A 61,402-nucleotide genomic window follows, 5' to 3' on the forward strand; every position below is an offset into this window, starting at 1 on the left:
GGTCGCTCCACCCGGTTATCTCCCGTACTCGTTTCTCCGCGCGGTCCGATTCCTCCCCTTCAAGCCTGGCACCGGCAAGGCCTCCCAGCATCGTCGGCCAGAATCCGGCTTTGCTTTCCTTTTGGGCCTCGCCGCCCCCGACTCGAATGCCGGCCGACGCCGAGTAGTGGACGGTTTCCGCGTGTCGGGCCGCTGCCTCTTCCATCAACCTTTTCATACCACCTCGCCCGTCGTTTCGGCTCAGGGCCCTTCGGGTGTCGCTGGCATGCACCCGCCCTTCCCACAGGTACACCACCCTGTCCCTTAGCGCCTCCGCGAAGTCGCCGCAGTCCTTCCGAATGTGGCCGACTTCATCGCACCACATGCACCTGTTTCCTGCCGCCGGCCGTCGGTCACGAGCCGGTTCGCCACCTTCCCTTCGGGCTTGCGCGATTTGGAGGTCCTTTACCGCCCTCGTCAATTCCTCCAGCGCCGCTCCTCCGGTTGAGCCTCTGACTACGCCGGTCGAAGCCGAACCGGTTTCCAACCACTCTCGGGTCTCTTCCTTCCGCACCTGTGGCGCTGGTTCGAACTTCCTTGCTGCGACCGAGCCCGACCCGGCCGCCCCGTTATCCGCCCATTCTCGCCGTTTGTCGAAACGGCCACAGACTTTCTTGACAGCCGCCCAGTCGATGGTGAGCCCGTCTTCGGTTTCTAGCAAGAGGCCCACGTGCTCCCGATCCCGCTCGTCGACCGACTTGACGAACAGCAAGACCCGGCTCGTGTCCAGGATGGTTCGGTCGAGCGCCGAAAGGCGCGCAAAGTTTTCCTCGAACTCCCGGAGGAGTGCCGTCGCGTTTCTTCCCTTCCCCGGGGACTCCACCCATTCCATGAACCTTCGCTTCGAAAGCCGGAGCGCGTCGTCCAGCCCGTATTTCTCTAGGAGCCGGCCTTCGAACTCCTCCCAGGTACGGCTCTCCGCCCGCACCTCGAGCACCTCCGCATGGATGCTCGGCATTGCCACTCGGGGAAATCCGGCAAGAGGCCTTTCTTCCGGAATGTCCCGCATCAACATTTCTGCACCGTAGGACGCCAGATACTTCGTGGCATCCCTCCCATCGAACTGGCCGATCGTGCCGACGACCGCCTCAATAGCTCTGTCGAGGGCACCGGTGCCCTCGCGCGCGTTTACAATCCGATCCACGGCCGAAGCCATGGCTTCTGCAAGATCCGACCCCCTCATCTTCTGCTCTTCTGCCGCCTCTTTCACGTCGGGTTCACCAAAGATGTCGAGATATTACGCAAGTGCGTGTGGAATCGAGGCGGGACCGCGGGGGTCTCGAACCAAAGAGCAGGCGTGGGGGGGGAGAAAGAGAGAGAACCGGCTACGCAGGACCGGGGATACACAGGGACACGGCCCTTCAGCACGGAGAACGCGAACAGAGACCGACACAGACAGATGCGAATGACTTAATATGTATATTAAGAAAATGGCTAACACTACTACAACCCTCGATGGGGCACAGGTTGGTTACAACCGAACAGGCCGGCGAACAGATGCCGATGCCTGCTCGCTTCGACGCACAAAACGGGCAAAAAGGGCTGGGGGGGGGTAGCCGGTTGGAGGCGCTGCCGGAAGCACTCGGGCGTTCCTCGAAACAGCGCGAGCCTCCTCGGAACCCTGCACAGAAAGCTATGGAGCTCAAGAAGGAAGGAAACAGAGAGAGAGAAGCGTCCAGAAACGGTCCGACAGCACTTCGTCCTCTCCGCGCGAGATCCCCTGCAACAGCTCTTTCCTGCTCTTATATAGCCCGACGAGCAGGCCGTCCTGTCATCTTTATTCCCTGTCCCTTTCGAACAGGGATCCGCTCCGTTCTTCGCGCATCCGCGTAGTTACGCCGCCGACTCGTGCCGTCCCTTAGCTCGCGCGCGCGACCGAAAAGACTGTTCGCGCGGTCTTTGTCTCTACCTATGTTAGGGCCCGTTCCTGCCGATTATCCCCCTAACTCGCTTCTTCGTACTACTTGGAGCTTGCGCGCGTGAAGAACCGGTTCCCACGCCTAGGTGCGCCGATTCCGCCTATGGACGGTTTTCTTCACGACAACGTGAGACCTAGGGAGAAGGCTGGTGGCGACAGGAGAACGGGACCCGGCAATACCGAGAAGGACGGACGGACCCGGACGAGAACCGTGCGGAACGGACTCCCGGATGACCATTCCGGGAGGGAGGAAAAGAGCCGCCCTACGAAGAGGCCGAGAAGACAGTACGTCGGTACCACGGGAGAGGGTGCGGAGTAAACCGCCCTCTCGGCGTGCGGAAAAGGACGACCCGGGACAGGGTCAGGAAGACAAATCGGAGGCCCAAGGAGGATCCTTCACACCGGTTCTAGAGACTTCGGCAGTCGGCAACGCGGTTGACGTAAGACCAAGATACTGACGGTGGCGGCGAGGTGACGAGGGGAAAAAGGGCTACGGATGGGCGGTCTACGGAGATCCTCACACCGATCCGGCAGTTGGCCCGAGAGCCGGCGTGAGTCCTATAGGGAAGATCAGTGGCGGCAGGAGAACGTGATCGGACGGCAGGAGGCGACGAACGGCAAGGAGGTATTAGGCCGACGAGGCGGCTACGAACCGAATCGGACCTTCCGGCAAGGTCAGTAGGCGAAAGGAAGTCCGGTCCTAAGGGATCCCCACACTTAACTAGAGACTCTGGCAGTTCAGCCAACGTGGCAACATGAGACCGAGAAAGAAGGTCGGTGGCGGCGGGAAACGGGACCCGACTACGCGGAAGACACGAGGAGAGTCAAGGAGGGACTCAAACAAAAGACACCCGAATTTCAGCAAGCATAGAAACGGAGTTCGGTCCTATGGGACCCTCACACCGATCTGGAGACTCCGACAGTTCGGCCAACGTGGCAACGTGAGACCTAGGGAGAAGGATGGTGCCGGCAAGGAACGGGACCCGACGACACGAGGTAGCGGATAGGGAGCCGGTAAGACGGGCGGACGAAGTGTGAAACCCTCACCGGTCGGTTACGGTTTCGGAAGGAGCCGGTAGGGGCAAACACAGGGAGGTGTGTCAGGCCGGAAAGGCACACCTGGGGCGGAACAAGAGTCTCGCAAGTGGCCATCGCGGGCCGGATCGAAGCGTGACTGCGGGACGGTGTTCGGCGCGGGCGGAAGACAGCACAAGGGAGGTGTCGGGAACGAGGTGACGTAGTGGACTGCACAGGGTCAGAGTCAGGGGATGACAAGAGAGGCCGGAGGAGGACACCCACACTCGCTTCGAAGATCTCGGGAGCTCCGTCGAAGTAGTGAAGGTTGACACGGTAAGCCCGGGGTGACAAGCTGGTGGGGGCGAGGGGACAACGGCAAGCGGAAGACTCGGGACCTGATGCAGCAGCACGAAGACGGAAAGGGCCAAGCGGGCTACTACGGGGTGTTCCTCGGATGCGAAGGACACCAGTATGCGGGTGAGCGGCGATGCACGATCTGGCCGGAAAAAGGGGGGGCGACAAGGCGTGCAATGAATCAGAGTACGGCACAGCCAGTGCCAAACAACTGACGAGTGAATATGGCACACGGAGATGCCAGAGCGGAAAGGCGAGCACGGAGATGGGTTGCGCGGTTTGGAGATAGCGCGTAGAAGGCCGAAAAGGATCCTCCACACCGTTCCGGAGACCATGGCGGTTCGAGCCGACGCGACGATGTAAGACCATGGAGAAGGAAGGTGGCGGTGAGAGGACGAAGGCAATGCGAAACACCATGGGACGGCAATCAGGACAACACGAATGCTCAACAGAGGACATCGGGCATACGGCGGGGAGCGGGGCGTGCATACGGCCGAACAAGGGCCAGTGGAAGTACGCGTACTATGGAGATCGCGATGGAGGACCCATCGACGGGTCAAACGAGCCTACGGGGAGGTAAGCGCGAAGGAAGAACCAAAGCCGACGGATCTAACCGGCAACGAGCCGGGATGCGGATTACGGAAGAACAGTTTCTCACCGGCTAAAATCTCTCACCCTTCACCGGAATTGGCACGTACCGGTGGACGTTGTCGTGAAGAATTTCGGCCATAGGCGAAAACCGGGAAACATTGGCTACATCGGCGGGGTGCAGCGTGTGTACGCACCCATGTACATTTAGTGTGAATATCGAGAGCGCCTTTATGGCGCCCAAGAGTAGTCAAGTCGGGACAGACGATCCCATGTAGGTCGGGGTTTGTCCCACATTGTAATGCATCCCTTTCCTTGATCTATAAAAGGAAGGGAACGCCCTTTGTGTAGGGGTTGCCCATTTTTGCATTAGAGGGTATACCGGTAGGTTTAGGGTTAGGTTTCTTCTGCTTCTTCTTCTTTCCCTTCATGTTCGCTTAGGTTTTGCTTCAGCTCATCTCCTACGCAAGACCCCGCTCGGCGCGACGAGCCCGTGAGCTCCCCGACGGCGGCTTGGCAGCAGACAACTACTGTAACCTACCTCAGTCCGGCTCGAAGCCGGGAATGTATTCTTCTTCTATATATATACATATACGTTTGCGTCTGTCTGTGTATATTGGCGTCTTGTTGGTGTCAGGTGTTCCCCTTCTTCCCTGCGTTTCCTATACATAAGGGCGTGAGTCGGGTCGGGCTGTGTGTGCGTGTGTGTGCGTGAGTCGGTGTTAAGCACGCTCTCTCTCTCTCTCTCTCGCTCTCTCTCCCTTCGGTTGCTTCCGGTGTGTTTTTGAGATGCCCGAAAAGCAGTGAAGCACGACTTCCTACGCTCCGTCGCTCCCTAGTCCAAGACCCCCGTGGTCCCGCCTTTCCCCACGCACGCGCGTAACAATGCGACATCTTTGGTGAACCCGACGTGAAAGGCGGCAAGGGAGGATGGAGTCGGAAGACGATGAACTTGCGGAGATGGTGGCCGAAGTGGTGTTGGAGTCGGCACGAGTGGTGATAAGGCGAGAAGCAGCGCAACAAGCGGTTGAGCGAGTGGTCGAAAGAGTCAACCGTTTCAACGGGGACAAAGTCCCATCTTACTTGGAAGCCTACAACGCGGAAATGGAGGAGCGTGGCGTAGACGAGGCGTTGAGGCTGGAGTTCTTCTGTCGGGTCGTAGCTGGCCGGATGCATGCGGAAATAAAGGAGCTCCGAGAGGCTCATAGTTCGTGGGAGGCCTTCGAAGAGGCGCTCCTGAAGGCATACGGAGGGCGGCGGAAGAGCCGGGGACGGCACGACTTTGACCAGTGGGTAGCATCGGCAAAGACCCACCGGGGCGCGACCAAGGCGTTCCGAGAGTTCGAGCGACGGCTTGCTCGGCTCCCGGAGCGGGAACAAGGTTTGGTGGGGGTGGACAAAGTCCTTTTGTTCGTCAGGTCGATCGACCGAGCGGAACGGGAAGACATCGGGATTGAGCTCGAAGACGATGACGGAGCGAATGGGCTTACGGAGGACGGGTCGAAGGTCGGAAGGGTGTGCCAACGGCTAGACAACGAGCGAGCTGAGAAGGCTAAGAGAAAGGTACGCGACGGCGTGCCATCACAGTGGGAAGAGGCCGAACGGCAAAGAGAGTCGGCAAGGATCGGCGTTGGGGCCAGGATTGCGGAGGCATACGCAACTCTCGAGGCGATGCTCGAGGAAGAGGAAAGACGGAGGCCGCAAGCCGAGACTGAGAAGACGGACTTGCCCCATGCGACGGCGGAAGATCGGTACGTCGGTACCACAGGAGAGGGTGCGGAACGAAACGCCCTCTCGACTTGCGGAGATAGAACGGCCAAGGACGAGGCCGAGCTACCGATCGCGGAACCGGAACGTTGGGACCACCAGTTTCGGGCGTGTCAGCCCGAGATCCCGGTCATTGGAGAAGCAAGCCCAGATGGGGCTTGCGCGATCGGTAAGAAGACGACCGCCGACCACGGAGAGCCGGTGGCTATGGACAAGGGCGTAAAACGGACGGGTGATTCCTTGTGTCTTCCCACACTTGCTCCCGAGACGATGGCAGTCGGGCCCGAGTGCCCACGAGAGTCCCAAGCGGAGGAAGGCAGCAGCGATAGGCCAAGAATCACCGGCGAGACGATACGGGGAAGGAACGGACGAAAGCCCACGGACCCGATTCCAGAGAACTCAGCATTCGGGCCCGCATGGCCATGTAAGACCGAGGAGATGGATGGCGGTACCGAGGAGTCCTGGCACGATGCCAGCGAAGTCGGATGGGAAACGACCTGCGAGGAGGCCAAGGACAGAAGCGGCACGAGGAGATCGTCATTCCGATACAGATGGGGCGTGATCCGGTCGTGGATCGTTTGATCGAGGCCGGATTCGGCATAGAGGTGCCAATACGGGAGAGGGTGCAGGACGAGCCGCCCTCTTTCACATGGGGAGAAAGACTGACTGGGCGAAGGTCGAGATTTGGGAAGAGAATGAAAGCCGGTCCTATGGGTTTCCTTACACCGATCCGGCTGCAGGCCCGAGTGCCGGCGTGAGTCCGACAAGAGAGATCGGTGGCGACACGAGAACGGGACTCGGCAATCCGGAGAAAGACGAACGAACACGAGGGAGAACCGGGCGGAGCGGACTCCCGGATGACCATTCCAGGAGGGAGGAAGAGAGCTGGCCTACGAAGAGGCCGAGGACACGGTACGTCGGTACCACAGGAGAGGGTGCGGAACAAAATGCCCTCTCGGCATACGGAGAAGGACAACCCGGGACAGGGTCAGGAAGACAAATCGGCGGCCTACGGATGATCCTTCACACCAGTTCTAGAGACTTCGACAGTCGGCAACACGGTCGACGTAAGACCAAGATACTGACGGTGGCGGCGAGGTGACGAAGGCAAGGGCTACGGAAGGGCGGTCGATGAAGGATCCTTCACACCGGTTCTAGAGACTTCGGCAGTCGGCAACGCGGTCGACGTAAGACCAAGATACTGACGGTGGCGGCGAGGTGACGAAGACAATGGGCGTAAGGAAGTCCGGTCCTACGAGATCCCCACACCGGTTCCGGAGACTCCAGCTGTGCTGCCATCGTGGCAACGTGAGACCGAGGGAGAAGGAAGGTGGCGGCGGGAAACGGGACCCGGCTACGCGGAAGACACGAGGAGAGTCTGGGAGGGACTCAAACAAAAGACACCCGAGTTTCGGCAAGCATAGAAACGGAGTCCGGTCCTATGGGACCCTCACACTAATCCGGAGACTCCGGCAGTTCGGCCAACGTGGCAATGTGAGACCGAGGGAGAAGGACAGTGGCGGCAGGGAACGGGACCCGACGACACGAGGTTCGGAAGAAGCCGGTAAGGGCAAACACGGAGAGGTGTGTCAGGCCGGAAAGGCACACCTTGGGCAGAACAAGAGTCTCGCAAGTGGCCATCGCGGGCCAGATCGAAGCGTGCCTACGGGACGGTGTTCGGCGCGGGCGGGGCCGAACGAAGGAAGCGGAAGATGGCACAAGGGAGGTGCCGAGAACGAAGTGACAAGTGCCTAGTGGACTGCACAGGGTCGGGATCAAGATGGCAAGAGAGGCCGGAGGAGGATCCTCCACACTCGCTTCGTAGATCTTGGTAGCTCCGTCGAAGTAACGAAGACTGACACGGTAAGCCGGGGTGACAAGCTAGTGGGGACGAGGGGACGACGGCAAGCGGAAGACTCAGGACCTGTTGCAGCAGCACGGAGACGGGAAGGGCCAAGCGGGCTACTACGGGGTGTTCCTCGGATGCAGAGGACACCGGTATGCGGGTGAGCGGCGATGCATGATCTGGCCGGAAAGGGGCCGACGAGGCGTGCAATAAACCGGAGTGCAACATAGGCAGTGCCAAACCATGGGCGAGGGTACATGGCACACGGAGGTGCCGAAGCGGAAAGGCGAGTGCGGAGAACGTCGGAAAGGGATCCTCCACACCGTTCCGGAGACCATGGCGGTTCGAGCCGACGCAGCGATGTGAGACCATGGAGAAGGAAGGAGGCGGCAGAAGGATGAAGGCAACGTGAAACACCATCGGGACATCACAATCCGACAACAGAGGCCAAGCGGGCTGCCACGGGCATTCCTCAAGCGGAGGACATCGGGCATACGGCGGGAAGCGGGGCATTCATACGGCCGAACAAGGGCCAACGGAAGAACGCGTACTACGGAGATCGCGGTAGAGGACCCATCGACGGGTCGAACGAGCCTACAGGGAGGCGAGCGCGAAGAAAGACTCGAAGCCGACGGATCTAACCGGCAGCTAGCCGGGATGCGGATCACGGGAGACCGGTTTCTCACTGGCCGAAATCTCTCACCCTTCAACCAGATTGGCACCTACCGGTGGACGTGCAGTTAGGTGGGGGCGGATATCGTGAAGAATTTCGGCCATAGGTGAAAACCGGGAAACATTGGCTACATCGGCGGGGTGCAGCGTGTGTACGCACCCATGTACATTTAGTGTGAATATCGAGAGCGCCTTTATGGCGCCCAAGAGTAGTCAAGTCGGGACAGACGATCCCATGTAGGTCGGGGTTTGTCCCACATTGTAACGCATCCCTTTCCTTGATCTATAAAAGGAAGGGAACGCCCTTTGTGTAGGGGTTGCCCATTTTTGCATTAGAGGGTATACCGGTAGGGTTAGGGTTAGGTTTCTTCTGCTTCTTCTTCTTTCCCTTCGTGTTCGCTTAGGTTTTGCTTCAGCTCATCTCCTGCGCAAGACCCCGCTCGGCGTGACAAGCCTGTGAGCTCCCCGACAGCGGCTTGGCAGCAGATGACTACTGAAACCTACCTCAGTCCGGCTCGAAGCCGGGAATGTATTCTTCTTCTATATATATACATATATGTTTGCGTCTGTCTGTGTATATTGGCGTCTTGTTGGTGTCGGGTGCTCCCCTTCTTCCCTGCGTTTCTTGTACATAAGGGTGTGAATCGAGTCGGGCTGTGTGTGGGTGTGTGTGCGTGAGTCGGTGTTAAGCACGCTCTCTCTCTCTCGCTCGCTCTCTCTCCCTTCGGTTGCTTCCGGTGTGTTTTTGAGATGCCCGAAAAGCAGTGAAGCACGACTTCCTACACTCCGTCGCTCCCTAGTCCAAGACCCCCGTGGTCCCGCCTTTCCCCACGCACGCGCGTAACAACGCGACAATGTGCGGTTAGGTGGGGGCGGATGTCGTGAAGAATTTCGTCCAGAGGTGGAAACCGGGAAACATTGGCTACATCGGCGGGGTGCAGCATGTGTGCTCACCCTTGTACATTTAGTGTGAATAACGAGGGCGCCTTTATTGCGCCGAAGAGTAGTTAAGTCGGGATTTATCCCACATTGTAACGCATCCCTCTCCTTGTTCTATAAAAGGAAGGGAGTGCCCTTTGTGAAGGGGTTGCCCATTTTGGCGTTAGAGGGTATACCGTTAGATTTAGGGTTAGTTACGCTTGTTCTTCTTCTTCCCCCTTCGTGTTTTGCTTAGGGTTTGCTTTGGCTCGGCCTCCTGTGCAAGACCCCGCTCGGCGCGACGAGCCGAGAGCTCCCCGACGGCGGCTTGACAGCAGACGACTGTTGTAACCTACCTTGGTCCGGCTCGAAGCCGGGAATGTATTCTTCCTTTTATATATATACATTTGCGTCTGTCTGTGTATATTCGCATCTCTGTTGGTGTCGGGTGCTTCCCCTTTCCTGCGTTTCCTGTACATAAGGGCGTGAGTCGGGTCGGCATGTGTGTGTATGTGCGTGTGTGTGCGTGAGTCGGTGTGAAGCGCGCGCTCCCTCTTTTTCTCTCTCTCCCTTCGGTCGCTTCCGGTGTTCTTCTGGGATTCCCCGGAAACGGTGAAGCATGACTTCCTACGCTCCGTCACTCCCTAGTCCAAGACCCCCGTGGTCCCACCTTTCTCCACGCGCGCGCGTAGCAACGCGACAACGTGTGATGTGCGCTCAATTGTAAATATAAAAATAAGACTAAAGCCTAGTAACATTTAAGTACATACATAGGGGTAGAAGCAAGGCTTGAACCTTGCACCTCCAAGATAGGAGACAAATTAACTTACCACTAAAGCCACTATTGAGTGCTTTAAAATTTGTATATTTTCTTTTCATATTCAATATTTTGTAGGAAGCAAACATATAGAAACCGTGGGCACAAAACCATGGTTTTAGCCCATGGTTTCAACTCGTGGTTTTAGCCCATGGGTTTAGCCCATGGTTTTTGCATGGAGAGACCTATAAAAGCCTATAGTTGGGCTTGTATAAGGAAGGCAAGTGATGTAAGTAAAAAAGAAACTTTTAATCAAAGATCTGAGTTATCCTAATGGTGACGTATCTTGTCTCGTAAAACTAAAGGCAAGGGTTCAATCTCTATCTCAATCTCTCTCTTTTTCTCTCTCTTCATCCATCTATCTATCTTCAATACTTGTTGTCCATAGGCCAGAAATATAAATTAGTTAAATGTAATACGCCGGTAGGTAAGGCGAGTTAGGAAAACGCCGAGTTTCGAGCCTCACAGTCAGCCGACCGCTCGGCTCTGTATGAAGAAAAAGTATATAAACCAAGGTCTGCGTACCTCAGCAAGGGGGGAGATACCTACCTAGATCATTCTGAGCGAGAGTAATATCATAGGAGCAAGCTCTGTAAGTACTATTTCCGGTTGAGGCCGAGTATTGTAATCACTGTAAGCTTTATCATGGAATATAAGTTTCGTCTTTTCTAAACTCCTATCTGTGTATTCTCCCCGTACTCGTAATTCGGGCTACGTTAATACTTAACGGGTTGTAGCCCGTGCACGATCCTTGTTCTCTTTTTTCCCGTGTAGAAGAAGCTTCCACGTAATACGATCCCTTGACACCGATAGCCTGTGGGCTCATCGAAGGTGTTTTCCAAAGGAATGGATAACAATACTTTCTCACTTACACTGCTAAAAACATCGAATCCTTCCGGTCCAGGACCCCGGTGGTCCTGCTTCATTTCACGAACACGCGAGGATTTCCTCGACATCTTACTTGGTGAACCCGACGTGAAGAAGCGGTAGGAAGGGTCAAGATGAGGATCAACCAATACTTGGAGATGGCATCCTCAAGCAATCAAGTGGGAGAGTTCGAAAGAATGATGATAATCTTCGAACAAATGATGAGATCTCGGGACAACGATGCAAGCGCGGAGAAGGCCGTCAACAGTGTCATGGGGGTCGAGGGTTAATTTGATGGAATAAACATTACGAAGTTCCTAGATGTATACAAAAGGGAGATGAATCAAAGGGACGTGTCTGAAGCACGTCAAATCTCGAGTTTCAAGCGAGTTGCCACCAACAACGTCTAAAGGCGGGTCATTGAGCTTCAAGAAAGGAAGACAACGTGGTCAGAGTTTGAAAGAGCAATATTAGCAGAGTTTGTGATGGAAGATTTGTCGAGGATGACTCAACATGTCTTGATGAAGTGGATAGAAACGAAAAATAAGAAGATGAGCGCCTCGAGGGTATACGACAAGTTCGACCAGATGTTTAGTCATCTCCCTACCATGGACCAAGTGCTGCTTGAGGAGGACAAGACTTTGTACTTCTTGAAAGCTATGGATATGAAGGATAGACGAGAATTGGGGACTCTCCTCGAAGATGATACCCAAGTGAACGGGCTTGTGGCAGACTGGGTTGCGTCGAAGAGAGCGTGCAACAAGATCGATAGGCGTCATCAATGGCTTGAATATATTAACTTGGTAAGGTCAAACGTAGAAAAAACAAGACTATCTAAAGAAGTCGAGCTACCTAAACAAAGCAACCTACATGAAAAGAAGTTTGATGATGACTCGAGGACGGAGAAGGCCACTTCGAGGGAGGATGAATGTTTCGAAATACGCGTCATGTTCGAAACATCGGATGATGAAGGAGCAAGCCTAATCGAAGCTTGCGTCAATGGAGATAAAGAGTGTGAGGCTAGTGTAATTGAGGATCTAGCCACTAAAGACGACATCAAGGAGGTGACTATGAACAAGACAACAAGCGTCGACAACGACCATGGCCAGATTTTCTCCGCACTTGTTCCAAAGACTTGGGCAGTTTCGTCCAAGAACCAACGTGAAACCCAAGAGACGAAATGTGTCGGCAAGGATCCGAAGGTCAAAACGAATACATGCGACGAAGAGAGAAGCATAATCGAAGCTTGCTCGATCAAGAGGGTCAATGGGTACGAGGCCCATGAGCTTGAAGAGATAGCCACGAAAAATTACATCGAGTCAGAGGTGGTTATGGAAGAATTAATGGCACATGACCGCGTTGAGGATTCCTTCACACAAGTTCCGGAGACTTGGGCAGTTGCAGAGAGCCAACGTGAGACCCAAGAGATGGAAGGTGGTAGTAAGGGGAAGGACCAAGATGGTGTGCACAACATCAAGGCGAAGATAGATATGGACGAGTCGATGGTGAATGATGGCAGTGACAAGACTTTCCCCAGACTGGTTCCAGAGACTTGGGTAGTTGCGTCCGAGAACCAACATAAGACCCAAGAGACGGAAGGTGGCAACAAGGGGTAGTTCAAATCTAATGTGAAATATGACATCAAGACAAAGGTGTCGAAGGCAATTGACCAAAGACAAATGGATTCCTTCACACATGTTCAAGAGACTTGGGCAGTTGTGGTTCAAAGCCAATGTGATGTCGAATACGAGTGTATAATGGCCGTATTCCCACTGTCCCTTTGGACAACCCAAGTTTGGGCTATTTTTGTAAATAGCATAAAGGGCAGTTGCCCTAGGATAGTCACTATATAAAGTGACTTTGTAACATTTAGTGGAAGGTTGTGTTGGGAACTCAACGCTCGTTATGCGCAACGCTCGGACACAACTGAGCTTAGAATGATACACAGAAAACGGGAAATAAAACGCGACACAAAGAAGGAGAGAATACACAGGAGGTTTACGTGGAAAACCCCAAACTAGGGGGAAAATAAAACCACGGCAGCCCACAGGCTGCAAACTGTCACTATGTAAGAATGTACAACAATGAGTTCACTGAGGCAACGACCTCGTGCTCACAGATCTTCGCCACAGGCGGCGGTTACAACAGAGGCAACGAACTCTTTCTCTCTCTCTCTCTCTCTGTACAGTTACGCACTCACTCTATTCTTGCACCAACAAGAATGACAACAACCACTACTAAAAGTTTGCCCTAAGTCATCTTTATACTAATATGACTTTTCGGCTATTTACAAATGTAGCCTCGATGGGCTCTCAGAAACATATTTACGAATATGTCTCTTCATCCAGTTCTCACCGGGTCTGTACCATCCGGCTCTCCGTAGTCGGGTACTCCTCATCCGGTTCATACCGGGCCTGCACCATCCGGCTCTGTGTAGCCGGGTACTCCTCATCCGGTTCATACCGGGCCTGCACCATCCGGCTCTCCGAAGCCGGGTACTCCTCATCCGGTTCATACCGGGCCTGCACCATCCGGCTCTCCGAAGTCGGGTACTCCTCATCCGGTTTTGGCCTCGGCCGAGTTTGTTCATTGGCACTGTTCTTCTCCCTTCCCATCTGGAGGGACCTGTCTCCCAACAAACTCCCCCTTCACTCCGGCATGGGGTGTCTTACCAGCCCGATCTTCTTCCGGCATGCGTTCAGCTTGTCGGGTGTCAACACTTTGGTCAGCATATCTGACCCGTTCTCGGGCGTGTGGATCTTCGTCAATGTGAACTCCTGGTCATCTACTCTTTCCTGGATCCAGTGATACCTCCGTTGGATATGCTTCGTCCGGGAATGGTAGGCTGCATTCTTAGCAAGGTGGATGACACTTTGACTGTCGCAATAGAGTCGGTATTCCTCTTGCCGGATACCGAGCTCTCCGATGAAGTCCTTCATCCATAATATTTCCTTGCCGGCTTCCACAGCCGCCATGTACTCCGCCTCCGTGGTTGACAATGCAACCGTCTTCTGCAGCCTCGACTGCCACGAAACAGCTCCCCCTGCATATGTCATTACATACTCGGATGTAGACCGGCTGGTATCCACATCAACCGACATGTCCAAATCGGTGAAACCGTCCAGTTGAGGTTTTCCTGAGCCGAATCGGAGACACATGTTTGAAGTGCCCTTCAAATACCGGAGTATCCATTTGACCGCATTCCAGTGCTCCTTGCCGGGATTGCTCATGAACCGGCTCACCACTCGGACTGCGTATCCTATATCTGGTCGGGTACACACCATTGCGTACATCAAGCTCCCGACGGTAGAGGCATATGGAATCTTCATCATATCCGCCTTCTCTGCTTTTGTCTTCGGGCTCTACTTACCGGATAGCCTGCAGATTGCCGGAAGTGTCGATCCGACCGGTTTCGCTTCTGACATGTTCAACCGGTGAAGCACCTTTGTCATGTACTTCTCCTGTGACAGCCATAATTGCTTCTTTAACCGGTCCCGAATGATGTGCATCCCCAACATTTGTCTTGCCGGACCCAAGTCTTTCATTGAGAAGGTCCGGTTGAGAGCCTTCTTCAGCATCCGTATTTTGACTTGGTCCCATCCGACGATCAACATGTCATCCACGTACAGAAGGAGTATTAGGAAGTCGCCTCCTTCGAACTTCTTCACAAACACGCAATGATTGGCCTGCGTCTTGTGATACCCTTGATCGGTCATGAAGGAGTCGAACTTCCGGTACCATTGTCGGGGAGCCTGCTTCAGTCCGTACAGGCTCTTCTTCAACCGGCATACCAGGTGCTCCTTCCCTTTCTCCACGAATCCTTCCGATTGCTGCATGTAGATCTCCTCTTCGAGGTCGCCATGAAGGAATGTCGTCTTCACGTCCAGTTGCTCTACCTCGAGGTCCATGCTTGCTACTATACTCAGCACCGTCCGGATGGAGGTCATCTTTACTACCGGGGCAAATATCTCGTCGAAGTCCACGCCCTTCTTCTTCTGGAACCCCTTCACCACGATCCTGGCTTTGTATCTCGGGGGGTTGCCGACATCTCCCGGTTTCAACTTGTACACCCACTTGTTTCGGAGTGCCCGCTTTCCTTTCGGCAACTCCACCAATTCGTACGTATGGTTCTCATGCAGGGAATCCATCTCATCCTGCATGGCACTTAACCACTTTCGGCTATGGGTGTCTTCCTTCGCTTCTTTGAAGCTTTTCGGCTCCCCCTCATCGGTCAGTAGAACATGATCTGCATCCGGAAATCTCCGGGGGGGCCTTCTCTCTCTGAGAGGATATCTCTGTCTCTGGGCTTCAGTGACCGGCTCATCCATCTGCTCTTCATCCGAATCCGATTCGGGGTCTTGGCCGGTTCCGGTTTCAGCTTCCTCTACTTCTTCTTCAGCCTGTTCAGTATCCTCATCGTAACCGGCTGGTACCTCGAGTGCTAACCGGTCTCTTGCCGGTTGGGTCTGCTCATCGTACAATCGATCCTTACCGGTCGACTCGGAGTTCATTATCTTCTTCTCCGACTCCCAGTCGGCGAGCGCCTTGTCTTCCATGAAGATAATATCTCGACTCCGGAATACCTTCTTGTCGACCGGGTCCCACACTCGGTAGCCGAACTCATCGTCACCGTAACCGAGGAATATGCATGGCCGGGTCTTTGGATCTAACTTTCCTCTCCGGTCCTTTGCTACATGCACGTACGCGAGACACCCGAACACCTTCAGATGCCGGTAGGACCCGTCCTTACCGGTCCACACTCTCTGTGGTGTGTCTCCGTCCAAGGGTACTGAGGGTGATCTGTTTATCACGTATGTCGCCGTCGACAGTGCCTCAGCCCAAAACTTCTTGGGTAGTTTTGCATGCGCTAGCATACTCCGGACCCTCTCCATTATGGTCCGGTTCATCCTCTCGGCCAGTCCGTTTAGTTCCGGTGTCTTCGGCACGGTAAATTCGAGCCGGATTCCCTTCGAGCAACAGTACTCCTCGAACTGCCCCCAGTATTCACCTCTGTTATCTGCTCGAACCGCCTTCAGCTTCCGGCAGGTTTCTCTTTCCACTCTCGCGTAGAGCTCTTTGAAGACAGATAGCACCTGATCCTTCGTCTTCAACGGTGTGGCCCACAGCTTCCGGCTGTGGTCATCTATAAAGGTCACGAAGTACTGCGCTCCGGCATGTGACTTCGTGTCTACTTGACACCCATCCGTATGCACCAACTCCAATGGTGCATTACGTCTCATCGGTGGCCTTGGTCGGAAGGAGGTCCGGTTTTGCTTACCGGCCAGACAATCAGTGCACTTCTCCAAGTGCACGTTCTTCACTAGAATGAGGTTGTCGTCTGCAAGCCTCTTCATCCCCTTCTCGCTCATGTGACACAGCCTCTTGTGCCACAGCTCACCGGCAGTGTTGGATGCCACGTTCACTTCTTCCGGGCATAACCGGGCATTCATCAGGTACAATGTGTTTACCTTCCGGGCCCGAGCCACAATCAGGCTCCCTTTGCTGAACTTCATGACACCGTTCCGGATGCTACCCATGTAGCCTTCATCATCTAGCCGATCGGCTGATATCAGGTTCAGACGAACTTCCGGAACGTGTCGGACATCCTTCAGCAGCAACTTGCATCCGGTTGGTGTCGACAGCCACACGTCTCCTATGCCGACAATTCGGCAAGTCCCTTCATTCCCCATCCGGACACAGTTGTGATCACCGGCTGAGTAGGATGAGAAGCATTTCCGGTCCAGGGTAAGGTGGAACGACGCTCCGGAGTCTACCACCCAGGTCATCTCGTCGCCGGCAAGGTTTATCTCACTCTCCTCGGTGATGAGCATCAACTCTTCTTCACTTGCCGCGATTGTCGTCGTCCCCTTCCGGTCCGGCCCCCTCCGGTCTTTACCATTCCGGTCTGGGCTCCGCTTCGAATCGGTACCGTCGGTCTCCTTATCTTTTCGGAAATGCCGACAGTTCTTTTGGAAGTGTCCCGGCTTGCCGCAATAGAAGCAAGTGGGCCTCCCCCTTGACTTTGATCGTGTCCCCGACTTCTCCCGGTTCTGGGGACTACGGTTTCTATGTCTTCCGCGTTCCGATTCGGTAAGGAGGGCTTTGGAGTCGGAGCTCGTATCTTTGTCTTTCCGACACGCCTCCTCATCTAGCAAGCTCGACTTTACTCTTGCTAGGGATAACCGTTTTCCTTCCGGCCCGGCGTTGCCCAAAGTGACAACCAACGTCTCCCAGCTATCTGGGAGGGAACCGAGCAGGAGTAGCGTTAGTACCTCATCGGCAAGAGGTACTTCCAATGACGTTGCCTGGTGTATCAGCCCCTGGAAGGCATTCATATGCTCCGCCATGCTGGAGCCATCTTGGTACCGGAGTCTTACTAGCTTCCGGAATATCGAAACCTGATTAACAGCATTTTTGTTTTGAAACATTATGCCGATCTTCTCCCAGAGCTCATGAGCCTTGCTCTCTTCATTGAAATTGTTGTACAGGGTCATGTCGATGAAGCACCGTATGTACGTCGTTGTCTTCATGTGCATCACCTCCCATATTGCGGCGTCGATTTTGTCCGGTCTCTTGTCCCCGAACTGAACCGGCAGCCAGAGGTCTTTAACCACGAGCATGTCCCTCATCTTCGACTTCCACACTGAGTAGTTGGAGCCGGTGAGCTTGAACATGCCACCAAATGATTCGTCCATTTTCTGTGTCGATTCGCTCTGATACCACTTGTCGGGAACTCAACGCTCGTTATGCGCAACACTCGGCCACAACCGAGCTTAGAATGATACACAGAAAACGGGAAATAAAACGCGACACAAAGAAGGAGAGAATACACAGGAGGTTTACGTGGAAAACCCCAAACTAGGGGAAAAAAAAACCACGGCAGCCCACAGGCTGCAAACTGTCACTACGTAAGAATCTACAACAATGAGTTCACTGAGGCAATGACCTCGTGCTCACAGATCTTCGCCACAGGCGACGGTTACAACAGAGGCAACGACCTCTTTCTCTCTCTCTCTCTCTCTCTGTACAGTTACGCACTCACTCTATTCTTGCACCAACAAGAATGACAACAACCACTACTAAAAGTTTGCCCTAAGTCATATTTATACTAATATGACTTTTCGGCTATTTACAAATGTAGCCTCGATGGGCTCTCAGAAACATATTTACGAATATGTCTCTTCATCCGGTTCTCACCGGGTCTGTACCATCCGGCTCTCCGTAGCCGGGTACTCCTCATCCGGTTCATACCGGGCCTGCACCATCCGGCTCTCCGAAGCCGGGTACTCCTCATCTGGTTCATATCGGGCCTGCACCATCCAGCTCTCCGAAGTCGGGTACTCCTCATCCGGTTTCGGCCTCGGCCGAGTTTGTTCATCAGCACTGTTCTTCTCCCTTCCCATCCGGAGGGACCTGTCTCCCAACAGGTTGTGTTGGAGACGAGGTCGTCAATGCGGAAGATCAAGAAGCATTCGATTCTTGTTGAATACCTGCGTATGACAGATTGTAGGTCGTGCACAGAGAGAGAGAGAGAGAGAGAGAGAGAGAGACACACACACAAAAGACTTCTTATTCCACAAAGCAATAATACAACACCCAACCTTACAAAAAGGTTACAAGGTCACTATATATAGTGACCGACTTATGGCAACTACCCTTTATGATAATTACACAAATGGCCTAAAGGGATAGTGTGAATACGTCCATTATACACTTGTATTCGACACTCCCCCGTAATGGGCGTATACATGGGTTATCTAAGATTACAGGTATAGACTTAGGTTCTCGGACATATCAGCTTTGTTCGAGTCGGCAGGGTCCGAAGGCAGAAGACCGAACTGGTCGGGTCGGAACAGTTGAAGCCGATCATTGAGGAACTGATGTCGGTTGTCGGGAACCATCCTGCGCTGTGTCCGGCTCTAACCGGACTGGTTTGTCGTTACGCCCATCTGATGCCGAAGAGACCGAAAGCGGTCTGCCGAAAGACACTTGGTCATTCCATCTGCGACATTGTCGGTTGTGGATATTTTCTCTAGACCGATTTTCCCTGAAATGACGCAGTCCCGAACGAAGTGATATCGAACGTCGATATGTTTGGAGGCGTTGTGGTGAACCGGATTTTTCGACAAGGCAACAGCACCTTGACTGTCGCTATAGACAACTGGAGCCGAGTCATGGTCGACTTGTCGAAACGTGTGCGCCAGCCGACCGAGCCACAAAGCTTCTTTTGCTGCGTCGGACGCAGCTACATATTCTGCTTCGGTCGTTGAGGTCGCTGTGCACTCCTGAAGTTTCGACTTCCACGAGATTGCTCCATTGCCGAATTTGAAGCAGTATCCGGTTGTTGATTTCCGACTGTCTATACAGCCGGCGAAGTCCGAGTCGGTGTAACCGACTACGCCTGAGGTTCGGTTCGGACCGAAAAGAATGCCATGGTCTTTTGTGCCAGCCAGATATCTGAACACATGCTTGACTGCGTTCCAATGCGATCGGCCAGGATTGTGCATAAATCTGCTAACGACTCCTACGGCATGAGAAATATCAGGCCGTGTCGCGACCATCAGGTACATAAGGGAGCCGACTGCCGGTGCATACGGTACCGACTTCATATCTTCCCCCTCCGGGCCGGATGTCGGGCAGTCTCGCTGAGAGAGCCGAAGATTCATTGGGAGCGGGGTTGAAGCAGATTTGGCTGATTGCATGTTGAAGCGTTCCAAGACACGTCCGATATAGTCGGTCTGAGACAAAAAAAGATGTCGTTTATCGCGATGCCGACTAATCTTCATGCCAAGTATGTGTCGTGCCGGACCGAGGTCCTTCATGGCAAACTTCAACCGCAGTTGCCGAATGAGATCGGCAAGTTCGCCCGCGTGGCGTCCAGAGATTAGCATGTCGTCCACGTAAATGATGAGGAAGATGGGTGATCCATCTTGAGCTGTGTTGGTGAAGAGACAATGGTCCTCATCGCTTTTGGAGAAGCCGATCGATTGGATGAAGTCGTCGAACTTCTTGTACCATTGTCGCGGTGCCTGTTTGAGGCCGTATAGACTCTTCCTGAGTCGGCAGACTAGATGTTCTTGGCCAGGTGCCACGAAGCCTTTTGGCTGCTCCATATAAATTTCCTCCTCGAGATCACCATGGAGGAAGGTTGTTTTGACATCTAGCTGAATCAGCTCCAAGTTGTCGGTTGCCACTACGCCGAGTAGAAAACGAAGGGTTGTCATTTTCACCACTGGTGAAAAAATCTCGTCGAAGTCGACGCCATATTCTTGTCGGAAGCCCTTCGCAACTAATCTGGCCTTGTACTTTGGGGTGGTCGAATCAGACGTCTCTTTTAGTCGATAAACCCACTTGCAAGGAAGAGCACGTCGGTTCCTAGGTAATTCGACCAGATCCCAAGTCTTGTTTGCCCGAATGGAGTGCATTTCCGACTCCATCGCCAGATGCCAGGTGACGGAATCGACAGATGTCGATGCTTCTTCGTAAGACGTCGGTTCGCCGGCGTCGGTGAAGAAAATTCCAGGAGAATACCTCTCCGGAGGTTGCGACAGTCTCTCGGATCGTCGAGGTATGATTGGACTGGTCGCATCGGGTATCAAGGTCGGATGGTCCGAAAGCGGATTGTTCTGTTGTGACGAGTCGGAGTTGTCCGAGTCGGTAGTGTAAGGTTCAGCTACCTGTGAAGCTGACCGTGTGTTGAGAGCGGGGCCTTCTTGAAGGGTCGGCACATCGGAAAATGTTACCCTTCGGACTTCGATCGGTTTTTCGACTGATGGATTCATAGCCGACTCGTTGAACACAACGTCCGAACTTCGGACGATTTGTCTGCGTTCGGGATCCCAGAGTCGGTATCCCATTTCGCCGTCGGATCCATATCCAAGGAAAATGCATTTCCTGGACCGAGGTGCAAGTTTTCGGCGATCATCTTTCGGAATAAGGGCGTACGCCTCGCATCCGAAGATCCTCAGCTTGTCGTAATTCGGCTTACCGCCGATCCATCGTTCCTGAGGAATTTGAAGTCCTAGAGGTCTACTTGGCGACATATTGATTATGTGTACTGCCGTGAGTAGAGCCTCTGCCCAGAAGCCATCCGACAGTCCGGAGTGTTGGAGCATGGAAACTATCCGTTCTTGGATTGTCCGATTCATTCGTTCTGCAATCCCGTTTTGCTCCGGACTGTGTGGTGCCGTAAATTCACGTCGGATGCCGCGTTGTCGGCAGAATTTGACGAATTCTTCTGATTTGAACTCTCCCCCATTGTCTGTCCGAAGGCATTTCAGTTTTCGGTCAGTTTGATTTTCTACCATAGCGAGCCAATCGGAGAAGATCGAGAAGACACGATCTTTGGTGCGAATTGGATAAGCCCACACCTTTCGAGTCGAATCGTCAATAAAACTGACGAAGTAAGAGGCACCGCCAAGAGACTGATGCGGCATCGGGCCACAGACGTCCGAGTGGACCAAATCGAGAGGTCTCGTTTCTCTTGGTGCTAATGTCGGGTGTGATGCGGCTGCTTGTTTGCCATACTGGCAATGCTCGCAGAATTGATGGTCGGAGAAGGAGAGTTTGGGGATGTATCCGGCTCTAGATAGATGCGTGATGCCGGCCTTGCTGAGGTGTCCTAATCTTCTGTGCCATAGTGATGACACAGGAATATCCACCAGAAACAGGTTACCCTCTCTGAGCGTAACATGTAACGGATACAGGGAGTGTATCTTGGGTCCTCTAGCAAGCAGGAGGTTCCCCCTGTGGAGTGTCCACCCTCCCGAAGAAAAACCGGCACGAATGCCGTCTTCATCTAGTTGTCCGACTGAGATCAATGGCCTTGAGAGCTCGGGTACATGTCGGACATTGTGGAGTACAAGTGTAGAGCCACCTGCAAGGTTGAGCTCTACTGTGCCGATTCCGATGATGTCACAGTGTTGCGAGTTACCGACTCGAACTGAGTCGGAGTGACGGATCGTATATTGCCGAAATTGGGATCGATGAGGAGTCACGTGAAATGACGCGCCCGAATCTAAGAGCCATGTGCTGGACTCTTCAGTCGTGAGTAGAACTTCTGATCCGACTGGATTTTCGATTGATAGTATATTCGGGTCGTCTGGTAGCACATCAGCTGAGAAGCTGACGTAATTGATCTCCTCATGCCGGCCACTCTTCTTGTTGTTCTTGTTCTTGAGTGCGCGGCAGTCGGCTTTGATGTGTCCGGGTTTCTTGCAATAGTTGCAGATTCGGTTATCCCGTGACTGGCTCCGTCTTCGCTGATTGTTCGGCGGCCGTGAGGAATCTCTTCCTCGTATGTTCGATCGGTCTGTCGAACCTTGTACTACATAAGCGTCGTCTGTTGAGTCTTTGGCGAAAGACTTTCTCCGAGCTGCTTCGGTCAGGATTGCGCTCGTGACTTCGGAGTATTTAACAGCCGTGGTTGACGCGTTGCACACGGTTGTGACGAAAGTTTCCCATGATGAGGGAAGGCTACTCATGAGTATCATTGCTCTGAGTTCATCCTCGATTGCCGTCCCCTGTGACGAGATTTGGGAGCTTATGCTTTCGTACTCATTTAGGTGTGCTTGAACCGAGTCGGATTCTTTCATCCGCAAGTTGTAGAGGCGCCGGATCAGAAACATCTTTGTTGCGGCGACCTTCTTTTCGTAAGTGTCCGACAGTGTTTTCCACAGTTCGAATGCTGTCGTACACGATTGCACCGTAAAGTATACCGATTCCGATAGGTGCATCCGAATCGTGGCGCGGACGATTCTGTCCAGCTTCTGCCACTCAATTGGTTTGTATCCTTCTGGAGGTTCTTCATTTTCGATGGGATCGATTTGCCCCTTGACTATGAGATAGTCCTGCATTTGTTCCTTCCAGAAGTTGAAGTTTGATCCATCGAACTTGCGTAGACTCATTTCTGACGAGCCGGATGTTGATGCCATCAAATTTGGTTTCGGTTGACGGAGCTCGGTTCGGAGTTGACTACGAACCTTGTTGGAGTGCAGTCGGTTGGCTCACCCGATATCGTTCTAGTCGGATTTGAACCCGAGTCGGTTCGGCTTCGGAACTTGCTCGAATTGACTCCGGTAGCTTGAGGGACAGAACCGACTGGTCTTCCCGAATGTTGCCGAGTCGGAGTGAGCCCGGTTCGCTTCGGATATATATATGCCGAATACCGATTATTGAAACCGATTATCTGGACCGATTCTGCTTCGGGTGGCTGCAGCGACGAGAGAGACAGATCCAACTGATCCTCCCGAATGTCGATCAGCCGGATGAAGCGCGAATTGGGGTTGTTGTCTTGAGACCGATCTGCACCGAGTGGTTACAACGAGCGGCGAGCAGCGTTTAATGACCTTTTCGGATGCTGTTTAACCGAGTGGAGCACGATCATGTCAATGTTGCACAAGGGGATTTCACCTCGAGCGGTTACGATCACAAGGAACAGAGTACAACCTGCTGGCTTACTCCAAGCGAAGATGATCTAACGCGATGAGATGCAAGCCTCGTTTTTCTTCTTCTTCTCTCTTCTTCGAATGACGCAAGAAACCGAATGCTGTGCAGGCTGAGACGACGGCCGACAGCGGGATGAAGGACCGAATACTGTGCAGGCTCTGATACCAGATGTTGGAGACGAGGTCGTCAATGCGGAAGATCAAGAAGCATTCGATTCTTGTTGAATACCTGCGTATGACAGATTGTAGGTCGTGCACAGAGAGAGAGAGAGAGAGAGAGAGAGAGAGAGAGAGACACACAAAAGACTTCTTATTCCACAAAGCAATAATACAACACCCAACCTTACAAAAAGGTTACAAGGTCACTATATATAGTGACCGACTTAGGGCAACTACCCTTTATGATAATTACACAAATGGCCTAAAGGGATAGTGTGAATACGTCCATTATACACTTGTATTCGACAGGTTGGTTGTTATTTGTAACTGTTGCTATTAAGAAATAAAATGTTTCTTTGTGCCTATCTCTCTGTCTCAGTCTGTGTGTATCTTGTTTATTCTCATACATAGGTCCTTCAACATCACAAATGTTGTTTGTTCTTCCGCACTGACAACATTGTCCCCAACATTTGGTATCAGAGCGTTGGAGGTTCTTCAACCCGTTGTCGGCCGTCATAGTACACCACACAACATTTTGGTTCTGTTTTCTTGAAGAACAAAGAAGAGAGAAGACAAACAAGAAGCCTGCATCTCACTGTGTTAAATCACTAATTGGAGTAAGCTAGCCAGTTGTACTCTGATCCTGTGATTGTAACCACTTGAGATTGGTCTCCAGGCAACAACCAAATTCGTGCTTCATTCGGCTGATCGACATTCGGGAGGATCCGTCCCTCTAATCGTTGCAGTCATCCGACGCAGAATCGTCCTAAACAATCGGTTTCTTGTGATCGGTATTCGGCATACAATCGGAAGCTAACCTGAGTCACTCCAAGAAGGTTCAGCAAACAAGTATCCAAAACCAAACCGACTCGAGTTCAAGACCGACTAGAACGATATCGGGTGAGCCGACCGGTTGCACCCCACTAAGGTTCCTAGTCAACTCCAAACACAGTCTTACCAAACGAAACCGAATAAGATGGCATCAACATCCGGCTCATCGGAGATGAGTCTAAGGAGGTTTTACGGTTCGAACTTCAACTTCTGGAAGGAACAAATGCAGGACTATCTCATAGTCAAGGGTCAGATAGACCCGATTGAGAATGAAAATCCTCCAGAAGCATACAAGGCAAACGAGTGGCTAAAGCTGGACAGAATCATCCGCGCCAGGATTCGGATGCACTTGTCGGAATCAGTGTACTTCACAGTGCAATCATGCTCGACAACTTTTGAACTTTGGAAAACATTGTCGGAAACTTATGAAAAGAAGGTCGCCACAACGAAGATGTATCTGATCCGGCGCCTCTACAACTTGCGGATGAAAGAATCTGATTCGGTTCAGGCACACCTCAACGAGTACGAAAGCCTAAGCTCCCAAATATCGTCTCAGGGGACGGCAATAGAGGATGAACTCAGAGCAATGATACTCACGAGTAGTCTCCCCTCTTCTTGGGAAACTTTCGTCACAACCGTGTGCAATGCTTCAACAACTGCCATTAAGTACTACGAAATCACGAGCGCAATCCTGACTGAAGCGGCTCGGAGAAAGTCTTTTGCCAAATACTTGGCAGATGAAGTTTACGTAGTACAAGGTTCGACCGACCGATCGAACAACTGGGGAAGAAGCTCTTCCCAACCGCCGAACAATCAGCGAAGTCGGAGCAAGTCCCAAGACAACTGAATCTGCAACTACTGCAAGAAACCGGGACACATCAAAGCCAACTGTTGGGCACTCAAAGAAAAAACCGACAAAGCTCAGAGAGCAGATCAGAAGAGTAGCCGTCATGAGGAGGTCAACTACGTCGGCTCTTCAACCGAAATTTTGACGACCAACCCGAACATATTGTCCATAGAGAACCTAGTTGAATCAGAAGTTCTACTTACAACTAAGGAATCGAGCACATGGCTCCTGGACTCGGGCGCATCATATCATGTGACACCTCACCAATCTCAGTTTCGGCAATACTCGGACCGGCACTCCGACTCAGTTCGAGTCGGGAACTCGCAACATTGTGCCATAATCGGAATTGGCACCATAGAGCTCAACCTTCCGGGTGGCTCTACACTCGTACTACACAACGTCTGACACGTTCCTAGGCTTTCAAGACCCTTGATCTCAGTCGGACAGCTTGACGAAGCCGGCATCCGTGTCGGGTTCTCATCGGGAGGGTGGACACTCCACAAAGGGAACCTCCTGCTTGCTCGAGGACCAAAGGTACACTCTTTGTACCCTTTATATGTCACACTCAAAGAGGGTGACTTATTTTTGGTTGATATCCCCGTGTCATCGTTATGGCACGAATGACTTGGACACCTCAGCAAGGCTGGCATAACGCACTTATCCAGAGCCGATTACATCCCCAAGCTCTCCTTCTCGGATCACCAATTCTGCAAGCATTTCCAGTACGACAAACAAGTAGCCGCATCACACCCGACATCAGCACCAAGAGAATCGAGTCCCCTAAATTTGTTCCACTCAGACGTCTGTGGCCCGATGCCACATCAGTCTCTTGGTGGTGCTTCGTACTTCGTTAGTTTTATTGACAACTCGACTCAAAAGGTGTGGGCTTACCCCATTAGAACCAAAGATCGGGTGTTCTAGACCTTCTCCGAATGGCTTGCAATGGTCGAAAACCAAACCGGTCGGAAACTAAAATGTCTCCGAACCGATAATGGAGGAGAATTCAAATCTGACGAATTCGTCAAATTTTGCCAGGAACGCGGCATTCGACGTGAATGTACAACACCCTATAGTCCGAAGCAGAACGGAATCGTTGAGCGCATGAATCGGACGATTCAAGAACGCATAGTATCCATGCTCCAACACTCCGGACTGTCGGATGGCTTCTGGGCGGAGGCTCTACTCACGGCAGTACACATAATAAATATGTTGCCAAGTAGACCTCTAGGACTTAAAATACCTCAGGAAACATGGATTGGCAGTAAGCCGAATTATGACAAGCTGAGGATCTTCTGCTGCAAGGTGTATGCCCTCATACCGAAAGACGACTGCCGGAAACTCGAACCAAGATCAAGGAAATGTGTTTTCCTTGGATATGGACCCAACGACAAGATTGGATACCGACTCTGGGACCCCAAGCACAGACAAATCGTCCGAAGTTCGGACGTCGTGTTCAACGAGTCGGCTATGCATAAAACGGCCAAAAGGCCTATTGAAGTCCGAAGGGTAATATTTTCCAAAGTGCCAACCCTTCATGAAGGCCCAACCCACAACACGAGATTGGTTTCACGGGTAACCGACATCCGTCCTGAATCCACCGATTCAGCACAGCCGAATGGCTCGGCTTCCGACCATCCGACACCTATACCCGGTGCGACCAGTCCAGTCAACCTCGAAGATCCGAGAGACTATCGCAACCTCCGGAAAGGTACTCTCCCAGAATCTTCTTTACCGACGCCGGCAAACCGACGCCCTACGAAGAAGCATCGGCATCTGCCGACTCAGCCACCTGGCATCGGGCGATGGAGTCGGAAATGCACTCCATTTGCACAAACAAGAATTGGGACTTGGTCGAATTACCGAAGAATCGACGTGCTCTCCCATGTAAGTGGGTCTATCGACTAAAAGAGACGTCTGACTCGACCAACCCAAAGTACAAGGCCAGATTAGTTGCGAAGGGATTTCGACAAGAATATGGCGTCGACTTCGACAAAATCTTTTCACCAGTGGTGAAAATGACAACCCTTCATTTCATGCTCGGCGTCGTGGCCGCCAACAACTTGGAGTTGATTCAGCTAGATGTAAAAATGACATTCCTCCACGGTGACCTATAGGAGGAAATCTATATGGAGCAGCCAAAAGGCTTTGTGGCATCCAGCCAAGAACATCTAGTGTGCCGACTCAGGAAGAGTTTATACGGCCTGAAACAGACACCCCGACAATGGTACAAGAAGTTCGACGACTTCATCCAGTCGGTCGGCTTCTCCAAGAGCTATGAGGACCACTGTCTCTTCACCAAAACAGCTCAAGACAGGTCTCTCGTCTTCCTCATCATTTACGTGGATGACATGCTACCCTCCGGACGACATGCCGGAGAGCTCACCGACCTCATTTGGAAATTGTGGTTGAAGTTTGCCATGAAGGACCTCGGTTCGGCAAGACACATACTTGGTATGAAGATTAGATTTCGGCATTGCGATAAACGACAACTTTTCTTGTCTCAAACCGACTACATCGAACGTGTCTTAGAACGCTTCAACATGCACTCAACCAAGTCTGCTTCAACCCCACTCCCCATCAACCTTCGGCTGTCTCAGTGAGAATGCATGACATCCGGTCTTGAGGGGGAAGATATGAAGTCGGTACCATATGCACCAGTAGTCGGCTCCCTTATGTACGCGATGGTCGCGACACGGCCTGATATTTCTCACGTCGTAGGAGTCATCAGCAGATTCATGCACAACCCAGGCCGATCGCACTGGAACACAGTCAAGCATGTGTTCAGATATCTAGTTGGCACAAAAGACCACGACATTCTCTTTGGCCCGAACTCAACCTCGGGCATAGTCGGTTACACCGACTCGGACTTCGCCAGTTGCGTGGACAGTCAGAAATCAACAACTGGATATTGTTTCAAATTCAGCAATGGAGCAATCTCGTGGAAGTCGAAACTTCAGGAGTGCACAACCACCTCAACGACCGAAGTGGAATATGTATTTGCGTCCGACGCGGCAAAAGAAGCCTTATGGCTCGGTCAGTTGGCGCAGACGTTTCGACAAGTCAACCTCGACTCGGCTCCAGTTGTCTACAACAACAGTCAGGGTGTTGTTGCTTTGTCAAAAAATCCGATTTACCACAACACCTCCAAGTATATCAACGTTCGATATCACTTTGTTCGGGACTGCGTCATTTCAGGGAAAATCGGTCTCAAGAACTTAGATATCCACAACCGATAATGTCACAGATGGAATGACTAAGTGTTTTTCGGCGGATCGCTTCCGATCCCTTCGGCATCAGATGGGCGTAACGAAAAATCGGTGCAGTTAAAGTCGGACACACAGCACATGATGGTTTCGGACAACCGACATCGGTCCCTTGAGGATCGGCTTCAGCTCTTCCGTCCCGACCGGTTCGGTCTTCTGTCTTCAAATCTTGCCGACTTGAACAAAACCGATCTGTCCGATAAACCATGTACATACCTGTAATTTCAGATAACCCATGTATACGCCCATTACGGGGGAGTGTTGAATACGAGTGTATAATGGCCGTATTCACACTGTCCCTTTGGAAAGCCCAAGTTTGGGCTATTTCTGTAAATAGCATAAAGGGCAGTTGCCCTAGGATAGTCACTATATAAAGTGACTTTGTAACCTTTAGTGGAAGGTTGATTGTTATTTGTAATTGTTGCTATTAAGAAATAAAATGTTTCTTTGTGCCTCTCTCTCTCTCTCTCTCTCTCTCTCTCTCTCTCTATCTCTCTCTCTCTGTATATTGTTTATTCTCATACACAGGTCCTTCAACATCACAAATGTTGTTTGTTCTTCCACACTGACGATCTTGTCCCCAACACGTGAGACCCAAGAGACAGAAGATGATGGTAGGGCAGCGAAGGTCCAAGCTACTGCAAATAACGATGTTGGGGAGTGGCCGAAAAATACATATGGATCTCTCCACACTTGTTCTGGAGACTTGGGCATTAACCGATGTAAGACCCAAGAGAAGGACAATGAAAACGAAGAAGCAAGGGTTGAAGCTGATGTGTGGGAGGAAGAGGTTAAGCAAAGCATAGAGACAAAAGTCGATGCATACAACAAAGAGTCTGAGCAAAGTATGACAAGGGATGACGATGGCCAAGCGAGCCATCAGGATCTGAAGGATGTGATCAAAACATCTAGCAAAGATGCTAGTGTGATGATTGTCAACTCTAACATGAGATTGTATCATGAAACTGGACAAAGTGAGAAATATAGAGCATGGTCGTGTAAGGATCTCGAAGTGGGCATGCACTTGAAGGTACTACATGGGGTAGTCAATGTCATTATTCAGATAAAGGCTTGGGGAGAAAGACATAAAACAAAAATGTGTGATGGGTCAAAGTGCCTTGAGCAAGGAGACGATCGAGACAAGCGTGGAACATGCATAAAGCCTAAACAGTTATGTTCAGAAGGAGAACAAGGGGCCATGACAACTAGTCATGGTAAGGCAAAGAATGAGGGAATGATATTGTGGATTGGGTGGCGATAATGGTTCGAGTGAAGGGAATGGACATGCTCGAAATGGAGGAATCGTACAAATCACCGTAGCCGAAATCTCACACTCTCTTCTTGGCATGTACCAGAGGACGTGCGGTTTGGTGGGGGTGGATGTCGTGAAGATTTTCGGCAACGGTGTGAAAATTGTGTGCAACAAACGAAATCGAGAAGGTGCAAGGTGCACGTGTGAAAGGGGTGAATTAGCATGTTGTAAATAGGACTGAAATGAGAATCGTAAAAGAAAAGCTAGATGTAAAGTTAAACATATGCACGTGTGATGTGCGCTCAATTGTAAATATAAAAATAAAACTAAAGCCTAGTAACATTTAAGTGCATACATAGGGGTAGAAGCAAGGCTTGAACCTTGCACCTCCAAGAGAAGAGACAAATTAACTTACCACTAAAGCCACTATTGAGTGCTATAAAATTTGTATATTTTCTTTTCATATTCAATATTTTGTAGGAAGCAAACATATAGAAACCGTGGGCACAAAACCATGGTTTTTGCATGGAGAGACCTATAAAAGCCTATAGTTGGGCTTGTGTAAGGGAAGCAAGTGATGTAAGTAAAAAAGAAACTTTTAATCAAAGATCTGAGTTATCCTAATGCTTACGTATCTTGTCTCGTAAAACTAAAGTCAAGGGTTCAATCTCTCTCTCTTCATCCATCTATCTATCTTCAATACTTTCTCGCTTACGTTGTTAAAAACATCGAATCCTTCCGGTCCAGGACCCCAGTGGTCCCACTTCATTTCGCGAGCATGTGAGGATTTCCTAGACACCGTGACCCTTCATATGTTGGACTAAGTCTAAGTCCATTCATTCCTTTCTTATCAAAACTAAATATAAATCCATAAATACTCCCACTTAATACTATATTCTTTTTATATCCCACCCCTATAATCCCCCTCTTCTTCGAGCCCACCCGCACCTATCACTTATCATATACATACATATAACCCCCCTCTAGCCCACTTGCACTTATCAACCTTTTGCCTATCACAATTCCTGGTTTCCCTCTCTCCCCTCATTAACTCCTATTCTCTCTCTCTCTCTCTCTCTCTCTCTCTCTCTCTCTCTCTCTCTCTCTCTCTCTTCCCCCCTATATAAACCTACCCTCTTGTTGTAAATGACCTTGACATTGATGAGCTCTACCTAGAGCGAAACTAGTTTGCACAAGGTCTTTCTAATGAAAATTTCTTAAGCTTTATTCTTTTTTTTCTCACTTAACTTACTCTTCTCTTCCTCTTTCATGTCATTCTCTCATTCTCTTTTACTCTTGTTCACCTCTAATATTACTCACCTTAGTTTCACTTGCATCATTGCTTTATTTCTTTTCTTACTCTTCGCATATCATCTCAATAGTTGTGTTATTCGCTCGCACTCCTTGTCACGACGCTATCGTCACAACAAGCATTATTTTCCAGAAATGAGAACCACTATTCGTGGCTCGTCATGTGGTTAGATGCTCCGGAGTCAACGTACCACACCTCCAATCCGGAAGTGGTCTCTTCATTGAGTTCGCCTTGTGCTTCACCACGAAGGCTGGCCCTTTTCCGATCTTTTCGGTTCCGTATCCTTCCGATCCTTCTGCGTAGTGCGAGCTTTGTCGGTTCCCTTGTCCAGCCTTGCCGGATCCGCATTTATCCGTATCGGCGTGCTTCTTCCAGCACTTGCTTTCCCAGTGGCATTTCGTTCCACAATACCAGCATTCCGTTTCGGTCTTTGATTGCCGGTTTCCGGCATTGCTTTGCATTGCATGCTGACCCACCTCGTCTCCCATGCCCATATGGCCGATCCGCCTTTGTGTACAGCATCCGGTTGTACGATTGAGTGGTCCTTGACCCACTTGCATGGTTTTCTTCGACCATGAGCATCGATTGCGGGTCAAAGAAGGACGACGGCTTCTCCCTAGTGCAAATTGTCGTCCGAATTGGCCCATGTCGGTGTGCTAGATTACCGAGGCAGATCTGGACCATCTCGTCCTTGTCCACCATCATGTTGATGGACCCGAGTGCATCACAGATCTCCTAGATCTTAGTGGTGTCATCGGTGACCGACATGTCCCATTGCCGGATACTATTGAGCTCTTGCCGAAGCTGCAACTTCCGAGCCATGGTACTTGCGGCGAAGATATTCTGGAAATTTTCCTAGGCCTCCTTCGATGATTTTGCATCTCTGATGTAGCCAAGCATTTGATCGTGCACACAAGACGCGAGGCAGTACAACACTTTGCTCGCTCCTTGCTCCCATACCGAGAAGTCATTGTGTGCCGAAACCGGCGCTGCTTCATTCGCTCCTTCAACGTAACTCCAATATCCATGCCCCAACAGGTATTGGTGCATTTTATACGACCAGGACGCATAGTTGCTTTGGTCGAGCTTTTCTGTTGGAAGCAAGCTCGTCATGCTTCTGTCCATACCTAACCTTTGTTTTCTGTTCTCTACCGGGTGTAAGGGTTTGTCTTCGGAAATCGCTTGTTGACTATAGAGGCTCTCAACCCTCGCACTCTAATACCATGTAAAAGTTAATATGCGGAAGCTTAGATAAACCGGCTCAGCTGGATAACAACAGTTAAATAGAAATGAAGATTTAATGGAAGCTTAAGAATACACGGGTCCAGAGACAGAGAGAGTAGAATAGCATAAGCTCAATTCAAAATAATAACGCTCTATACATACAATGTGCTCAGTGAGCACTTTTATACAAGTCCATCAAAAGGACTTACAGAAGTACTGACAAGTATTTCAATGCTCATACGAGCAACTGACACTGACTCATAGAAATATGCATAGATTGAGATATTCGCATTCGTGGGGCCTCCCCCACGAATACCAACGAATACATATAAGAATATTTCTTCCAATATTCGTTAACTTTTTTTCCCCTAATTTTTTTTTTGAAAAAATGCATTTGATGAGTAGCGAATAGAGAAGAGCTCTACAGGGAATAGCAATGAGCAATCAACAGGGAACAACATCAAACATCGGCTCCTCGAAATTTAGGGTTCGACTCCGTCCTTTCCTCCTCCTGCGTAAGACATACACTCGGGCAAAACTCGATAAGACTGTCTCTCTTCTACATTTCCTCATACTTTGTGATGTTTGACGTCCCAACCTCCTTTCATATAATCTTCTATTTAAATTCTTATGTCTCTTGGTTGCTCAAATTTGACTAGTATTTCTTGATGCTTGTGTGTGTGGTTTAGGATTTAGGGTTTATATTTGTGCTTTTTCAAAGTTATATGGAAAATTTCGTTGTTTGGCCCAAATGTGGTCATTATATAGTTACCTCAAATTCAAATCAATCCCCATTGCATATCTTGCTTTTGATAATTGTGTCTAGATAATGAATTTCTCCCCACCTATGCTTGGTAATGATGAAGAATCAGGATCATATGGAAATAACTCCATGGAATATGAAGATGTTAGGAGCTATGGTGATGAAAACATATTGAAAATAATTGCATGGATTATGAATATGCTATAGCCTATGGGTTTTTTTATCAATTGGGTCATTTAATATAGTGTATTTTGTTGCATAATTTAGTCATAGTATCCCGAGTAAATTGGTCGTGGAGGCATTCTATTTGAGACCTCTTTCTATATATTTCGTAAAGAAAATTAGGGTTTGGGCAAAACTCGATAAGTCTCTCTTCTTAGTTGTCCAATAATCCATGATTTATTCATGCAATGATCATAAGATTAGATTTTAATTAGAGGCATTGTAGGATCATCCAAACTTAATTAGATTTTAATTAGAGGCCGGATTAATGAAGATTTTGGATCAAAAGTCTCTTAAATTTTTTCCCTAAAAATTAGGGTCTCATTAAGTCTCTCTTCTCATCTCAATGTTGTCCAATCTTCTGTGATTTATTCATGCTAGCATTGTAGGATTATGCAATCATAATAAATTTTAATTAGAGGTAGGATTAATGAAGATTTTGGATAAGAAAGGTTTTAATTCATTTTTAGGTATCAAATTAATCTCTTTCAGGATCAGCTGAAGGTTAATTTACCAAATGGTGAAACAAAAGAGCTTCGAATGGAATCATGTGGCCGTTTTGAGAAAACATGATAAGGGTATGCCTGTTGTTCAATGCAATCATTGTCACCATGTATTTGTTGGTGGCCCCTTTCGAATCAGAGCTCACTTGTTGGGCTTGGAAGGTTTAGGTGTTGACAAATGCCGTCAAATTGATGTTGTTATAAAAGTTGAAGTGCAAAAAATGGTATCTGGTTGTGCAAATGTTGACATGAATGATGAGTCATCAATGGAATGCAATGCTGAAAATTGTAGCACAAATGTTGATATGAATGTGGAATCAACATCTATCAATGAAATGTCTTCATCATCGTTTGGTAATGCATCAACAAGTAAAAAGATGAAAGTAGACAATGTTGAACCTTTGAATATGTTATGGCAAAAGCAACTTGATAAAAATGCTGATGAAGCAATCATGAGGTTTTTTTTTGTAGAGGATATACCGGATGTAAAAGTGGGAAGTATATATTTTCGTGAATTAATAAAAGTTGTGGCACTTGTTGGGCCATCTTATGAGCCACCATCTCCTTATCAATTGCGCAAAAGGCACTTGAATGAAGAGGTGAAATATGTTGAAAATGAGATTATGCAAATTAGAGAAAAATGGAAAACTATTGGATGCACTGTTGTGAGCGATGGTTGGTCAGATACCAAGAATAGACCAATAATTAATGTCATGGCTACTTCTGCGTATGGCATTGTGTTTCTGAAATAAGTTGACACTAGTGGAGAATATCAATCGGGAGAGTATATCTTTAAGATTTTAAAGGATGTTATTCTTGATATTGGCCCATCAAATGGTGTATGGACAATGCAACTAATTGTGTAGTGGCTGGGAGGATGTTAGAGAAAGAGTGGCCCATGATCTTTTTTACCAGATGCGCATGTCATTGCATCGATTTTTTGTTTGAAGATATTGGAAAATGTGCTTGGGTTCATGATGTTTTGAAATTAGCTACAAAGGTAATCGTGTTTATTACACGAAAACAATATTATTTGGCAATGTTTTGTAAGTTTAGTGAGAAAGAATTGTTAAAGCCTTCCACTACTAGATTTGCCTATAGTTTTATCATGTTGTCAAACTTATTGGATGACAAAGTCAAAGGTGGATTAAGAAGAATGGTGGTTAGTGAACAATGGTGTCAATGGAAAGGATCAAAAACACAACTAGGAGAAGAAATAGTTTCAATTGTACTTGATGCTTCTTTTTGGGCAAATATAAAGAAGATCGTAAAGATATGCAAGCCTATCCTAAAAGTTCTTAGATTGGCGGATAGAGAAGGTGCAACCATGGGTTTAATTTATGAATGTACTCATTGTATGATAGAAGAAATAAACCACATTGAAGATGTAGATCGTTTATTGCTTGATGAAATTTGGGGATGGACAATGCTACATTCACCATCACATGCAACTAGCTTTATTTTGCATCCAATTTGGAGAGAAAAAATTCAAGATATTGATGAGAAGCTGAACACAAGTTGGATGGAAACTATTATGCGGTATACTAATGGTGATATACCTTTATGTGGTATTTTATTAGATGAATTCTATGCTTATAAACTCAACAAAAGAGTTCATTTCAAGTTCCTATGGCAAATGATCCAACTAGAATGCATGATGCAATTAAGTGGTGGGAAACATTTGGAGCAAGCACTCCAAACTTAAAAAGGCTTGCAATTCGTGTGCTTTCTCAAGGTTCATGTGCATCTTCTTGTGAAAGAAATTGGAGTACATTCTCATCGATACATACAAAAAAAAGAAATAGATTGACTCATGCTCATGTTGAGAAATTGGTTTACATACATACAAATCATTGTCTCATTAGAAGAATAAAGGAAAGGGGATTATGCCTAATTGAAGCAACATTAGATATGATCAACAAAGAAGAAGATGATGAGAGACTTTTGAGAATGCAAAATCAAGCTATTGATGAAAATGAAGCTCATAAGGACATTAGGGATGAGCTTGAAGATACGGATGATGAATGTGATAGTGCATAGACTCTTAAATTTCAAAGCATTACTTAGAAGTTAGAAGTTAGAAGCTAGAACCTAGAAATTAGAAATTAGAATATAACGGCTCATAATCGCTTTAATTAAAACTTTTCTTTCTTATGTTAGTGTGATTTTGAAGACCTTCCATGTTTCTATTAATTGGTGATTTTTCCTATTCTTTTTAAGTGAATTGAATCATTTTTATTATGTAAATTTATTTTCAATAAACAAATGGTTTTATAATATTCTTGGAGCAATTTTATATTCTCGAATACTACGAATATTGCAGATGTCGAATACCACGCATATCACACATGGGTCAATCTATGGAAATATGCCTACATACTAGGCTAGATTCGTAGGCCTCTAACGGCCTACAAGTTACAATCTGATCTGGCTCTCCGATCTAGCTCCTGGTTCCGGATACCATTTGGACATCGATCCGGTTCTTCGTTCCGGACTCCGATCCGACTCTGGCTTGTTCAGTCAATCCGGATCCGGTTGAGCTTGTCCGCTCAACAAGTTTTAGCCTATATGAGAAGGTTAGCTACTCCCTTATGAAAGGAGGCTTGACCTATGTCAAGACTATGTCGGTGTAGCTATAACTCTTGTTTGCTACGCACATGTGATCCTAGTGGAAACCAATGGATGATCCACATCAACACTCAATTATATGAGACATTGAAAGGTTCAAGTCTATCACATGCCATCGCTAGGGGGGGGTCATGTGATTTGACACCACTCTTTCCTTTCTTTGGTCTATAAATCCTTATATTTTGTTTACTAATTAGTTATGTGTCAAAAATACGCACACTCTAATACAAGGGAATGATTGTTACAACACTTTGCCATATATATATATATATTCATGCCCAAGATGTCATGATGTTATGTGTGTAGAGGGAGAAAAACATTAGAATATAATGTTTATGATAAGTTCGAGATCAAACTGCTTGAACAATAAGGTTAACGGTTCAAGCATCGATAAGACTAATGATTGAAAAGTTGAGCTACAATGCACGCATGCACACACACACACATAATGAGCAAGAGGGCTCATTGTTGGGTTCGTTATTCCAGCCGTTAATTGAAGACTAGTCACCATGCCAAAACTCAACGATATCCCCTTGATATTCATCTTTATCTTGATGTCAGAGCCTATTTCAAAAGGTTAATTATTGTAAAGGATTTATACTATCTTCGTTTGATTTTTATCCTCCCTTCAATTTATTGTAAAATGTAGGAATTACATCTACGATAGTATTTTAACCTACTTGTATATTTGAAAGAATTGTACACTAGGTGCTTGGTGCTTTGGGGTGAATAAGGATCATGGCAAAATTTCCAGCTCAAAAATCTGAGTACTAAGCGGAAAGTCTCAAATTGGGCTAAAATTTGAGCGAGGCAAGATCTAAATGTACATTTTGAGTGAATGGCACTAATGTTGATCCACTTTCATGAGGTTTATAGGAAAAAAAAATTACCTCAAGATTCTTAGCATTGGAGTGATTTTTATGGTAAAAAGGAATTTGATGAGAGATAGGAAAAGTTGACAACCTAAGCCCATTAATGTTAGAACTTAGACCTACAACTTCGTATTACTAAGCCTGGGCTCCACGTTTGGAGGCCTTTTTCCACTCTTCACATTATTCCCCTCTGAGGGCCAAACCTACAAGTTCGCATTCGTGGAGGTTACCAAACGAATGCATATGAATGCATGAAAAAATATTCGTTAAAAAACAAAAAATTCATAAAGTTCCTACTTTTTAGTTTCATAGATATATCATATATCATATAACAAAGAGGACTTTGACAATAAGAAGGGGATATTTTACTTCACATTAAAAAGTAGGCTTAGGCTTAAACCCTAAACCCTAAACTTGAAAGTATTTGTTTTATTTTTTCATAAAACAATATAAATAAATAAAAGGTTCATTGATTTCCCATTTTTTACTCTCTCACAAAATTTGATATGTTTATCTAACATTAAAAATGGGACTCACACTAATAAAATTTTATAATTGATGTAAAACTTAAAAGTATTTGTTTTATTTTTCATAAAATAAATAAATAAATAAAGGTTCATTAATCCCCCACTTTTTACTCTCCCACAAAATTTGATAACATTAAAAATGGGACCTCACACTAATAATATTTTAATAATAGATGTAAAAAATTTATTTTTTTAAATAATAAATAAATAAACGAATGGTTCTGTAATATTCTGGGGGTCATTTTGTATTCTCAAATATTATGAACATTACAGATGGAGAATACCACGAATATCATGCATGGGTCAATCTATGCCTTCAACTAATGGAGTGGAAGGGGACTTTACATTCCTGAAATACTTCTCCCTCCCCTTCCTATGAAAATATGGGTTCATCCCATAGGATTTTAGTTTAAGACACACACATGCACACAAACTCCGACATGTACTTTTGTATATAACACAAAAATACACACAATTATTCAAAGACAATGGGCACACATTGTACATATCCACTCATATTCACATAACACAACTATACAACAAACACTTACACATTCAACACACACACACAAACCTATACATACAAGTGTCAAGTACACTTACACGTGCATGCACGAATGCACGTAACACATTAAAAAACAAAAACTATTCATTACAAGCACATCCTCATAGTATGAACCATACGTACCATACGTGCATTCCCAACCAAGAATGTTTCAATCATTCGAGTATGGTAAACACCCTTGAAGTATGGTAAATACCATACTTTTGTATTCAATATTTATTATAAAATTAAAAAAAATTAGGGTATGAATGTTAAGGTAAACAGTGTAATAAAAAAACATAAGAATGTTAAGAGAACATACGCATTCGTACAAAAAAGAATGTTTGCCAATGCATTCGAGTATATTACGTATTATGCATAGCATTGAAACGCAATCACTTAGAAGACGTACAAAACGTCACATGGTCCCTTATATATGCAGTGTGTGCACCCACAAAAGTGTACCATAAACGCAATGTGGAGGTTTTCCCAGAAGTCCACATTAAAATAGCAAGTCCTGCAAACCGCTCATGGACAAGCACCATTATAGGGGCGCGAGCCATCTTTTCGTGGTTGAGGTGCCTGAGTGGTCCGGCTCAAGCCTTAACACGTGTGTGTGCGAATTGACGCGACAACAAACAACAATAAACTGGAGGCCGATTGTGATATACGAGACAGACAGGGGCGACGGGTTTTACATATGGCATAGAAAGTTTAGTTCAATGAGACAGACAGACAGACAGATGGGGGGGGGGTGATGGGTACAGATACGCGTAGCCGAAGAGTGCACGAAGAAAGTTTAGTCCAGGCCAGGTGTGAACACAAACCGCCCAAAGAATTTGTGCTTTTAAGGATTGACACTTTAGTTCACTCCAGGTGTGAACACACAAACCGCCCAAAGAATTTGTGTTTTTAAGGATTGACTTACTCCATGACTCTGTTTCCTGGTCTGAAGAATAGAGAGACAGAGACAGAGACAGAGACAGAGACAGAGAGAGAGAGAGAGCGAGAGAGAGAGAGAGAGAGAGAGAGAGTATGGCATATTCATGTTGCCCCCTCTCTCCCTCCGTACGCACCTCAAGCTCTGTTCATTGCGAGTTGCAGAAACAACAGCAAGAAGAAGATCAAGATCAAAGAGAAAGAGATCAAAAAGAGAAGGAAAGAGGGATCCCTGATTCACCTGATACCATCCGATCCCAAATCTCCCTCACCACCCAACTCTTCTGGCACACTCGGAACGATGACAAAGATGCCGTTTCTCGTCTTTTGCAACAGGATCAGAACCTTGTGTTTGCGCAGGACTACGATGGTCGTACGGCCCTGCATGTGGCTGCCTTCCGAGGATGTATCGATGTTGCCACAATCCTTCTTGAACACCAAGCCCCCGTCAATGCGCAGGATCGGTGGGGGAATTCGGTAGGAGTGTTGTGTGTGTGTGTGTTTTCTTTAATGTTTTTATGTTTTGATTGAGAGAATCTGAATATGATCTCTGGAATGGGGCTAAGTCCATCGACACGTTAAAAAATTGGGCTTTCTCAAATTTATGACTTTTATGCTAGAGTGTAAACTGCCTAGAAGACAGACAAGGAGAGAGAGAGAGAGAGAGAGGAGGGAGTCCTTGGAAACTTATTATCATTAACTATGGGATCCTAAAAATAATAATACAAGAGAATATCCTCTGTTATAGGCTGATGGAGAGGGGTATTATGTGGATCATGATTTTTACTTAAGATCACCCCTATGCTTAATAGGGAGCATATATATCAATGTCGCTTGGGCATACTGATATGGAATGTGCATGGTGTTTTTATGTTAATGTAAGAATTAACAATACAATATTCTAAGTACGGTAGGAAAAATGAAGCATACAAATATTCCAAAAATTAAGTTTCAATGGACTTGATAATCAATAAGATCGATTAGATTAATGTAAAAGGCAGAGAGGAAATTGAATTAGAGGAGAGTAATGAGCTCAAAATTAAGAATGTGGTTCTAGGAAAAGACTTGACAAAGAGAATGTGAAGAAGAAATAGCTGCAGGAAGAATCTGGAAAAAATAGGATATGCAAGAAAAAATAGAACTGGGAAAAACATTTGGTATGATTGCCCCTGTGGTGCGGCCAGCATCTGAGGAAAAGGTATAACAGCGGTAAAACCGTATGTCCCATACCATCTGGCCTCACCCTTTGCTGTGATCTTGTTCTATCATGACCTCATTGGTACTCCACTAGCTTTGTTGCTAGTGATGGTCATTATACATAAAGGAGGCTTGAGCCCCCTTTTTGTGATGGTGTTCACACTTGTTCCTTTTGGACACTGAACACTCATCCAACAGGCTGACTTTGTTCCTTTACAAACCGACTAAGAATGACACTTTCTTTGCATAGATCAGTTTTCGGATGTATGTGAGTAAGGTGAACTCACATATGAGGTTATGGTAATCAATGAATGGGACCTTTTGTGAAAGTTATAGTTGATGGGTTAGATGCTGGTACGTTAATTGATTACATTGAAGAATTTGGAAGGGATAGGTTTTTATGGTCCAGACTCCAGCCCAGCTAAGTCTAGGGTTCAGTGAATCCTTTTCTTGATAGAAAATGTTCTGGTTGTAATTTAAATGCTAAATGCTTAATTTTGGTTTGTTGTTTCTGTCAAATTTAGGCATTAGAAGGCTATGTCTTGGGACATATTGTAACTAGGGGATCAATTTTGCAAACTGAATGTCCTTTTGATCAGAACCAACCCAAGAGGAGGGCCTAAATATGATCATCAATACCTTGTGAAAAATAGCAAGTGTGTAAATGTTTAAAACAACTTGAAAGTAGAATATAGGATTGAAGTAGCTTCACCATAATGATGAAGCTGCAAATCGAGTCATGTAAAATCAAATCATGAGATGGAAGAATTTCACTCATGTAGTTGCAGTCAAATAGTCGAAAGAAATTGTTAAACCTTGATGCATGAAAACCTTGTTATATGTCATTTTTAAAAGTTAAAACTTCATCCTGGCATAGGAAAATCTCTCTTTCTCTCTTGCAAAATAAGAGGAGAATGGTATTTTTCCTTGTTATGAATTTACTCTAGTTGCATCATAATGGTAACATATATGTGGAAGCCACTAAGAAGTGTTCTCAATGCAGAAGGGAGATATAATTTACCATTTAACACATAATATTTTTCTGGGAAATTCACAGGTATAACTTTCTTGACCTTAAATATTTATGTACTGCAGCCTCTTGCAGATGCTGAAAATAGAGGACATGTAAAGATGATCGAACTTCTAAAGTCTAGAGGTGGTCGCATATTGGTGAGCACTTGAAATTATCTTCTTTTTTTCTTTCAAGGTGCAATTTTGTTTGATCATAAGTTTCCTGGCTCTTGTACATTACGTGTTCTAGTTTGTGATAAGAATATAATGCTATCTCCTCACTCACACAACATAATTGTGCTATAATCCTTTGAAAGAAAGTTAGGATTATTAGACAATCACCTTGTTTGAAATCACAGGTTTTTGTAGGTGTAAATTCATTTTCTTCATGAGAGAGATTGCATACCAATTATTTTTATGTTCTTCATTTTTATACGCAAGAAAGTTTCTGAACACTGGCATTATTAATATAGCTGTTGTTTTGGTGGTTTATGTTGATCTGATAAAGGGAACCCATGGTTCACGTTTGGGTGGAGAAGATGCAGTTCCACCTTTGCCCCAAAGGTGTGATTGGGAAATAGATCCAAATGAACTTGATTTTTCCTCTAGTGTCATTATTGGAAAGGTTTGGACAAGATGGCCTTTCATTTAGTAAACCTTGATTTTAATATTTCATTGGCAAAGAATTTATGTGGTTGTTGCATGCAGGGTTCCTTTGGCGAGATTAGAAAAGCATTCTGGCGTGGAACTCCAGTTGCAGTTAAGAGAGTTCTGCCTTCTCTTTCAGATGATCAATTGATCATGTGAGAACATTATTTCTCTTTCTATACATTCGATTATACCATAATTGAATTCTGCCTTCTCTTGCTATACATTTTATTATGCCATAATTGAAAGTTTCTGCATCCAGATGTCTGGAAAGGTCATTTTTGACAAGAATCTAATTGGTTAAGAAGTGTTATTGGTAATTTCTTGAAATGTTTGGATGCCGGATTTGATTGGTCTAAAAGCAAAGTGATGGTTATGATGAATGTGGTACTTATTCAATGCTTTACATATGCGCCAGAGAGGATTTCAAGCATGAAGTTGACCTTCTTGTGAAGTTGCGGCATCCCAATATAGTTCAATTTCTTGGTGCTGTGACTCTCCAGAAACCTCTTCAATTGGTTACGGAGTATCTTCACTCAGTGAGTTAATTCTGACAACATTTTAATCCTACACCCTCCAGTATTTTTTGCAGTCCTCAAGTTTTCCTCTTTTTAAGTTTATAGGGGGATTTGCATGCCTATATGAAAGGAAAGGGGGCACTATCAGCAGTATTGGCTGTGAACTTTGCTCTTGACATTGCCCAGTGAAGTGTTTTTTTGATTTAACACTTTTAGCAACAAGGCACGTTTCATTTAATTTTTAGTGCGTTTCTTATGGTGCAACTTTTATTGGAAAATGCAGAGGCATGGCATATCTTCACAGAGAACCAGATATCATAATACATCGTGATTTGAAGCCTCGGTGAGTCACATAAAGTTAAGGGAGAAACTCCACATTTTTCTTTATTTCCTCCCATGCCCCTGGATATTCTGTTATTTCTTTAAATTCTCTTGTTCAACATCCCCCTCGATTAATCAAATGGTCAATTCATCCCCTTTTCTCTCTTTAATGGCTATTTGAGCAAATACTATGCTCAGTTCATCCTCATTTTCTCTCTTTCAGGGGTTGATCGGGGCATTTGGGGAATAACAGAAATTTCGGGTTTTCTTGGGAAAATAAGTTAATTGCATTCTTTAGGTCTCAGTCAGAATAATTCACTCCCTAATGGTATTGATTTTATTGGCTTGATGCAGAAATGTTTTGCTTGTAGAGAATCAACATCTGAAAGTTGGTGACTTTGGATTAAGCAAGCTGATTAAGGTCAAAAGTTTACATGAAGTATACAAATTGACTGGGGAAACTGGCAGTTGTAAGTAATCTACAACCATGAGCTTATCTCAGATAACTTGTTCTTTGTGGATCAAACCTGAGTTATGACCTCTTGCTTGGTTTTAATAGCTGATGATTTATTATTACCCATTAAGATTTTACTAGATGTTGCATTACTGTGTGCGAGAAAACAGAATGATACCATAATGTTTGAATTCTTTTAATATGTCATTGTTTTTGTGTTTTAGACCGGTACATGGCTCCAGAGGTCTTCATGCATAAAGCATATGATATGAAGGTTGATGTATTTTCATTTGGAATGATACTATTCGAGGTAAATATAATCCATCATTATTCACTTACTGAATTGATCAAATCCATCAATCTGTGCAAAGAATACGGGTAAAACATGAGAAAAAAACACCATATCTCTAGAGGTTCTTTTATCTCCATAAATTCCCCCAGGGTTTTGCTATCTCCCAAATGCCCTTGATCAACCCTTGAAAAGAGGGAAAAAGGAGGATTTGGTCATATAATCGGCTCAAACAGTTCATAGACTTTCTGTTTTGAGGGCATGAACAAGGCACTTGGAAATAATGGAAACTCGGGGGCATGACAAAATAAAGGAAAACTGGGATATTTCGGAGTTTCAAAGTTAACATAATATGTGTTGCGATTTATAATTTATAATTTATTTTTATAACCAGATGTTTGAGGGTGTGCGGCCTTTCCATGTCATCGAACCATATTCTGCAGCAAAGGCTGCATCAAAAGGGGATCGACCCGAAATGAATGCAAAGACCTATCCACCAAATATGAAAGAGTATATATGCCAGCTTCTTTTCCCCTCTCAAATAAAATGAAGTCAAAACTTACATAATCTCTTTCCAATGTATTAACTCATTTATGCCTTTTTGCCTCTCAAAATAAAAATGTTAACAAGATAGTTGTTTCCAATATATATCTCATTTGTTTGTCAGGTTTTAAGTATATGTATATATGTTAGCCTATCCTATAAAAGCAAAATCTGAAATGATTTGTTCTAACATAGATCTCATTTGTTTTTTTGGTTTAGGTTAATAAAAGGTTGTTGGAATCATGACAAGGACACGAGACCAACTTTTATCAAGATTGTTGAGGTTTTGGAGAAGATAAAGGCTGGACTTGCATAACAAGACAAACACATATCATTCTTTCAGAAAGACCATTGATTTTGTATGCCTTGACGTCATCATTCTCGCAAATGTAAATAATGCGAAGCTCATAGGTGGTGTTATGTATTGACCAATGTGTAAAATTTTTTTTATCCTCATGTTGAAATCTTGAGGAGATCATCTAAATTTGAAACCTTACAAACATTATGAATTTATAGCTTGGACATGATTCAAAAACAAAAACGACACGCCATCGAACTTGATGCAGTGTAATAAACGACATTTGTGTATTATTCATGTGAATGAGTGTTATATAAGTAAACTTGGCCAAGTGAAAAATCCAAGGATGTTGTCATTCCCTATATTTGCGAAGTAGGAACACCATTCTTCTCTCAAGTATCTTCCTCTTCAATATGGGGACATGTAGATTAGGCCAAAACTCTTTTCAGGTTGAATGTCTAGTTTCTCCATAGAGTTTTGCAGCTCATTGCAACACTATGTAACATAATCCGTGAAGCATGAGCCTCCACATTTTCCCCTATGTCATGATACTTACGGAATGCAAAAAGGCCACGTTTTTTTGCAAAGGAATCGATCAAATGTAACATGAAACAAAGTGTGTTGCATCCCATCATCAAAACCGTTTGTTTCCATAACTAGCACACAGAATGTTCTTGTTGCAATGTGTCTTTTCGGATCTTTGTATGTGTGTTCCGTGAGGGGATTGTAATTGTGAACACGTTGACCATGAACGCGAACAAGAGTTTTTATGGCCATGGTCCGAAAGTGGGGAAGAGATAACCATGTGTCTGAAGAACGGGTTTCTGGCATTCATTCATTCATGTAAGGAAACGCAGGAGGGGCATTTCATGGATAACAATCAGCAACGGTTCGGTTCAAGAGTGTCAAACTCAAGCCGGTTGAACCGAACCACGAAACCGTTTAAGCCGAACCGAACAGACAGGGAGGAAAGGGGGGGGCGGGGGTGGGTGGGCACTTCAGAAAATCAGAGCTCTCTGTCTCTGTCTCTGTCTCTGTCTCTGTCGCTCGCTCCTAGCGTGTCTGCTTTCAAGGGTACCCCCAGAGACCTTTTGTATGAAATCTGCTCTGTTCAGGCCATGGCGACAAATCCTGTGAAGAGGAGAATCACAGTCTACTACGACATATCCGAGGCTCTCATCGCTGCTGCGAGCACCGCAGCCCAAGTGTTAGTACTTTCATCTTCATCATCATCATCATCATCATCATCATCGCCCTCCCCATCATCATCATCATCATCATCATCACCACCATCATCATCATCATTCAAGAGGATCCGCAGAATGCCACATCTCTTCGACCGAGTCATCGAGCTTCCAGTCGATTCTGATGCACCTGTCCGCATCGAAGAATCGGTGTCTGCTTTCACATTCACCACCGTCCTACCTGATCCCCACCTCCTCAGGAATGAGGAGATACGGGCTGAATTCATTGAAATTGTGCCTGGCGTCACCAAGGTCTCTGTTTCCGGGATCTACCGCCTTCGAGATTCTTCCTACCTGTTGGAGAATGTTTCCTCAAATTTCAACACTATTCACAGCGATCTTGACACTGCTCACCATCGGGATCTTCAAAATACTCCCCGGTGGAGATTCCGTTTGCCCGAAGATTCCGTCCCCCAAGATTCTGTTGCAACTTGTGATAGCGATGGGATCCTTGTGCTTACTGTCCCCAAGAAATCAAAATCATTGTCATCAGGTCCTTCTTTGCTCGAGGCTTATCAGCAGGTAAGAAGACCTCTCTCCATTCCTTCGTCTTCTTCAGATTCAGAGGAAGTTGAAATAGATATAGACGGGTTGTCTTCTCTGCAAGATTTGAAAACCCTAGTCCATGAAGAGGTTCTCAACAATGAGGACGAGGAAGATACATCTGTACAATCTCTGCATGAATCCGATGAATCACAACACCTAAATGATAAGGCCTCTTTTGATGAATCACAAACCCGAAATGAAAATGATTTTTCTCATAAGTTACATGGAAAGGATTTCCCTGATGTGTCACAAATTCCAAATGAAAAGTCTTTTCTTGATGAATCACTGCAAGCACCAGGCGAAAAGGCTTCTTCTGATGTTGAATTATTCCAAACCCTAAATGAGAAGGTTTTTTCGGATGGGCTGGCCCTTGATGATGAACCTGAGATGGTTATTACAATATCTGCATGTGGGGCAGCGACAGAGGTGGATACAAGATGAATCTTTTTCTTCTATCAAGGATTTTATATGGTAGTATGTGCATTCTTTTATGTATTTTAAAGATGTGGATCTGAGGTTTGAAAGGTTGTGAGGAGGGTAGTTTTCTGATGCTTCTGTAGATGGGTCTTACAGCAATGTTGGCATATGCTCTTATTAATGACCTACAAATTGGTTGTGAGATTGTTAATATGATAGATATGAGAAGGCATTCCATTAATGGATTGATTTGTTCAGAGATGCAAGACCCACAATGCATTTTACAAGGTCATTCTATTGGTGATAACTTTGATCAATAGTACGATATATACAAGAAAGGTGGTTAATAATAATGTCAGCATTGCTTCAGAGATTGTTCAACATGTTCTATTTTGAGAGGGCATTCTGAGAATGCCTTTGCTTGTTTAACAACATGATGATGTGCAAGATCCGAAGTTGTGACAAAATGATCATGCTTCTTCAGATTCTCCTCCGGTGATCTCTCTCTGTTCATCCATGAATTATGCGATCCTGAATTGACTTGTTGTACACGTAATGTAAGCATCTTGTTGGTATATTGATTGATTCCAAAGGTTACGGTGATGGCATGACACCGTAACTCAAAAGATTTTTTTCTGTAGTGATTTTTTTCATCATTGCTGTATATGTATATGTATCAAAGAAACACATTATGGTTGCAATTTTTGCATGCATCAAAAGAAACCTATTCATTATTGTTGTGTAAAGCCTTTTATGATTGCTATGTATATAGATAGGTATTGCAGAAAGCATTTTATAACTATTCTATACACACGTGTTAACGAAAGCATTTTATGATGCAATATATAGGTTTTGAAGTCACTCTTCTACGATTTGTGTTGTGTATAAAGGTGAACTGCCTTATTCATAAATGTAAATGCATCAAAGCTTATAATTTGTGTTCTCTGTAGGACAAAACTAGATCGAATTCAAAAAACTATATCTGTTATTCATAGAATGGTAGAAACTATATTTCTCTATAAATGCTTCGTCTGCATACTTGAGAACATATTTGAAAGCTTGTGATGTTTTAAGAGCTTTATTAGTATATTGTGAGTTTAAATACCTCTCTCTCTATGTGGTTGAAGTATTGGGGAGGTAGCATCCCTAAGTCTACTTGGACAGAGTTTGAAAATGTCCACAATCAGTTTCTAATGGATGAAGAATTCACACTTATTGATGTATGTTAGAGGCCACCCTTCCTTTTTGCCATCTGCCCCAATGCTTCAACATGGTTTAGCTCACATTCTCTTTGATGTGAGGCGGCAGGCTGTTGGGGTAAGAGTGAGGCGGCTCATCGACTATGTATGTTTTACCTTGAACAAGTTCAAGAGTTAAAGTATCACACTTTGATACAATCTGCCATCAGAGTGAATGTCAATTTGAGTTTGCTTTTCAGTCATTGTTAATATTATCTACTCAAACCTGTTCCTCTCACAATCATGATTTGCAATCTCGATTGCAGTGTTTACTTTAAAAAAACTTGAACATTGAAAGTCATTGTTGAATTTCACTTATACTGTGAAAATGATTCATTTTGGGTCCCAATAATGATCTCTCTCTTTAAAAGTCAATTGGTTCAAGGGAAGCAAAGTTCAATTCTCTATCAGGGTGGCATTATTTAACATAGGTCATATTCGACCTCCAAAGACGATAATAGAACCTATCTTTTAAGTGTGTTTGAGTTGTATCTTGTCTATAAATAAGTAGGTATCGACAATGGTTCAGTTTTGGCTTAATCAGTTTGGCCTTCTCAAAGCGAAACCAGTTAAGCCTTGGGCAGTTTAGGAGTTTTCAAACTTGAATCTAATTGATCCCCAAACCGGTTTAGGACCAAACAAGTTAGGCCTAAATTGGTTTGGGAACCGGTTTGACAAGGGTCAAGCTGAATTGAATCAAGCTCAAATTGATTAAGGAAGCTCGACCTTGAAGGAATGTTTAGTTGAACTGTCAAATTGTTTAAAAATGGTTTAATGGCTCAGTTTCAGCTTGAGCCAAGTCGTTGTTGACTCCTATCTATAAGCATAGGTGGTTTAGTTAATGGAGAAGAGTGTGTTGTTTGCTAGTGATTTTATGTGTTCCCCTTTTTATTAAATGATCAAGTAATTTTGAGAACATAAGCTAAGTCTTTTTTCATTCTTACCCGTTTTATTGTTTAATTGTGTGTAAGTGAACTACTCATTTTGGTTAAGTATGCTCAAGAGTGACCAGAACCCTCTGTCATCCATCTCCCCAACTATAAGGTTATTGTCCCTTTGAATTCCATATCAATGAACCAAAGAGGTATATATTCCCATCTTATGTCAAGTAGGTATGAACAACCAATATAATTGACATTTAACACACCACCCGTTAACCTAATGATATATGCTCAACCTAATCATGTGTAAGTTGATGTGTTCTTGATTAAAACATGGTTTCTTGATTGGTTCTTATGGTTTCGTATGTTCATGTCCTAATGGTACAATGAGACATTAAGGTCACGGATTTGAACTATGTGGTATGTGTTTTATTTGGTTGTACCGAAATTACAAATATGTCATTATCTTGTTATGCTCAAAATGTTTGTCAAAAGGTGTCGCACATTCTATCATGTTGTGTAGAGCATTCAAATTTTATATTGCATTTGAACTCTTGTGATTCTACATTATGTGATGATATGACATTATATTTCTTATATTTATTAAAACATTTGGGTTATACAATTTCACAATATATAGCAATAGTGCTTGTTGAAGAGAGGATTGCATAAATTGTGAAGTTTTTTCACAAGATAGACAATGTTGGAATAAGAATGCATGATTGGAACCACCCGTTCAAATCTATACTTGGACACTTGACTGACAAATGCTAAATTTGTTTAGCAAAGCTTTTTTGAAAATATACTCCTCCCTAATGATTTATATTTAATCCATCGACTTAACGATGCATGGTTGCACCAGATTATTAAATACACTCTCTCAACCTTAGTTTACACAATCCACGCTCTTATTAGTCAAAACGATCCTCTAGAAGATCCAAAATCTCCTTCATGTTTGTGTCTGTCCTCGGATGCGAAGAAACTGAACACTCGACAAACAAGGTCTCCCAAACTAACGAATGGCAAACGACACAAGATGGGCTTGATATGAAGTAAAGAAAGATGGCATGAATAAAATAAACAACGCAGAAACGTATATATATGTATATATGTACATATATACATATATACATATATAGGCCTAATGTTTTGGATATTTACAATGATGCCCCCAAACATAAATAGAAGCGACTCGACGAGTAAATGGAAACCTCCTCCCTACACAAAGAAGAAGAGAAAGAAGAAAAGGAAGAACCTAAAGAAGAAAGCCATCACTCTGAAAACCCTAAAATTTTAACCTCTCACTTCACCATCACCATCACCACCACTACCACCATCATCTTCATCTCCATCAGAAGATTTGGCTTGCTGGTTTTTCATCGTAGCATCGAAGTCATAAAATTGAGTAGTTGTTCTCATCGCCCGATCGTGGTCTTCTTAGTCGGTTGTTGCAACCATCACTGTCATCATCATCATCATCAAAATCGGTATGTTGGTTTACATTCTAGCATGAAAGTCATAAAATTGAGATAGAAACCAGGTTTCATCCTCTCTGTGGACTCGACATTGCTCCCCATAGATCATATTTGTATTCCCATGGGCATTAGTACTGTTTCTATATTTCCACCACCACTACCACCACCATACTTTATCCTTTGCTTATTCATATCACAAGCTTCATACATTACTTACCCATTGTGCTTCCACAGTTTCTGTAGTAGGACCTAACAAGTAATGTTTTGTAAATATGAGAAACATTTGGTACTTGCCCACACTGTACAGGTAAATATTTGAATATTTTGGGGAAGCATGAAGGAAGTGCTAAAGTCTATAGGAAACACGAGGGAAAGTTGTTTCAAATATTCAGTACTATATGGAAAGATGAAGGGAAGTGGGCTGTTTCCTGCACTACACGTGGCAAATTTTTGAATATGTAGGGAAATGAGAGTGAAACTAGGTTCTTGTTCCATATTATGGACAAAGATGAATGAAAGTTGTTGACATGGGAGATTCCCTATACTATAGAGAAACGTGAGGGAATTCAGGCTCTTTCCTCCATGGTAAATTTGAACTATGTATAGGAAGCATGAGAAAAAAGCCTCTTACCGACATAGGTAAATGTGGTAGCTTGTTGACACATGGATTTCACATGTCAGATATTCTGTCTAGGGGATGTTTACGTCTGGGGTATATCACTGGACCCGTTGTTAACATTACCACGGGAGTATGTTATGGGCATAACCATAACTTACCCTGTGGTAGTTAAAACCATAGTTTTCTACACATGAAGATAAGGGCGTGAGGTTTGATTGAGAATGTAAAGAAGGATGACGACTTTTAATCGTAGGGATTGAGACAACCTTTAGAGGCCCAGTGTGAACTTGCTTGGGGGCCTTGGGTCTGGCCATAAATATTAGGCCTAGCTATCCTCATTTGACATGTCATTCGACTACATCGAGACTGATCTCAGGGTGATCAAACTCTTGTAGCAGGTATGGCTGGAGTAGGGGTATGGGATGCCATTCAGGGCTTGGATCCGTCTCAATCCCTTATCTCGGGGGTGGACGGGTGGGTCGGCACCCTTCTTTCTCTTGCTTTCCCTTCATTATCTTATCTATTTCCTTATTTTATGCTTACATTAGAATTAATCTCTAACACCAGTTGTAACTGGGTATGTTCTGCTTTCATGTAAGACCTAATAGTGTTGAAGGCTGTAAGCAAACACGAGGGAAAGTGGGATGTTTTCCACATGAGAATTGCTGATCACTATCAGAAACATGTGGGACACTTGCACAGGAAAACAAGATTGGCAAAACCCCTGTTGCATCTACCTATATATGGTATGTTTCGTCCATGCCTCAGAAGCTTCAGTGGTCAGCACTGTAGGGAATTACAAGGGTAAGTGTGATCCTTCTTTCTCATGCGAGAAAAGGTCTATAATGTCTTGCTCATAATTCTCATGAGTCGTTGAAGATGGTAAGAGAAGAGTACAATGTGTTTTGTTGCAAGTTGTTGGGCTTATTGGATCTTTTGCCACATGCACCTCTTTATAGAACATTTTCAGGGAGAGTTTCCAATCCTTTTGTAATCCTTTCCTTCATAATCATATGGTGAATGTCTTCAGCCCAAGAATAACTTGATGTCTGTTTTAAAAAGTGCTCTTTCATGCTAACTTGCATTAAGTTGGACATTTACATATAGATATCTGGTATTAGGTTTTCTAAGTGTTATTCTCACTTGCTTGTATTTATATTAAATATGGTCTCTAAATTCTTTTAGGACCCACAGAGCAATAAAGAATCACATTAGTGATCAAGAAGATTTAGCTTGCTTGCTTTCTAGACGATGGATGAGGGTGTGAAGAAGCTACAAGAAGATCTTTCTCATGTAGAGTATGATGCAGAGCTTCTTCTTCTTGCACGCAGAGAGGTAAATAAGATAACTCGAAACATTCTATTTCTCCTCCATTCAATGTTCCGTCTAACATCAGAATGCTCACTGACAAGTTTATGTTTCTGCTATGATTAGCTTGTTGATAGTGATAGAATGCGCAATAGTAATAGGGAAGCTCTTACAGCTCTGAGGAAAATAGCAAAAACTTCTCAAAGTAGTGTTCCTGTACTTGGCAACAATTTGGGAATTTCATCAAAAGATGGAAATGGAGAGGAGTGTCGAACATGTGGTGACTATGATAGATCAGAACCAGTGTGGTTTTTATGCTCCGGAAGTGATGTTTTTCTCAACATTCCTTTCCATGAAGCACATACAAAATTAGAAATGGGTAACTTTGTTATAACAAAATTTGGGCAGAGCATGAAAATACCCCTAATTTGTTGGGTACCATTACTAGAATACTCCTAGGTTTCCAAAAATTGCCAGGATATTCCTTTCAAGAGTACATCTTAGACTAGAAAGGGGTGTTCTGGTGAAATTTTGTGAAAACATAGGAGCATTCTAGTGAATACCTGTCAAGCTAGGGAATTTCTGTTTTTTTCCCTTAATTTATGTTAGATAGTAGTGTAAGCACTTTGCACGAGTCTTGCATTTAAAGTTTGAGAAAGTTTACTTTGTTAACATGAAAGTCGTGATGTACATATATATAGTTGAAAAGGTAAATTAGACATGTATAATCCCATGGCAGTATTTTGTGTTTTTAATTATATAGATCAAAACCAATTGGAGATATCTGTAAAAAGGCTTCAGAGCAAAGTTAAAGAGAAGACACTTGATCTGTCCAACAAGGGTGCTCTTGCTGACAAGATTGGACCAAATCTATTGAAAGCATTTGTCACTCTGAAAGATGATCGGTAAAAATATTTTGCTCAGCTATCAATGTTTATGAGAACTCATCTCTCAATGTTTATCTTGAATGTTTGTTTGTCTATGAGATACTTCTCACCCGTAGGCATATAAGCATTTGATGGGCATGCATGTGAATGAAAATGGTATCCGCAAAGCAAATACATCAACTTATATACATGCAAATGAAAATTGTGTACACCCCTTTTTTCTCCTAGTTCCTAATCATGTTGAATTGTACAAGAACCGGAGTGGTGTACTATTTCTACTGGCACCATACAACATGCAAAAGAAGTTTGTATTTTGAACAATTGTTTTCTTCCGAGATAGCTTTGTTTGAAATCTTTTAAATTCTCCATTTTTTTAGTAATAATGAAAATTAAGAGTACTGTATTCTCTGCTAAAAGCTTAGGTTTTAGTGCTCCATCATAATGTGACTGGAAAAGTAATTTTATTTAACATTATAATATGACTAAATATTGGGAGTAATCTTTGTGTTGTATGAGTGAGACGTTCAAACAACATAAATAGGTGGTATACGAGGAATACAGTGTCATGACCACGTTGTAGCATGCCAAAGGCTAATAACATGTTGGATGGCTTAGAGGATGCAAAAGTACAAGCATCTACTCCCAACTAGCATAGATGGTGTTGCCATCTAGTAGTTGGTGTAGTCGTGTGACACTCATTGGTTATGAGTAGTCATGTCATTCGATGTTGGAAAGGTAATTTTTTTTGAAATGAGTTCCAAGTAGGTAGAAGATATGGAGAAATGGTTTGGATGATAGATTGCATTGCATTCACTTTATTATGTGCCAAATTCCAATCATAAATTGATCCATGCGTAATATACGTGGTATTCAACATCCGTAATATTCGCGATATTCGAGAATATAGAACGGCCCTAAGAATATTATAAAACCATTTGTTTACATATAAATGTACACACATACATATATGATATATGTATATGCTTGTGAATAACTACTACCAAATATTTAAGAGGGCACGTGAGGGAATCGTGGAGAGGGACGGTGCAGGTCGCACCGCTAATGGCGCGTTCGATCTCCATCGTCCAAGATGGATAAAAAGCTGACAGTGTTTGTCACCAGGAGGCCGACTATGTCAAAAGGAGCCCTGCTGTTAGACAACCTTTGTAAGCAGGAGCTCGACTCTATTAGAAGGAGCCCCGTTGTTTGACAACATCAGTAAGAAGGAGCTCGACTCTGTCAAAAGGAGCCTCATTGTTTGACAACCTCTATCATCAGGAGCTCGACTGACTCAGGGAAGGAGCTCGACTTTAAAACAAACATCAAAAACTCCAAAAAAAGGTAAGTGTACAACAAATATTTGTCATGAAAATGATCATAAAATTTCTCATAAAAACCTAAAGATTCAAATAACAAGTCTTACATAAAATATTAAAGCGTCAAATGTTGACAACCCTAAAATGAAATATGAATATACATGTTACATATTAAGATTATGGCTCATGTCGGGATGATTGCAAGATGCAACCACACTTTTTACATGTAACATTTGAGTCCCTTAAAGTCAAGGTCAAGCCATGCTATGCAAACACCAGACCTTCTCATGGTCACATATTGGCAATCGCCTCCTAGCTCGACTTGCACCTCTTTGTAGTTTTTTGGAGTGGGATTTAGAAGTGTTTGGGGAGTTGCCAATAAGTTTTTGCAAGATGTTTATTGTTGCATTTCTTTTGGCACCAATTTGTTGGTTGCGACTTATTGATCTACCATCTTCTTCATTGGTTGATTTTGGTGCACCAACGTGATACACCTTAGCCACATCTTCCAATGTTTGTATACTTTCGATAATAGTTGCACGGTCGAAGGTTCTTAACCCTTGCTCGAGACATTGAAGTGCTTTTACGACCGTTTGTATTTTGGACTTGATTGATTCAATGTCGGATGTTGTGGGGTTTGTCTCCTTGACTCGTTCTACCTTTGCCTCCACTTCTATTTCTATTATATGGTCCATTCGCATTTGGGTCGCGTGATCTATAAAAGGCAACGAGCCACATAAATGTGGCATATGCCTCTCAATAATCATTCGGATATCGAGTAAATGCTTACATTTACTCGCAATGTCTTGACAATCACAATATGAGCATTGGAGTGAGACATTATACCATAAAGTGGGAGTCGTCATGCTCAAAATTCTAAACCAATATCGGGCCTCGTCGACATTTCCATTGTGGAAGTATCGTCGACATATTTTTCCAATATTCTCTCCGCTTCTTTAAGTTGGGACCTTTGATCCCTACATTTCGCACGGGGTGCAAACTGACCACTCTCACATATTTCTTGTCGTTGCTTGTATCACTCTATTATGGTTCCTCCTATGCAAGTGCCAATTTCACTGTCCTCGATTAAGACATGTAGAAGGTCGGTATACTTGATAAACTGCCAATGTCTTTCCACAATATTGGTAGTGTCAATGTGTCCATAGTTGAACGTTCTACCAAACTTGGGCCAGAGTTTCCTCCACACACATGTCAAACCACACCATCCTCCTATATATTGCCAAACATCGAGCTTGTTTGCATATTCTACCTTTAACTCCTTACACATTGCATTGAATGTGGATTTAGTAATGCATTGCATCAGTTGGCACATTCGTTGATAAATATGGCTTCTCTTAGTTGCACTTACTTTTGGAAACAAGTTGTCCACCCATGACTTTTTGGCGTGAAACTGACACAACAAAAGTCGACACTGTGTTTGCGACCGTTGCCCATTTACAACAATCCAAGATTGACGGTCTGTTGCAACCACATTAGTTATGGCATTGTAAGATGTTCAACATTTATCAATCACTATCGCATTTGGCCTCACCGTGGGCATCCTTGCGAATATGACTCTCAAATAAGTTTCTAATGTGACTTGCTCATGGTTTGACCCCTTATCAGAACCACAAAGCATGTACCATAACGAGATCCCAATTCCCATGGCGTCGGGGGCAACAACTGCATATAATGGTAGCCCAAATTGATTTGTTTTAAATGTCGAGTCGATTGCCCAAGAGTTGTTTAGGGTCAACCGCTCACACATTTCCAACATCCATTGATCTTGAAGTATCAAGATAAATGGTTGTCTGGCGGGAGATCTTGGTTCACTAGGCAGGTAGGGTTGAACATGAGCCACTTTCCCAAGATCTCGGAGTGCATAGGCATCTTGCATCATCAAAGCCCAATCAACCTTAGTCATGGCACTTCTGATTTTTAATCTATTTGCCATGTTATGGACCTCCTTTGGTATCATAAAGAACCGATAGCTAACAAGCTCTAATGGACTAGCCTTGGACTTATGATATGTTTCCTTACGCATGCTCATTCGTGCACATGGAATGTGCACCCACATGGGGGTGTGCACCTACGTCGTCGAGTGGAATTAGATGCAAGTCGAGATGTCCCAACACGATGGCAACCATACCTAGTCAAACACATACCCTTCTTGATTCCTTTCCTTAAACGTGTGTTGTACTTGGTTTGCAAATCTGTGAGTGCATCATCTAATTGGTGGGTTTCTACCTTGATCACTTCTATGGGTAGGGTCTTGTTATATTTGGCCATGCTTGATCCCAAACCTTGTATCGGGTCGACCTTCGATACCATTTGGCAACCACAACTTGTAATGAGGGCTTTTACATACTCCTGTGCGATGCCATAATCACGTACATCAGTCGCATAAACTAGCTTTACCTCTTTAAGAGTCTTTGAAAACATGTGATGGGATGTGTCACCATGTGACGCTAATACTACTTCCCTCCATTTCTCGACGTATAATACTTGAAGATTAGGTGATGCTTTAAGGTAAATTGCACTCGCATTCCCGAGTATGAGACGACTCTTCATGTGCCTCCATGCATGAAGTGAAAGAGGTGCTCCATCGAGACATCACGTAATGCTTCTAATGTTACCTTAACTTGTCCCAATAAAACTTTAACCATCAAATTATACGTACCTCTTCAAAATGCAAAATACCTAGGGGAACAATACATGAAGGGATCGACTGCCTCATCCTCATGATCGGAATCTGATGACTCAAAAGGAATCTCCAATTCGTCCTCAGATACAAAGGATGCATTGGACGACCATGACGTATCCTTCAATTCATCTTTCGACATGGCGAAGACACCATGATGCATTATGCTCTCCATAGCAAATACAATATGATCGAGAATGCCAGTGATTGAGGTGAATGAAGTGAATGTGAGAGATTATGCGAATGAATGAATTCAAATAATTCACATGTCAAATGGAGTGGATTATTTAAGCTCTTCTTCAATGATTTAGTTTGAGAATGTTTAGGGCTATTAATGAACGATCGAGAATGCGGGTGAATGAAATGAGTGCGAGTGATTAATAGACTGTTAAGGAAGGGAATGAGTTCAACCCTTAGTGAATGAGTCTACCTCTTAGTGCATGTTATTGAATTTGGTGAAACAATTTAGTGTAGTCGTTAGTATGATTGTTGAAACGCCATCATTATACGTAGTTGGGCACTTGACTATTAATGAGTCGGGCTCCTCATTAATAAGTCTTTTTGAAATGAATCGAGCTCATTAATCAGTCGGGCTCACTCTTTTGTAACGAGTCGGGCTCCTCATTAACCAATCGGGCTCCCTCCTATAACATTGTTGTACATTGCTTTCTCTACCTTCTCCATTATTGACTAGTATTGCATTGTCTAATATTGCAATATTGTACATTGCTTTGTCTACCTTTTCCATTATTGACTAGTATTGCATTATTGTACATTGCTTTGTCTACCTTTTCCAGTATTGACTAGTATTGCATTATTGTACATTGCTTTTGATACCTTCTCCATTATTGACTAGTATTGCATTATTGTACATTGCTTTTGATACCTTCTCCATTATTGACTAGTATTGCATTATTGTACATTGCTTTTGATACCTTCTCCATTATTGACTAGTATTGCATTATTGTACATTGCTTTTGATACCTTCTCCATTATTGACTAGTATTGCATTATTGTACATTGCTTTTGATACCTTCTCCATTATTGACTAGTATTGCATTATTGTACATTGCTTTTGATACCTTCTCCATTATTGACTAGTATTGCATTATTGTACATTGCTTTTGATACCTTCTCCATTATTGACTAGTATTGCATTATTGTACATTGCTTTTGATACCTTCTCCATTATTGACTAGTATTGCATTATTGTACATTGCTATTGAATAAGATTCACATTGAGTCACACACTAACCAAAATGAGATTCACATTGAGTCATATACAACCAAAATGACATTCAAATATTGATTTGATATTACAAATTGAGATTAAGATAGAGTTCACATTGAGTCATATACAACCAAAATGAGATTCAAATATTGATTTGATATTACAATAAAGTTGGCAATACGCATGAGATAGTACATCGAGATGTGGACTTTGATGTTACAAACTACAACATGCTAGTAATTAAAATAACCCTAAGCCAAGAGTCCTTCGTGACCATTTTGCCATGACTTTCCGAAAGAGCTCCACGTCTTCAAATCCAAACCATTGCTCCTTACCCTACACCACAAGATGCCATCAACCTAAGCCATTACAAAAACAAATGCTCAAATTCAATTCTCATAAATACTTACAAATTGATCGAACTCTAATCCTTGATTGAACTCCTCAACCAACATTCGAATGGTTTGCATCACATAATACCCACAATCCGTCCCATTAGGTTGGGTTGGGATATGCAATACATGGAATCGCTCGTTGTTGATGATGCAATGGTCATGTGTGGCGTTAGAGATATGTCGTATAGCCAAATCACCCAATGTCATCATGCCAGTAGTCGGATAATTATTTAGTGGATCACAAAAAACAATTGGGCTCGTCAGCTTGGCATCGAGACCTGTAGGAGTCTGTCGCATCTTTATACAAATCACCCAATGCCTTGAGTGCAATATTGGAATGAAGACATATTCTCGTTTAGGGACTCGAGTGAGTATCTCTTCTATCTTATCACTTTGGCCTTCTAATTGTACCAATAGTGGATCCACAATATGAAACTGCTTGTTGATCTCGGGGGGCAGCGAGTACTCTATCCATAAGTGGAAGAGGGTCATCATCCATGTGGATGCCATCTCCCCTACAGTGCACAACGAACATAGTTCTACCTCCATAAAAAAGACCGCTAGATCTAGTCGTCATCAAGTCACTTAAAACATGTTTATTTGGCTAGATTAGTAACTACAAAAAAAAACATGAAGTTAACTATTGATCTCATGCCCCCACTATAATGGCATACCTAGTGAACTTATTTCTTGTTGTGTTATCCCATGTTTTTGTGATTGTCCCAGGACCAACAAAGACAATCCTAATGTTTGCACCCTCATCTGTGTCAGATGATCTAATGAACGACAATTTACTAGGGTCCACTTTTTTCTTGCGGATTTTGGATTTTAGGCGTCCTTGGTTGTTGGGTTGTGGATTTTGATAGTTAGTCTTGACCACCATCGATCTCGACATGAGCCTCATTTTCTGGCATGGGAAGCCCATGATTCTTACACTAAAATTTATACATAAGATTCACACATAATCATTCACACACTAGATTTAGACTCACATAAGATGCACACATAATTATAAACCATACTTATATAAGCTTCTGACGTAGCCACAATCTTCAACTTCAATTTTGGCATCCTATGCTCCTTCCCCTCGTCATACCTGACCATCTTTTGATTGACGAATTGGGCAATGAAATCAGCCTCCTTAGATGTTCAAAGTGCGTTTAGAGTGGCTTTGAAGATCTTAATCGCTCTTGTCCTCAACTTCCTCACGTGTGATTAACGTGATCTGTTATACTTTAGCTCCGGATACAAAAAACACTTTATTAATCGGTGTCTTTCGTAGTGGTTGAAGAATGACATGGTTGTGCTCCTCATTGAGGTCGATTGCTCTTCTTCTTCTATCTTTAGCCCCCGAGGCAGTATTGCACAGATACCATGTGCCTTTTGTAAGTGAGCCTCCATGTCAGCTTATTTGCGAAACCATCATACCTCTTTTCTACATGAATCTCCAACGATACATGTGCGACATTTGATACTTGTCCAATCTCTTGCACACTTGAAGAGGGATATAGGGTCCACTACAACAATAATGTGACATGTGTATTAGAAAAACCCAATATATACTTACTTCAATAATGATTACAAGAATGTACATTGTTTGATATCTTCAACACCTGGCCCCACATCATGTATGGGGTTCGTATCCATGTTCGAGTCTTTAAGGGCCCATATCCTTATCACGAGCCCATGAATGCAAACATTTTGAGTATTTAATGTGGCACTATAACTTGCACATTTTGATGCAAATATTTGTAGAAACTACAAACATAAAAGGTCGTTGTGTAGAGCCAATCTGAGGTTTGATTCCACGCAGCTAGATCGAGTGTAAGATACGGATAGGCTAAGCTTTTAAGATTCTAAGTATGTTTCCATATTATCTTATCAAGAATTTTACTTTGTCATGTAGTGGAGGTCAATAATAATATGGAGTCTAGTTGCGACGAACATATGATTTGAAACACAAAACTCGAAGGTATAACCTCCACAAAGTTTGGTGATACATACCTCTTGACAACAGGACAACAAGTGCTCACGAATAGCAGGATAGTAGGTGGTGTGCCTCGCTGAAGTTGCCTAAAACCCTAAACCTATGGCTTCCTATTTGAAAACAGGCAAAAATGATAGGTATATGGCTTTTTATACTCATCACTAACTAATGAGTCAGGCTCCTCACAATGAGTCAGGCTCCTTCTTCAATGAGACGGCTCCCCAAAAAGAGAACTTATGATGGCGTGTTTTGTGCGCTTTTTCTTTATCCACATTGGACGGTGTAGATCGCACGCGCCCTGATCTAGCGACCTGCATTGTCCCTCTCCGTGATTCCCTCAATTGCCCTCATAATTATTTGGTAGTACTTAGACGTGTATACACACCAACGTGTCAAACTACTACCAAATAATTATTAGGGCAAGTGAGGGAATCGCGGAGAAGGACAGTGCATGTCGCTAGATGAGGGCATGTGCGATCTGCACCGTCCAATGTGGATAAAAAAAAACGCGAAAAAACGTGCCATCATAAGTTCTCCTTTTGGGGAGCCCCTCTCACTAAAGAAGGAGCCCGCCCGACTCATTGTGAAAAGGAGCCTGACTCTATAAAAAGGAACCCGACTCATTAATTTTGTTATAAGTATAAAACCCATATATATACCTATCATTTTTTCTTGTTTTCAAACAGGAAGCCAGAGCTTTAGGGTTTAGACAACTTCAGCGAGGCACACCACCTACCGTCCTA

General features: G+C 44.9%; 5 protein-coding genes and 1 pseudogene across 5 annotated transcripts; 5 read left to right on the forward strand and 1 right to left on the reverse strand.

The window, feature by feature from the left end:
• The first annotated feature begins 33,702 nt into the window (after positions 1 to 33,702).
• On the forward strand, positions 33,703 to 34,377 carry LOC147859182 (uncharacterized). The gene has a single exon (XM_087326290.1). It carries the CDS (start codon positions 33,703 to 33,705, stop codon positions 34,375 to 34,377), a length of 675 nt encoding a protein of 224 aa, XP_087182416.1.
• Positions 34,378 to 34,664: 287 nt separating this feature from the next.
• LOC147859183 (uncharacterized) lies at positions 34,665 to 35,665 on the forward strand. Its single transcript, XM_087326291.1, has 2 exons — positions 34,665 to 35,164; positions 35,233 to 35,665. The coding sequence occupies exons 1-2, from the start codon at positions 34,665 to 34,667 to the stop codon at positions 35,663 to 35,665; spliced, it is 933 nt and encodes a 310-aa protein (XP_087182417.1).
• Positions 35,666 to 39,138: 3,473 nt separating this feature from the next.
• On the forward strand, positions 39,139 to 44,629 carry LOC147859184 (serine/threonine-protein kinase VIK-like). The gene is made up of 11 exons (XM_087325927.1): positions 39,139 to 39,612; positions 41,428 to 41,502; positions 41,852 to 41,968; positions 42,052 to 42,146; positions 42,410 to 42,530; positions 42,615 to 42,694; positions 42,793 to 42,852; positions 43,185 to 43,300; positions 43,509 to 43,594; positions 43,968 to 44,083; positions 44,336 to 44,629. The coding sequence occupies exons 1-11, from the start codon at positions 39,232 to 39,234 to the stop codon at positions 44,430 to 44,432; spliced, it is 1,344 nt and encodes a 447-aa protein (XP_087182053.1). The 5' UTR covers positions 39,139 to 39,231; the 3' UTR covers positions 44,433 to 44,629.
• Positions 44,630 to 45,415: 786 nt separating this feature from the next.
• LOC147859185 (uncharacterized) lies at positions 45,416 to 47,428 on the forward strand. The gene has a single exon (XM_087326260.1). It carries the CDS (start codon positions 45,533 to 45,535, stop codon positions 46,643 to 46,645), a length of 1,113 nt encoding a protein of 370 aa, XP_087182386.1. The 5' UTR covers positions 45,416 to 45,532; the 3' UTR covers positions 46,646 to 47,428.
• A 2,666-nt stretch (positions 47,429 to 50,094) lies between these two features.
• LOC147859186 (P53/DNA damage-regulated protein) lies at positions 50,095 to 53,408 on the forward strand. Its single transcript, XM_087326376.1, has 4 exons — positions 50,095 to 50,227; positions 52,020 to 52,169; positions 52,269 to 52,521; positions 52,906 to 53,408. Exons 2-4 carry the CDS (start codon positions 52,086 to 52,088, stop codon positions 53,049 to 53,051), a joined length of 483 nt encoding a protein of 160 aa, XP_087182502.1. The 5' UTR covers positions 50,095 to 50,227; positions 52,020 to 52,085; the 3' UTR covers positions 53,052 to 53,408.
• A 2,453-nt stretch (positions 53,409 to 55,861) lies between these two features.
• LOC147859187 (uncharacterized) lies at positions 55,862 to 57,221 on the reverse strand (annotated as a pseudogene).
• Positions 57,222 to 61,402: the final 4,181 nt, after the last annotated feature.

The sequence above is a fragment of the Azolla caroliniana genome, unplaced genomic scaffold (assembly GCF_043228905.1).
Source record: "Azolla caroliniana isolate FFs.n. ecotype wild unplaced genomic scaffold, voAzoCaro1.0.p SCAF_10, whole genome shotgun sequence".
NCBI lineage: Eukaryota > Viridiplantae > Streptophyta > Polypodiopsida > Salviniales > Salviniaceae > Azolla > Azolla caroliniana.

Bases quoted from the DNA above. Each gene is read 5' to 3' on its own strand.
- LOC147859182 (XM_087326290.1), top strand. From the start codon at position 33,703: ATGCCTGTTGTTCAATGCAATCATTGTCACCATGTATTTGTTGGTGGC.
- LOC147859183 (XM_087326291.1), top strand. From the start codon at position 34,665: ATGTTTTGTAAGTTTAGTGAGAAAGAATTGTTAAAGCCTTCCACTACT. The intron at 35,165-35,232 runs GTATACTAATGG...ATAAACTCAACA, and splicing joins TGGATGGAAACTATTATGCG to AAAGAGTTCATTTCAAGTTC.
- LOC147859184 (XM_087325927.1), top strand. From the start codon at position 39,232: ATGGCATATTCATGTTGCCCCCTCTCTCCCTCCGTACGCACCTCAAGC. The intron at 42,147-42,409 runs GTGAGAACATTA...CATATGCGCCAG, and splicing joins TCAGATGATCAATTGATCAT to AGAGGATTTCAAGCATGAAG. The intron at 42,853-43,184 runs GTGAGTCACATA...GGCTTGATGCAG, and splicing joins CATCGTGATTTGAAGCCTCG to AAATGTTTTGCTTGTAGAGA.
- LOC147859185 (XM_087326260.1), top strand. From the start codon at position 45,533: ATGGCGACAAATCCTGTGAAGAGGAGAATCACAGTCTACTACGACATA.
- LOC147859186 (XM_087326376.1), top strand. From the start codon at position 52,086: ATGGATGAGGGTGTGAAGAAGCTACAAGAAGATCTTTCTCATGTAGAG. The intron at 52,170-52,268 runs GTAAATAAGATA...TGCTATGATTAG, and splicing joins TTCTTCTTGCACGCAGAGAG to CTTGTTGATAGTGATAGAAT. The intron at 52,522-52,905 runs GTAACTTTGTTA...TTAATTATATAG, and splicing joins ACATACAAAATTAGAAATGG to ATCAAAACCAATTGGAGATA.